This window comes from Glycine max, chromosome 13, assembly GCF_000004515.6.
Source record: "Glycine max cultivar Williams 82 chromosome 13, Glycine_max_v4.0, whole genome shotgun sequence".
In the NCBI taxonomy this organism is placed as follows: Eukaryota; Viridiplantae; Streptophyta; class Magnoliopsida; order Fabales; family Fabaceae; genus Glycine; species Glycine max.
This window is the reverse complement of record NC_038249.2, coordinates 19395440-19467528: the sequence shown is the minus strand read 5'-3', so window position 1 is coordinate 19467528 and position 72089 is coordinate 19395440. Positions and strand designations below refer to the sequence as shown.

Below are 72089 nucleotides of genomic sequence, written 5' to 3'. Positions count from 1 at the left end.
GTTCACGTTCCACGTCCGTTTTTATTTTATTTTATTATTTTGGAAAATTTTATTATTTCTGAATCTGGTCCATTTTCCATCCACATTCAACCTATATCTTTGCAACATATTTGCAACCACCTTTAGTAACAAATCACGTACCCATCCTTTATCTCACGTACTGATAACTTCTATCTCCTGATAACAAGTTGAGTTCTGTGATGGACAGACTCTATAAATAGGATGGGCTGCTCTCAGTTTTGTATCACCAAACTCACTTCTCTATTCAGAAAAAATACATCATCTATTCAGAGTGAGTAAGGGTTTGAAAGAACAAAACTGTCTTTCAGGTTCGTGTGTGTGTCGCTTCGCGTTCGATTTGCAATGACTGGAGGTACGCTCGTAATATTTAATTTCCATTGTTTGATCTGAATATGCCATTTAAATTAATTTGCATGTTTAGATCAGTATATATATATTTTACACATGGTGCAATGACTTTTGCATTATTTTTTCTTTCTTATTAGTGACCTTACGACTCAATAATCATAAAGGTATAAAAGTATTTTTTATAACTTTACAATATTATTTCTTATATAAAAGTATATTTTTTGTTATGAAACATGGCTAAGAAAGAAAACAAAATGCTATATGATTAAATGAGCATAAGTAATTACATCATGCCTACTTCAAGCTATTTATAGGCATTATTCAAAGAACAGCTAATTAAATAGTAACTAAATATCAATCACTAATAATTAATCTCCAACTAAGGGTGTGTTAGTTCAGCTTTTTTTTTTTTTTTACTTAAAAGTTACTTTTAAGAACTTTAAAAAAATAGAAGTTGTTTGTCAATTTTTAAATAATATTGTTGGAAAAAAAATTGCTGAAAAAAGTAATTTCCTTATGCTTCTAGTTCTAGTAGAGGCCCAAAGAGCCCAAGTCCAATAGTATAACTTAAAAATAAAGTATGTGACCACGTGAGAGATTGTTATCCATAATTGTCTATTTCAGATTTTTTTTAAAGTGGGATTCTAATGTATTTACATGGTAATTAGGAAGTAAAAATAATGAGAAATGATATAAATTATCTTTTATTTTAAATATTTAATCAATATCTGTCATATTTAATCAATATTTAATTCTTTGTCATATTTAATCAATATCTGTCATATCTATTATTTTTTCTTTATTATATTCTCAAAAGTGTTGAATAACACATTGTCTATTAAACATATTTCAAAAATAATATACGGGGACAGAATTCGAATTAGGTTCTGACTTAAAAAGCTTCGCGTAAGTTCATTATTTAAAAACTACTTATTTTAGTTTACCCAAAAAACCTACTTATTTTAATATTTTTTTTAAATAACTAACATATTGTTTTAAGTACTTTTTTTATATGGCCCCAATCTCTTCTTTTTTAAGGAGAAAAAAACACAATTAAATTGGGTAAAACACACTCTAACTATATCTACTAACATGAGCCTAACATGAGCTTTCTTTGAATATTTTTCTGACTTAATCTGACTTCGGTTGATATTCCTAAAAGCAGTCTTTTGGGGGCATTTTATAATCCTACCATAAATTTTATATTCCTGAATGCCTACAAGCATGCGTTGGACATTTTAAATTTAAACCATACAGAAGAGATGTGCCAATGCATAAATATGGTGGGTGGAAATTAATTGACCTTTGAATTCGGCCACAGTCAAAGAAGAATCTATAACTAATTTCAGAGTTTGGCAGATTTAATTATCCATATGATCATAAAATGATAATATCTCTGTTGGAATGTTACCTACCCAATTAAATTTAATCTTTGTTGAATTTCTATACCAAATCAATAATAGTATGAATCCCTTAAAATTATTTTCTGAATTCTACTAAAGTATTAGTACAATTGATCACCAAAAAAAAAGTATTGTACACTTTAAAGAATAGAATATAATTACAATTGTTGACTAAAATATTAATAGATAAATTATTATTAAACGTATATATTTATAACAATTTATAACATTATTAAAATCTTAATTATTGATTATTAAATCTACAATTATATTGTACTTTATAAAACTTGTCACTTGTTTTTGGAGTTTATTGGGACAATGTAAGCACCATCAAGATTGTCCATTCACATTAAAACATGTGTCACCACAAATGAGCCATAGGTTTTTATCAATTTTAAATTTTAAATGGATATGTGTGGTTATTTGGTTTGAGAAATAATTACTCTAATATAATATTTTCAATTAGAAAAATGAGAACTTCTAAAAAAATAGAAAAATGAGAGAGGAAGTTCTATAGACAAATGGCTGATTACTAATTGTGGAAGGCCCAAAATGAAATTCAAGCATAGGAGAAAAGATTGTATTGAAATTCTTGAAGGTGGGAAACTCTAATATGGGAGTGGCCCCTTTAACGTCTGAAAAAACATTTAATGCATGGTATTTAGTCAGGAAAGGCTACCATATGCAACTGTCAGAGTGAGTTTTAGCTTTTTGTTCTATGTTCTTGCCATGTTGGGTCCTCAAAATTAATCAAGAGAGAATGAACTGAAAGTTTGCAGGTTTAGAAGAGTACACCATGCACAGACTATGAAAATACAATTTTTTTTTTCAAAAGATGTGTTAGTAACACTTTTTTCTGTCACGTTGTTTTGAATATAATCTTTACTATTGAATAAATTTTATTAAAAAATACAAAACTATTAGTAGAACTCATTAAATAAAAAAATGTGACCTATAAAATTTATAATTTACAATAAATTTAATCTATTAACTAAAAATATATTTAAAATAGTTTTTAGTAACTGTTTTAAGAAAAAATCATTATTTGTTTCCCATGCTTCTCAATGAGCATGCATTAATGGGATCCATTATTCCTTGATGCAAAACATGATGAGGGACATTAGTCCCCATTCGTGAACTGTTTGTGGACGCACAATTTAATGTAGCGTTGAGTTTTGCGATTCATTATGACATACAACAACATATGAATAGTATGGTTTGATCCAAAGATGGATAACACAGGATTCTTTGCGTAAATATTTTTTTTTTTCTGTTTTTTATTAATCAGTAATACTTTACAATTTAATTCCCAATATATATTATTTGAGATTTTTTTTCTTTTTTTTTTAATTTAAAATATTATAAAATATAAATATTATATTATATAATTTTTTTAATTGATTTTAAAATTAGTATTTATTAAATTAAATTTTATTTTATTTTTTAATTTTTTTAAAGAAAATGATATTATTAAATATAATTATATTTTTTTATTATTTAATTTACTTAACATATTTTTTAGGTGAATATTTTTATTTAAAATCTAAATTTTCTAATATAATTATTTTTAATATAATTATATTACTAAATATAATTAGTTTGTTTATGTCATTAAATTTAATTAAAAATAAGAAGACTTTTTGTTTAACAACTTATTTATAAAAGAATATTATATTACATTATCAATAAAATAAGAAGACTTTTTGGATCTTTCTATAGCCAATACATGGTTTAAGAAAAGAGAGGAACATCTTATCACTTACAAAAGTGGAGGGACATGTTCTCAGATAGATTTCTTCCTTATCAGGAAGTCTGATAGGAAGTATTGCTTGAACTGTAAAGTTATCCCGGGAGAGAGCTTGACTACCCAACATAGAGTTTTGGTTATGGATGTAAGAATTAGAGATAGGGCAAAGAGAAGAAGTCCTATGGTAGCACCAAGGATCAAATGGTGGCACTTGAAGGGTGAGAAACAGGGAATCTTCCAACAAAAGATATGGGAGGGTTGGTGTGGAAAATCACAAGGAAGTGCAAATGATATGTGGAACAAGATGTCCCAAGAGATTATTAAAGTGGCTAAAGAGACGTTGGGTGAATCTAGAGGTTTTGGACCTAGGGGTAAAGAATCGTGGTGGTGGAATGAAAATGTTCAGAGCAAAGTTAGAGTAAAAAAGGAGTGTTTCAAGGAGTGGTCTAGGTGTAGAAATTCTGAAACTTGGGATAAGTATAAGATAGCTATAAATGAAACCAAAAAGGCGGTGAGTGAGGCAAGAGCCTAAGCTTTTGACGGACTATACCAAGCTCTAGGAACCAGGGACGGAGAAAGATCTATATATAGGCTTGCTAAGGGTAGAGAGAGGAAGACTAGAGATTTGGATCAAGTAAAGTGTGTTAAGGATGAAGAAGGCAAAGTCTTAGTGCATGAAAAAGATATCAAGGAAAGGTGGAAGGTGTATTTCCACAACTTATTTAATGATGGATATGGATATGACTCTAGCAGTCTAGACACAAGAGAAGAGGACCGGAACTATAAGTACTATCGTCGGATTCAGAAACAGGAAGTAAAGGAAGCGTTGAAAAGAATGAGTAATGGTAAGGCGGTGGGGCCAGACAACATACCTATTGAAGTGTGGAAAACTCTTGGAGATAGAGGTCTTGAGTGGCTCACCGAACTCTTTAACGAAATTATGAGGTCAAAACGCATGCCGGAGGAATGGAGGAGAAGCACGTTAGTGCCAATCTATAAGAACAAGGGGGATATACAAAATTGTGCAAATTATAGGGGAATCAAGCTCATGAGTCATACCATGAAATTATGGGAAAGAGTGATCGAACGGAGATTAAGAAAGGAGACTCAAGTTACTGAGAATCAATTTGGTTTCATGCCGGGAAGGTCAACCATGGAAGCGATTTATTTATTACGGCGGGTGATGGAGCAATATCGCATGGCCCAACAAGACTTGCACTTGATTTTTATTGACTTGGAGAAAGCGTATGATAGAGTGCCTAGAGAGATTTTATGGAAAGCTCTAGAAAAGAAAGGGGTTAGGGTTGCATATATTCGAGCTATCCAAGATATGTATGATAGGGTATCAACTAGTGTTAGGACACAGGGTGGAGAGTCAGACGATTTTCCCATCACAATTGGTTTACATCAAGGGCCAACCCTTAGCCCCTACCTTTTTACCTTAATTCTGGATGTCCTCACGGAACAAATCCAAGAGATAGCGCCGAGATGCATGCTTTTTGCAGATGACATAGTCCTCCTTGGAGAGTCGAGGGAGGAGTTGAATGAGAGGTTGGAAACTTGGAGACGAGCTCTAGAAACACATGGCTTTCGCCTAAGCAGAAGCAAATCGGAGTATATGGAATGTAAGTTCAACAAAAGAAGGAGGGTTTCTAACTCAGAGGTGAAAATAGGAGACCATATTATCCCTCAAGTCACACGGTTTAAATATCTTGGGTCTGTAATACAGGATGATGGGGAAATTGAAGGGGATGTGAATCATCGCATTCAAGCAGGATGGATGAAATGGAGAAAAGCATCGGGGGTGTTATGTGATGCAAAGGTACCGATCAAGCTAAAGGGAAAGTTTTATCGGACTGCGGTAAGACCGACGATTTTGTACGGAACAAAATGTTGGGCGGTCAAGAGCCAACATGAGAATAAAGTAGGTGTAGCGGAGATGAGGATGTTGCGGTGGATGTGTGGTAAGACTCGACAGGATAAAATTAGAAACGAAGCTATTAGAGAGAGGGTTGGAGTAGCGCCTATTGTAGAGAAGATGGTGGAAAATAGACTTAGGTGGTTTGGGCATGTAGAGAGAAGACCGGTAGACTCTGTAGTGAGGAGAGTAGACCAGATGGAGAGAAGACAAACTATTCGAGGCAGAGGAAGACCCAAAAAGACTATAAGAGAGGTTATAAAAAAGGATCTCGAACTTAATGATTTGGATAGAAGTATGGTACTTGATAGAACATTATGGCGGAAGTTGATCCATGTAGCCGACCCCACCTAGTGGGATAAGGCGTTGTTGTTGTTGTTGTTGTATCAATAAAATACTTAAACAATTACATTTGACTAAGGAAAAATTTAAGATGGAGATATATTAGGACAATTGTTTGTGTTATGACCATGTTGCCGACTGTAGAAGCTTCATGGTGAATCAAAGATGATTCAAAGGTGTTTTGATGATAACAATGATGATAACAAAAGATGATGACACAGGTGATGACAAAAAGCTCAAAGATCAATCAAGAACAATTCAAGAGTTCAAGATAAGAATCAAGAAGAATTCAAGACTCAAGAAGAAAGTCTAGAGACAAGAATCAAGATTTAAGGTTCAAAGATCTCAAGAATCAAGATCAAGATTCAAGAATGAAGAGAAGACTCAATCAAGATAAGTATTAAAAAGTTTTTCAAAACTTTGAATAGCACATGAGTTTTTGACAAAACTTTTTACCAAAGAGTTTTTACTATCTAGTAATCGATTACCAGATTGTTGTAATCGATTACCAGTAGCAAAATTATTTTGAAAAAGTTTTCAAGTTGAATTTACAACGTTCTAATTATTTTCAAAAAACTGTAATCAATTACAATGTTTTGGTAATCGATTACCAGTGCCTTTGAACGTTGAAATTCAAATTCAAATGTGAAGAGTCACATCCTTTCACACAAAAGCTTTGTGTAATCGATTACACTAATTTGGTAATCGATTACCAGTATATGTTTCTGAATAAATCAAAAGATGTAACTCTTCAAAAGGTTTTTGACTTTTTCAAATTGATTTTAAATTTTTCTAAAAGTTATAACTCTTCTAAATGGTCCTCTTGGCCAGACATGAAGAGTCTATAAAAGCAAGGCTTTGATTTGCTTTTCAATATACTTTTACATTCATTTTATCAATCCTTTACAAGCCTTGAATCTCTTTGAACTTCTTCTTCTTCTTCTTTGTACCAAAAGCTTTCAAGTTTTCCAAACCTTGAAAACTTGTGCTATTCATCTTTTTCATTCCCTTCTCCCTTTGCCAAAAAGAATTCGCCAAGGACTAACCGCCTGAATTCTTTTTGTGTCTCTCTTCTCCCTTTTCCAAAAGAACAAAGGACTAACCGCCTGAATTCTTTTGTGTCTCCCTTCTTCCTTGTCAAAGAATTCAAAACGACACAGTCTGAGAATTCTTTTGATTCTTCCCATTCCCTAATACAAAAGTGTTCAAAGGACTAACCGCCTGAGAATTCTTTTGTATCCCCATTCACAAAGTATCAAAGGTTTAACAGCCTGAGATCTTTATCTCAACACATTGGAGGGTACATCCTTTGTGGTACAAGTAAAGGGTACATCTACTTGGGTTTGACTGAGAACAAGAGAGGGTACATCTCTTGTGGATCAGTTTTAGTGGAGGGTACATCCACTAGGTTCAAAGAGAACAAGGGAGGGTACATCCCTTGTGGATCTTTGCTTGTAAAAGGATTTTTACAAGGTTAAAAGAAATGTCAAGGACCGTAGGTCGCTTGGGGACTGGATGTAGGCACGAGTTGTTGCCGAACCAGTATAAAAACTCTTGTGCGTTTGTCTTCTTCTTCCTTACTCTTTTACTTTCCACTGTGCATTTAATTTTCGCTTTTACTTTCTGTTAAGTTTCTCTTCTACTCCTTATTCTCTTAACAACATAAGTAAAAGCCTTAGAAGAGTAATTTTTTAATTAGTAAAGGTTTAGGAATAATTAATTCAACCCCTCCTTCTTAATTATTCTGAGGCCACTTGATCCAACATCGACAAATTTCATATTTTTTCTACTTTCCCAGGAATGCGAGTTGAAACGGGACGATCATTTGCCATCCTCTTTCTCCTTGGATTAGGACCCCACTGAAACGGGACGATCATTTGCCGTCCTCTTTATCCTTGGATCAGGACCCCACTGATTTCGTTCATATTTTTGTCATATTGATTCGAGTGACAGCAAAAAATAATTACTAATTAAATATCTTTAAAGATATTTTTAATATATTTTTATAATAAAAAATAACTCATTTAGTAGTTACCAGTATCTTTTGGATATTTTAATCTTTTTTATATCTGCAAGTCATAAATAATAAAAATATTAATTCTTATCACTTAAGCTAAAAAATTTAATAATATCATTTTCTTTAAAAAAAATTAAAAAATTTAATTTAATAAATAAGTAATTTTAAAACCAATTAAAAAAATTATATAATATAATATTTTTATTTTATAATATTTTAAATTAAAAAAACAAAAAGAAGAAAGAAAGTTTCAAATAGTGTAGATTGAAAATTAAATTACAAAATAGTGTAGATTCGAAAAAAAATAAGAGAGATAATATATATTTAAAAAAAAAACCAAGAACACAACAATAACTAGCCATCTCTATTGGTCACATTTTCCTAGAATTTCTCAGTTAATACTACCAACACTCTGAAACACAATTTGCTAAAGGGTATTAAGAAAAGAGAAAAATATTTATTATAAAAATTATAGGAAAATTTTAAAAAAAATCATGGGCATTTAATTTAGCACATCCCAATAATTTTTAATTTTTTAACCAATACTGACTCCAAAAATATTTATTAATATTTATCTTTGTTAAAAAGTCTAATGCTTTTTAGGGTATTGTTTGGACCTTTCTAAAGAAGGTAGGTCCGAGTGTAAAACAAAAAATATATTTTTTCTATCCTTATTTATAAGATTCAATTTTAAAATGATAATGATTCTTTTTTATAAGATTCAATTTATAATATTTTTATATTAATTATTTTTAGACTATATATTAACAAATCATTAGAAGAGAGAGAAATATTAATGATAAAAATATTTTTGAAAAACAATATAAATTTAAGATCAATTTATTCCTATCAATTAAATTAACTATTTTTCTTAATCTTCATTAATTATGTAATTGGGTCTTATACGTATAAGCAAAGAAAGCATTAGAATTTTTTTTTTAATTTTAGAAGTATGTTTGACTTTGACATCCTCCAACAAATTTTCAATGGTTATCTAAACATAGCTCTAGTGTATTTGGGTTGATAAGATCCTGCTTACAGAAACTCAAATTTTACAAAATACTTTTGTTCCTAAATTCATGAGTCTTCCCGTGTGAATTTTTCTTTAGTCTAAAGACCCAGACCTATAATTATTGCAAGTAACAACTTTTTTTTATTTTACCAAATTTTAGCATAACTGACTCAAAACCATTGCTTAAGTAAGAACAATTTTGCCACAATTTATCTACCCTTATACGGTTCTCAATTCACCAAAAAATAATCTACACACTCTATACTTATGAGTAGAGGAATCTAAAACCTTTTCTTTAATCGAAAGTAATTTATTTTGAATATAATATTCACAAAATATAGTATTCAAAAGTAATTTTACAACTCATTAGTAGAAATAAAATCAATTCTTTTAAACTTATTTTTAAAATATCACTCTTAAACACAAAAAAAGAATAATTTATTAGTTGTTCATAATCGTTTACTTCAATATCAATTCTTTCAAATTAATCATACTAAAATATAAAATGCTTCGATATTTTGAGAGGCCCTGGATTAAGACTAATGTCTAAACACCATCAAATCAATTAATTGCAATTAGTGATCGTTAAGCCCGTCACATGCAAATATGCAATGCTGGGACCTTGTGCTATTTGGTAATCAAATTAAGCTGACATATCATGTTTGTTTCTCGTGCATGATTCATTTGTTGAACAACGACACACGCAACTCTTATAGTGACGTTTACAAAGCATCACTCTCTTGAGTAATGGAAGTAGTTGAAGGAATTGTTGCTTAAGATTATGTGTTGCTGTGGAAGTGAATGAATCTAAAGGTCAAGGTGACCTTGTGTTTGTGTCAATTGTGTGTGGCCACCATTTGGGCAAGCAATAAATCATATTGATCCACATGTGGTTTTCTTTCTTTTTTTTTTAAAGATCCACATGTGTTGTTGTAATGTCTTAGACGTTCAGCACGTAATTGATTGTCATGTATGGTGTATGTAAGTATGTAATATATATATATAACAGGTCTTCTTCAGGATAAGGTTATTGATGTAGAAAAATATGTAATATTAGGTATAATTACTTATTTAGTTGTTATAATTACAAATTTTTTTTCTTTGAATTTCTATATTTAAAAGCATTTCCTTAGAGTCCTTAATAAAATTTAATATCATTTTAATTTTTAGGTATGCTATTTTTATTATTTTCAAAATTAGATTATAAGTATTTAAAAATTAAGTATAAAAAAACAATTCAAGCTCATTTTCTCTTAATGGGTTTTGTTTTCAAATTAGTTTTAAAACTAAAAATTGAAAACTTACTACCACCCTAGACAGGATCTTAGCTTTTGTTTTCTTGACTTGAATTTTCTAAAATAATTTTGAAAATATTTTATGAAAAACAATTCAACATCATTGTGTGTTTCTTTGTGCTTTATACGTATGTCAAAAAGGAAAAATCATTTTCCACCATAAAAATGATTCGAGTTTTAATACGTACAATATAAATGTTTTCACAAAGATAGGGTAATGCTTTGTCCTAAGACCAGTCTAATAATATGAAATCGAGTTTACAAAAAAAAAACATTTATAAAAATAAAACCTTTTTTGATCATATAGTTAACTTCTTTTCTTTAGTTTAACACAAATAATATACATATAAAGATAACAAAGAAAAATAACATTAGATGTTTTTTATATTGATTTTCTTCCTAAACAAAACTATGTGTAGTCATGGGTTACCCACCAAGATGTTCACTAGCTCAAAAGCAACTGATCCAAGGAAGAAAAAAAAACATATCCTTTCAAATCAAGTATTGTTTAACACTTGCCTCTCCAAAACATAACTCAAAAACTCTTTTGTCCAAGCTTGTTTAGGCTATACTTACCAAAGATGTGTAATAATTGAATTTAATAGTTGTCATTGGTATGAACTAACAAATGCTAAGTTAGGTTTCATTTGAGGTGAGTTTTAGTTGTAAATTTAAAAGGTTTTAAAAACAACAATCAAATTTTAGTTTTCCTCTAATTTTTAGTTTTAAAATAAACTCATTTTAAAATTTTTCTACCATTATTAAAATTAATGTAAGGACATGTTTGTGTGATGATAACGGTGTAATAATGATGACAACGATGGTTGTGGTGTCAAAAATAATAATTGATGATGGTGGTAACAATATCAATGGTAATATTGTCAGTGGTTATAGTACATGATAATGGTGATGATGTTGGTAATGTCAATAGTGGTGATGATATCAGTAGTGATGACAACTATGGTGGTGGTGTTGTGTTTATTTAAAATTAAAATCAAATTCATATTTTTTTTCTTGGTTCTAAAATGAATGAGAAAATATTTTAAAATTTAAAAATCATTTCAACTCTTTTTTTTTAAACTCAATTTGTTTTTAAAAATGCATTTGAAAATTAGAAACCAAAAACTCAACCACTCTAAACGAGCCTTTACATAGCTATAAGGTTTTACTAGAGCCTCAACTAAGGTATGTACAATAAATGCAAAGAAATAACAAAGTTTGCAAAAATAATCATAGTGCTTTAAATGTTAGGTTTCACTTCTTTTCTTAAGACACAATCTAGTTTTTATAACCTTGTATCTTTAGACTCTTTGGAGGGAAAATTTAGTTTGAGGTACTTTAGTTTAATTTGAAAATTCAACACCTTAAGTGCACATGAAATGATTCTACCCTGATGTTGAATATTTATTCTGTAAATATGCTTTGTTTATGCTTTTTATTGATGGCTATGTGTAATTGGTAGAACTGTCTATTTTAATGATTATTCAAGACAAATTTCTCTTCATATACCTTAAGGTCATGTTTGGTAGAGGAAGAAAAAATAAAGGGAGGGAAAATAGGTAGGTGAGAAAAGAAAAGAAGATAAATAGAAAAAAAATAAAGAGAAATAAAAGTTTGATAGAAGAAAAATAGAATGGAAATAGAAGATAAATATTTAAATTATAATTATTTTGCAACTAAAAAAAAAGAAAGAAAAATAAATTTTAAATAAAATACAAATAGAGGCACAAAACAGTAGCAACACAGGGGCACTAGTTGGTAAAGTAAAAGTTATTATTCATTTCGTCGCCAATCTTTGTAGTTTGACTTTGTAGTTTGAAGAGAAATTTCTTACACAAGGGATCCACCTTATTTTTAAATATCTCCCTGCAATTTCATCCCCATCTAATAATTTCCAAACCAGTGAAATGCCTCGAAATTAGTAACTTCCACAACTCTCTCTTCTCTTCATCACTAAGCTTTGCTGCCAAACCCACTATAATATTTGAACTATTTTCTCTTTTTCTAGACTAATAAATGAAAATCCTATGCATTTAAAATCTATTAAATGTCCTAGGTCAAAGCTTGTGGTAAGACATAACACTTGTTTCAACACTTAGATGAGTTTGATTATTGTCATCAAACCTTAGGGTTGGATGATCTTAAACCTAACATGAGCAATAAAAGGTAAATTTATAGAATCAAATATCTAATTCACTTAATTGAGTATGATACTTGAAATATTATAAAAAAAAATTATTTTTTCGATTTTTATTAATAAAAAAGATAAATTTATACAGAATATTATGAATTTACAATACTTTTATCTTTTTTAAGACTCTTATCATACGTTTTTATTTTATTTTTATTACACTCTTATCTTATGCTCATAAAATATATTTTATTTTATCTAACATTATATGTATTTTTCAAAAGAGAAAAACTTATTTTTTTATCAGCAAATTTTAATTTATTAGAATATTAATTTTGTTACTATGCCTGTTTTTTCTCTCATAATATTAAGATTCAAATTCAAAATTTTATATATAAACCTAGCCAAAAGATTAATTCAGTTGAAAATAAATCGATTCATTTCTCACAAAAGATGTGAGTTTGATTCTAACTACAGATATGAAAACCTTGTTAACAGATGATCTATAAGTATTATTATAAGTGTTATATGAGCCTTGAAATATATTGTAACTTTGGTAAACTCTTACTATCCCACTCACCTAAACTTTTAAGGATGGCAACAAAAAAAAAGGTCAAGCTTTTTTTATTGATAAATATTAATTTGTTAGAATGTTAGTCTTTTATAATTTTGTATTTTGTACATAAAATAATTAAATAAATTTAAAAATAACTTTGAAAAGATCGATCTACAACTTCTTTTTATTTATTTATTATTTGAAGATATTTTCAAGAATTATTATAAAGTTAATTATGATATTTTCTAAAAAGACCAATTTACTTTATTTTCTATTTTATCTCTACTTAATCTTTTTTCTCCTTTTTATTTCGTATAAAATTACTTATCATATTTTATTATTATTATTTTTCTTTATTTTTTTCTCACTTCCTATCACTGAAATTACTCCAAATTGGACCATTACAATTTTCCATTTTTCAAAGACTTGGAAAAGTTCAAAAAGGATGGATATACAGACTACACTCGGCAAATTTACTGTGCAGGAGTTCTTTTATAAACAATTTACTAAAGGGGGTCTCATTTATAAGAAATTGCAGAGGGGGTTTGTTTTTTACGTGGGTGCCGCCATTGGCACTGGCGGGAAGCTTGAACCGCCAGTGACAATGGCGAGTAAGGGGGGTACCGCTAGTCAAAGTGGCGGGACAGGAGAGAGGGGTGAGGGTGTGCCGCCATTGCTGCTGGCGGGATAGGATGAGTAGGAGAGAGAAGGGTGGTGCCGCCAACTGCATTTGCGGGACACGTTCAGGGGTGGTGCGGGACACGTAACTGCACTCCCGCCTTTGGAGCTGGCGGGATAGGGGGGACGTTAATTTTCGGTGCATAATCATAGTTAACGAGGTCACAGTAAGGCCTATAGCAGCCTACGTTGCAAAGGTATACAAAATATGATCATTGCACTCACAAATGTTGGCATACACAAACACATTAAGGTATCTGCAGTTTTTTTTAACTAATGTAATTTTTTTTATAATAGTGCTCTCTCACTTTGATAAACATGATGTATTAAATTATAATTTATCTTATATTACACTAACATATAAATTATAATTTGTCTTAAATTACACTAACATATAAATAATTTTTTAATTATAATTTTTAAATTATAACCAAACCTTAACATATAAATAATTCTTAACTTTTTAAATTATAAAATAAATACTAGTATACTAATAATTTGTCATTAAAAAATTCATTGACTTTTTCATAATTTTTTTCCTTGTATGAGGTTTTCTAATTTTATATTTTAAATAATAATTTTATTTAACAAATAATTTTACAGAAACACAACTATAATTAAACGGAAAAAAAACACATCCCGCCAACTGTATTAGCGGGATTGCGGGAAAAAAAAAAATGATGCCGCTTGTGCTAGTGGCGGAATATGCAAATCAGCATCCCGCTTATGCTAGTAGCGGAAGATGCAGTACGGTCTATCCTAGGGTGAGAACTATGGAATTGTTAAATACATTTTGTTTTTTCTGTTCCTGAGCACTTCCCTAACCTCCACTCTGAAATTAACCGAAGAGTCCAAAATTGAACACTCTTAGTTCTGTAATTCCTAGTAGCTTAGCGTGTTTTTGTTACAATAGTCTACCAAGGCTAAGAGAAGGAAGGTCCTAAACTTCATAAGACTTTGTTATTGGTTTATTTTGTCAAATAACAAATTAAATGAAAATTTTGGGCCGCAAAATCTAGTTAATAAACTTTAAATAGAGCGCTCCAATTAAACAGTTGCCGGATTGTTCTAATTTTGCCTGTTATCTTAAGTTTGAACTCTATCCATACAATTGTGTTGTGTTAAATAATTATCCTAAACTTTATTTCAGAGTGTCCCGCAAATGTAGTTGGCGGCACCACTCCTGAACGTGTCCCGCAAATACAGTTGGCGGCACCACTCTTCTCTCTCCTACTCATCCTATCCCGCCAGCATTAATGGCGGCACACCCTCACCCCTCTCTCCTGTCCCGCCACTATGACTAGCGGTATCCTCCATTGTCACTGACGGTTCAAGCTTTCCGCCAGTGTCAATGGCGGCACCCACGTAAAAAACAAACTCCCTCTGCAATTTCTTATAAATGAGACCCCCTTTGATAATTTGTTTATAAAAGAACCCCTGCACAGTAAATTTGTCACTACACTCTACTCCTACAAGTCTAGGTAGATCTACTTTCAGTTTATGTCTACAGGGCTATGAGTCAACCCATTGAAGGAAAACCTCTTTCATATTTGACCTTCTCACTCAATTGTGTAACGCAGAGAGCTCCTTTTTCTAATGGGTTCCATTCTGTTAAATTCTCTTGCCATAATGGTCATTGATTTCAGTGAAATGATAAATTACAAAAAAAAAACATTGGAGTCAGATTAGGGATCAGAATAGAAGATCCCTCGAACATTGCAAAATGACCGACTTTCACTATTAATCTGCAGCTACAACGATTAAAGAAACATTTGTAGACTAAAATAAAAAGTTTAGGCCGTCCTAATTTAATGACTTATTCTTATAGTAACTTTTATCTGTATTTTCTGTATCCTAAAATAAGTATTATTTTAAATTATTTTATTATAATTAAGAAAACTTAATAAACAAAAAAGAAAGTAATAATTTTATAAAATTAATCTTAATATTAATGTTACATTAAAAAAATTAAAGTAACATTTATTAAAAATATTAGTAAAAAATTAATATTATATTAAAAAATAAAATATAATACTTATTTCAAGACAATTTTTTTTTCAAAAATATGACATTTATTTTGAGGTGAAAGAGTAATATTTGTTTTTACCTACATACTACGGAATTTGAACTTAAATTGGATAATAAAACCATTAGAATGATTATTTGGCGAAAACTTAATGATAATTTTTTGAAAATTATATTAAAGTTTTTCGTTACTATTTTAATTTTTCTAATAAAAAAACTATAATAAAATATTAAAATGAAAACTTATAATAGAATCATATTGTAATTCAGCGAAGCAAGTACCCACTACCCTACAAAGACACCTTTTAAAAGTAAACTTTGGGCACCACCTATGAAGCCAAAATCATTGAATATATGATGTGGTTGGTATTGAACTACACAGATTGTAGGGTAGTCACACACTTCTTCAGTACATGGTTTGATTTTGGTGCAGTGCTATATCCACATTCTACAGGGAGAGTGAAAACTGATGAAAAGGCTTTTTTTTTTTTTTTTTTTTCTTTTAAGTTTGTAAAGGCTTTTATTCGAAAGAATGAGATGACAAAAACTAATTCCGAACCATAGGATAATAGAAAACGTTGATGTTATGTCAATGTCGTAAGTTAATTCTAAAATTAATGTAAATTATAAAATAAAATATATGAAAATTTTATATCTAATAACAACAAATAAGAATATGCTAAGAAAATGAAAACATTGGCGACAGTATTAGGAGTAGAAACCATTGGCATTATCGTAAGTTTCAAGGTGGAATCGTTTCAGAAGAGGATTGAGAGAAAAAAGAAATCATATTACCCTTTTGATCCGTCGATTATGCATTAATAGGTGGGGCTTTAACTTAGAATTCACACAGAACAATACAATAAAGTAGTAACGAAATCAATGTACATGATCTCAGATTTCAAGAGCTAATAATCTAATGATGAACACGACAATCTAATGTGTGATTAGGTATACCGGTATAAGTTTTAAATAATATTTTTTTCGTTGCTAATTTATAGTGATTTCATGCTGATATTCGATCTCTTTTTTATTATTATTAATTTTCTGATCCCAACTAACTTGTATGGATCTTTGACCTTGACGAATTAGTGGATTAGTTCAGCATGCAAACTAATTATTTTTACTCTTAAAACACTACACAGCACGAACAATGGGAAATAAAGCTATGGATCAAGATTTATTGATTAAACTCAAAACTCAGTGACGAGTTTTTTTTAATGGAAAAAAAATAAGAAACATTTAACTTGAGTATTAAATATTTATAATAAGAAAGCAATTATTTAATAAGTTCACGACGCAAAGATAAAATTTTATTATTTAGTGACTTAAAAATCATCCAATAATCATTGATGAACATGTTAATAACTTTTCGTAAGCAGAATGTTTAAGCAATTTAATTCAATTTTTACTAAGTATTGATTAAATATATCATTAGATTCTCCTCATCGTAAAATTGAATAAGGTCTAATATAAGAGCTTTAGCTAAGTGATATTAAATTCCATCAATTAGGAATGGCTTGATCTCGTGATCAATAAAGTGATATTAAATTCCATCAATTAAGAATGGCTTGATCTCGTGATCTAACATTGAGGTTTTCTTCGTTTTTTTTTTTGAAAGGAACGATATTGAGGTTAATTACTTTGATTTTGGTTTTTCCTTTTCATCTAGGAGTTTTGTTTAACAGTCTTTGTTCAGTTATTTAATAATCTAATAGAAATTCATGTAATTAAAAAGGTTGAATTTAAATAAAAGATAATGATTTTGAATTGAAATTTTAGATATGTAAGTGCATTAAAAATTAAAGTTAAAATTTTGTTATTAGTAATAATCTTATTCATCAGTATCAACTATTTTGATCAATTGACTTAAAAATTATCTTAGTTTAACTAGTAATCTTAATTTTGAGTTTTGGTATATAGTTATGCTAAATATTTGAATAGAGAGTTTTATCGTTTATATCTTACATAATTCGATAAACTTAAAAGTAAAACAATTAAAGTTAAAGATTTGTAAAAAAAAAAGTGTTATTAGTAAAAAGGTCATATATATATATATAGATAAAAATTCAACATAAAAATCTCTTATTTTAATTAATGTAAGAAAAAAAGAATTTATCTCAAATTTCACTTTAGGCAATAGTGTTAATAGGATTAGCAAAATAAATTAGGTTTGTTTGACTAACTAGTTGGTCCGTTATAAAAATGTTGGTTCAAATAAAATTAGGTCTATTTAAGCAAATTCAATGAATCCGTCGAATTAGACTACACTTAAAAAATATAGACCTAAATTCAAATGAAGTTATTATGGTTTGATATTTTTTTAGTTTGTATAAATTAGACTAAAAAAAATAAAATAATCAAATATGAGTCAACCTAACCTAACTGGACTTAAGAAAATAAAACCAATATAGAATCGAAGTTAATCCAATCCCATTTTCATGTTTGGTTTGAGTGAGTCTGTTCCAACCCATTTATTTTGCTAGTTGTAACCATTAGGTTGATTAAACTTGTTGAGCACAATTACCTCAAGCGAAAAATACATATCATCTATAAAAATAATAATTCTATCCTACTCAAATATAATTATAATGATCCTTTATAAAGATAATATACATCTTTCTGGTAAAAACAAAATCACTAACACTCCCAACTTATAAATTAAAAATAACCAGCCTTGGCACCTAATCCCAGATTTTTTCCCGTGAACCCTATTGTCCATTGACGCTCCCGAATTTCAATTCCGCGTTGACACCACCACAACACAACACAATCATAGTCAGAAAACAGCAACACTTCGCAAACCACTAACCCAAGAAGAAAATGAAGAATATTGATTCCATCTCCTGCGACACGTAACACTTCACCCCCTCCATCCCTCGCCGACGCGTCACTTTTCTTGTCCACCGACACAGTTAACGCCGCACCACTGTGGTCCCACCCCAACCTCATTATATCCATTTCTTCTGACCTCAATTTTAACTCTTTTATGTTCTATCTTCTTATCCTCATTCATCAATCAATTTGCCCATTTTTCAATATAATTATATTTATACCTACCCATGCTACGTTTGTTTATCTAATTTCAACATATTTCAACTAATATTTCATAGGGTATTATTTTCATAAATTCATATAAAAGTCTATACTATTTTCCAAATAAGACATTTTGCACACTCCAATAGTTGTCATTTCGTGCCAGCTAGTTACAACGTGCATGTTCTTACGGTATTCTCACATGAATTACACGCATTAGGTGACAAAAATTCGATTTACATGTTACGTCCTTTCTTATATTCTTGCAGAATTAGTAATTAATTCGTTATAACAATAGTCTTTTTTTTCTTCCTTTTGCTTTCAATCATGGATTTTATTCTTCCGTAAGGATTCAAGAAAAACCTTTTTTTATCAGAAAAGAAAAATCTTTATAATTTACTGTGCCATTAATCACTTTCAATTAATAATTAATTATAGCTATTTGCTATCTGTCCCCTCCTTTGTTTATTTTTGACGTCTAATGAACGTTACTGTATCCTATTTTGAAAGATGATGGCTACAGATAGAGACTGTTTAGTGCATATGACCCACTTCTGAGCATAACATTCACCCAAAAACAAATACCACAACGAAAAGGGCTCAATCATTTCGCACTAGAAATTTGTTGATGCAAATTAGATTGGTGTAGAAATATAAACTACTCGATATATCTAAATTGTGCCCACAATCTTGATAATTCATTGCATTGAATTATTGAATCAAGACGCAAATCCATCATTATAATTCCTCTTCCATTTATTTCATTCTACCTAATGAGGCCTAAACAAATCAGGCAACAAAACACAAAGGACACAAACGATTGGAAAAAAGAAAGCTACCTTAGTTAGCCCTATTGCAAATTATGGTCATGGGTCACTTTCATCCTAAATGCTTCTTAACAAATTACCATATCGATTGTCTGAACATGTATCATGAAAAGGGATGGAAGTGGTTAGGGAGGAGGAATGGGGTTTTAACTTCGAATTGCTCACCCAATTGGTTAATTTCTTTATCTTTTGTTTCTTCTTTCACGCATTCTTGTCTTCTTTTGGATTGTACTGAAATACACATGGAGCCCTTGTCCCAATTATACGTACATATGTGTTAGATTTAGTTTATTTTTAAAAACAATTATTTATTTTTATTACACTTTTAAGAGAATTATAAAGTAATTATTTTTTTACAATTTATACAGAGTATTAGTTATTAAAATTGAAATTTAATATATTGAAATTAGCATACTAGTTAAAGTATCAAATTTTGAATTTAACATAGTAATTAAATTTAAAATAGGTTAAATTATTTTTTAAAAAGAAAAATAAATTGTAAAAATTAAATACAGTGGTTCTCTCTCTAGTACTTTAGGCCTATATTTAACAATATATATATATATATATATATATATATATATATATATATATATTATTGAATTTAATTTTTCATATTTTGATAAATTATGATGTTACTTTTAAAAAGAAACAAAAAAACTGATGGACACTAATTTAAATTTAATTATATTTAGAACCTAAATTTTTTATTTATATTTATATTTTAAACTAAAACAATCATATAATTTAATATACAGTCTTTTAAATTAAATCTATTTAATTCTCTTAAAATTGATTCAATATATCTAGTTCATATGACATACTACTTTTCTTTTAGAGCAGGCGGGGGATCAATTTTAAAACATTTGACTAACTAATGTTTAATGAGAAGAAGCGTCAAAGATCTTGTTTTCCCTAACCATTAATGAATTTTCACTCAAAAATGCAGAGCACCTAATGAAAACGTGAAATGATCCTAACCCACTACAAAGTAATGTGCGTTTGTGCCAAAGCGCCACAAATATGTAGGCGTAAATTATTTAACGAACAAGAACAACGCCGACGTGACCTCATGCAATGTGAATGTGAATGTGGACTTGAACGTGCACACATGGTAAACAATTTATTAAAAAAATATAGAAGATTATATAATAGCCTAATACAAATAAAATAATGTGTCGGTCAGTGTCCCTCATTTCAAGCTCAAGTCAAATGATATATTACATTACCATTAACGAACCAGCAAAGAAAGAATCCTATGATTTTTAGCAGTGTCTCAAGCTCCCTTTGCCTTCCCACTTCTCCTTCTATTAAAAAGGAACAAAAATTAAATACAGTTCTTTAAATGTTTTTAATGTTATTCTTTAATCATAATTAAAGTTTCATCCTAGTAATCTACATTATAAAAATCAACATAAATGATTAAAGTAAAGCTTTAATTTTAAGTTAAAGAAACAATGTAAAAGTATCTAAATAACTATACATATAATTTTTTTCAAAAATAATTCCCCACTTTTCCTTTCTTTTCTATGCAATCATTAGCTTGACCAGCTGGCTTTTGCACCTCATAAAAGTGAAAGACAGAACAACGTAAGAAAAAGGGTCATGTGGCATTTTGATCAATATAAGTTCCATTCTATAGGCACATTAGTTGGCAACTTTTTTCTTGTTGGAGATTTAATTGGGTGCCTTATTATGAACTTTTCTACCCTATATTGATTTGTTCTGTGCATGAATCATGATTCATATTCTCTGTGCAGAGAATTAAAAACACACGAGTAAATAAAAATAAAGCGCGTTCTGGAACTCTGCCAGCAAAGTTAAGCGCGTTCATTTATTAATTTATATATAGCAGTTTATTTACTCCTACGACACTTATTAATTACTATTACTACCATTTCTTTTCGAGTAGAAATAACGGCTAGTACTACTATTTATAGTACCACTTTCTTTACATGCACTTTTAACATCACAATCATACCAATATAGAATTTCATTTAATGAATTTAATTTCCTTTTGACCGAAGAATTTCATTTAAGTATATTGTTGCATGCATTAAAAAGCAAGTTTAGCAGTACTATCATTTATAGTTTAGTATATATTTTTTTTTTCAGAAAATAGTTAAATAAAATTACTTTTATTGAACGTTTCTTTTTTAATTTTAATTTCTTAATGACTATCCCTACAACAGTAGTTGTTAAAGAAATTAAATAGCAATGTTTGGCTCACAGACCAAAAAGAATATTGATTTTTTTATTTATCTAAATGATGTTACTATTTTTATATCTTTTTATCTATCCATTTAAAAGGATAATACACATATTAAATAATATAATCAATATCTTCATCTATATTTTTAAAATTATTTTAACTTCTTACCGTGACATCAATTATCATTTCTCTTTCATATGAGATAAGTGTTTAATAAAATATTCAAGAACTAACTAGAAAGAATGGTATAACTAAAAAGATAACAGTTAATATTATTTGATACTTTTAAATAATAATAAATACGAACGAAATTCCATTTCAGTAGTAAGCAAATTAAAAAAAGAATGAAATAGTCCTTTTTTGTTTATTTAATAAATATTTTAAAACATGTCTAATCTATGTCTTTGTGATTTATATTAATTAATTATATTTTTGTGTGTTAAAAAAAATGTCACAATATTCAACTATATCTTAAATAAATTTGTGTCTTACAAAAAAATAGTTTTGAAAGATAAAAAAATACCTATCTTTTTGTTTCCCACAATTTTATAAAATATTTTAAAATTAAAGATTGAATAAGGATTTTTTGTTGCTCACAAAAATATAAGCAATAATAAAACATCATTCTTTAATATTTTGTTATTAATTAATATTTATTAAAAGGTTGAAATTTATATAAAAATTAATTAAATAAAACGGAAAATTCACACAATTTCATGAATCTTAATAAATTTCATTAGAAATATATTATTAACAATATTTCCTTTTAAATCTTTAGAGTTACTTTTTTTAAAATACTACATTAATTTATTATCATGTTATAAATACCATAAATTCACAGTTTTACTGTTAATTAATTTCTGACCACAAATTAGTTAACCACATACTATTTACTATCAAACGTGTAGATTAATTGACATATATTATTTTACTTAATTCTTGAATTAAAGTAGTAGATGCACACAAAAAACCTTATCGCATGAAATAATCATATTCCACTTCAAACAAGATTACATATGCAACAATTTATCTTCTTGTGATCTATAATTTGTTTTTAACTAGTTACATTTTTTGAAATCTCTTCTTCACATTATATTTATAAGACTATTCAAAATCTTACTTGAAAACCCCAAAATCTAATTTCACTTTTGACACAAAAAAAATTGGGTTTTCCTCAGCCGCATCTCATTTTTTTTCTCTTAAATTTTTAAGATTATTATATTGGCCCATGAGTAGTGTTTGTGTCACGATCCGATCAGTACAAAACCTGCTAACCTGCTTGCATACTCAGTTAGAATCACCGTGTCTCAGACTTTCTCTCTCTCTCTCTAGTTTCCATAGCACACACACACGCTAATCATTCGACGAGGCCGCAAGTGAGTGAGAGAGAAGAATCACTCACTGATCCACACACAAACCAGAACAAAACCAAGCACAGACAGCGTGCGCTCTTCTTGTGATTTGTGTTACAAGCAACCAACCACACTCACACACACCCCTCCATAATAAAAATCACTTCCATGCTCTCTTCTTCACCCCAACCAAAACAAACAGGTGCTACTACTAATATTGTTCATCTTTTTTCTTCTTAAAATTGTTCTTTTTCTTTCACTCTAGCTTGATTTCAAGTACTCTCAAACGGCAACTGAGTTATGTGAGTTTCCCTTCTAAGAAAAAAAATGAGCTTGTGCCATAGACCATAGTTACTAGTTACTAGTTACTGCTAGCTAGTGCTTTTCACTGCTCTGTTTCAGTGTTTACCCACCAACCCATATGGCAATTACCGCGCAAGTTTTCTTTTTTCTTTTATGAATGTTGGTACGTTTCCATTTCAATGCTGGGTCCGTGATGGATCTGATGCGGTGAATTAATTACTGCTCTTTCTTGTCGTTATTCCCCTGTTTTGATTCCCTAATGAGAGAAAGTTTGCGTTTTTTTTCTTTTTTGTTTTTCTAATTTATTTTAAAATAATGCTGAGTTGGTTTTGTAACTTCACTGTTCTAAATGCACGCCACCAAGTTTGACAAGGTTTCTCTTCTGTTTTTTTTTTTTTTTTTTTTTTTGTAGGTTTGCATTTGCTTAACTGGAGCCAGATTCTGTAGCTGATTTCATCCCAATAAATCTAATGATGCTTAAGTAACTAACACTCTTCGATTGGTTTCTGGGTTCTCTTGAAGATTTGGTCTTTAATCGAGTCGAATTGGATCTTGTGATTTACTTAGCCGACTTCACTTAGTGCAGTGGGATAAGAGTTAAGACATTTGTTGTTGTAGTATTTATTGGTTTTTGGGTGGGTTTATAATATATTACCAGGGTTAACATAAGAACATTTATTCATAGTTGAACTTGTGTTGTGCTACTGTTGTGGTTGGTCAGAGAATGTCTAGGCCTCTGCAAAGAGGTGTGTCAGGTGGGGTTAGGGTCCCTGAGAGTGGCCATGATGACTTGTGGGACTCCCAATCTAAAGATAAAACGGAAAAGGAAGATTTGGATACGAGGGGTTCTTCAGATCACAGCCCTTTTACTTTGAGGTTTCCTCTGAGGGTTCTTTTGGGAAATAATTCTGATTCAAAATATGGCAATGGCATAGCTGAGAATGGTTTTGCTTCTGATCCCTTCATGGTTGGCACCCCACGAAGCCGGCTTAAGTTAATGTTGCTTTCTTTGAAGTTCAGCTTAGTGTTTATAGTTGTTCTGGCTCTTACTGGATCTTTTTGGTGGACTTTGTCGATTTCATCCTCATCAAGAGGTCAAATTTACCATGGTTATAGAAGGCTTCAAGAGAAGCTTGTCTCGGACATTTTGGATATCAGTGAGTTTTCGCACGGTCCTTTGAGGTTGAAGGAGTCTGAATTCTGTTCTGAGGAGTTTGAAAACTTTGTTCCTTGTTACAATATTTCTGAGGATGTGGAATTGGGAGTTTCTGATAACAATGAAGTGGACCGGCAATGCAGCCACGAGCTTAGGCAGAATTGTTTGGTTCTGCCACCGGTGAATTACAAAATTCCCTTAAGGTGGCCTACTGGAAAAGATGTTATCTGGGTTGCTAATGTGAAGATCTCAGCTCAGGAGGTTCTTTCTTCTGGAAGCTTGACAAAGAGGTAAGTGATATATTAACATTTCTCCTACTTGCTGTTGCACTTTTGGCTATTTTTGATACCTAAAGTTTTCATTTGTAATTTAATTTACAGGATGATGATGCTGGATGAAGAACAAATTTCATTTCGTTCAGCTTCTCATATGTTTGATGGTATTGAAGACTACTCACATCAAATCGCTGAAATGATTGGACTTAGAAATGAATCTTACTTCATACAAGCTGGGGTAAATACGTTTGCTCTCTCTTGAAATGGACACATCAAGTGTTTGTTGCTTGATTTTTCATGATTCATTGTACTTATATTTGACTAGTTTGATACATGCTCACTGTCAAATTCAGCATACTTAATGCCATCTGTTTTACTATAAAGAACTTGGTATCTCCATTCTAGTACTAAAAATATATAAATATTAACTATGTTGATGAAACGATAAATGAATAAACTTCGTACCCCATTGTCCAGAGGTTCTTCGCTATGCGAAGGTATGAGGGAGGGATATTGTACGCAGCCTTACCCTTGCATATGCAAAGAGGCTGTTTCCGGATTCGAACCCATGACCAACAAGTCACCAAGGCACAACTTTACCGCTGCACCAGGGCTCGCCCTCATGAAACGATAAATGAATATTCTAAAAAATATTAACTGAGGGCATAAAATGGTAACCTTGTATATGACATAAGTCATAACTGTTCTATACTTGTACCATCTAAAATTGTTTGTTATAAAGTGCCTTGGAGGGACTTGTGTTAGATTTTTTATGGGTTGTGGTGGCATTGGATCTGAACTCATGAAGTTTGACTTTGATGTTCCTTGCCTGAAATCTTATTTGATTGAGAATGTTGTCATCTTAAAATTTGTAGGTTCGAACTATACTAGACATAGGTTGTGGCTATGGTAGCTTTGGAGCACACCTCTTCGACAGTCAGCTTTTAACTATGTGCATTGCAAACTATGAACCTTCTGGCAGTCAAGTTCAGCTCACTCTGGAAAGGGGTCTTCCTGCTATGATTGCTTCTTTCACTTCAAAGCAGTTGCCATATCCATCTCTATCCTTTGATATGTTACATTGTGCAAGATGTGGCATTGATTGGGACCAGAAAGGTATTTTCAACTTTCAATCTATTCTACTTTGTGTTGGATAAAGATGCATTTATCATATTTTGTACTTAGTTGACAAAAACTTTTATTTTCTGGACTATTTAGATGATGCATCATACTTTATATGTGTCAATGGAAGAAATTAGTTGTCATCAAATAAGAATAGAATCCACTCCTTGGTTCTTCAAAGTATGCCTTGGTTTTTTAAATTCCATGGATGTATTTCTGGTAATTTCAAGTTTAATGCATTCACTTTTCCTATTTTGATAAAAAAAAAAAATGATTTTTATTTATGGTTGTAACTATCCCTTATTGAAGACACCTGAGCTTGGTGAACTTGGCTATATCTGTATTGTAATTTTTCTCTATTGAACCTAGACATTCAGCACTATTTTGTGACCAAGGAAAAATAATGCCATGTTTTGTTCTGGCTCTTTCAACTAGGCTAAATATCTATCTCTTTCTCATTCTGATGAGAAAAGTGTGTTGCTAACCGTACATATATCTTGAACTAAAAAGGCTTTTCTATCTGGAATGCTTACACATTGGATGCATTCCTTATTTGTTTCTGATGTAACAAAAACTAATTTTGTATTGCAGAATTAAGAAAAAGTATATGGTATATACTTTCGGAAAATATCCATATTTAGTTCTTCATTACATGGAGTTTCCGAAATTTACAACTTACATCTTTTAAAATAAGTAGATACCTTTTAACGTTTACTTGCCATAGTTGGTGAAGTATCCAACAAACCGAGGTTAACTTTTGAAACTCTTCCTTCTGACTTATGAGTTCTGATATTTGTGTGAAGGCACTGAATCTAACTCTAATCCTTCAACCTGCCTTTATTCTGTTTTATTTACCCCTGCCCCCCCCCTCCCGTTTATGTTTGAACATAAACTCCGAAATATCAATATTTTAGCACCTTGTGATTTATTAACATTCATATTACATGGTATAGATGGCCTTCTCCTGATTGAAGCCGATAGACTTTTAAAACCTGGTGGATACTTTGTTTGGACATCACCGCTCACAAATGCTCGTAACAAAGAAAATCAGAAAAGGTGGAAGTTTATGCAAGATTTTACATTAACTCTTTGCTGGGAACTGCTGTCACAGCAAGATGAAACTGTTGTATGGAAGAAAACTAGTAAAAAAAGTTGCTATGCATCAAGGTAATGCTTTCAAACATGTACTTCTGGAAGTTATTTCACTTTTGTATGTTCTAGGAAACAGATTTCTAGTAAATAGATTCTATACAATGTGTGTGTGTGTATATATATATATATATATATATATTGTACCATTTTGAAATTAATGTGGCCTGATTCTTAGCATGGCCTATTTTTACTTCCAGAAAGTCTGGTTCTGGCCCTTCTTTGTGTGGTAGAGGTATTGATGTGGAGACTCCATATTATCGAGAACTGCAAAACTGCATAGGTGGAATACAGAGCAGTCGTTGGGTTCCAATTGAAAAAAGGGAAAGATGGCCTTCCCGAGCTAACTTAAACAACAACAACTTGGCAATCTACGGTAATTATTATGTTCTTCAACACTAAATTATATAGCTCTTTGTGGAAGTGATTGCATTGTAATTGTATTGTCATATTGAATCAAATCTCCTATTCATTTGGTTAACTTAGTATGCATATATTTAACTGTACTAGGCTTGCAGCCCGATGAACTTACCGAGGACTCTGACAGCTGGAAAACAGCACTCCAGAATTATTGGTCACTCATGTCACCTTTAATATTTTCTGATCATCCGAAGAGGCCTGGTGATGAGGACCCTTCGCCTCCTTACAACATGTTCAGAAATGTGCTAGACATGAATGCTCATTTTGGTGGCTTTAATTCTGCATTGTTGCAGGCTAGAAAGTCTGCGTGGGTGATGAATGTGGTCCCAATAAGTGGACCCAATTATCTTCCCTTGATCCAGGACAGAGGATATGTTGGTGTTTTGCATGATTGGTATGCTAATTTCTTTTCTCTTGATCTTATTTAAAGTGTCATGCTTCTCTGCTTCAATAAGTTTGTTTTTCTTAGCTTAATATGGATTCTCAGACACATGCTAAATTCTTTTGTTCTTCCATTTTTTTTTTATCTCAGTCCCTTCTAAAAACTTAGAGTTATTGGTATTTGTTTTCTTTTCTAAAATCTAAAGATTAGTATCATTATCTAGGTCTAACTATTTTTCAGTTGAGGTTTATACCTGTTGTAACATTCACACTTTGTGCACATTCTCAATTTTTGGGTTTTGGTAGATGGAAAAGGGTTCAGACATCTGACATTTTTGTAAAGAAATATATTGTGATATGGTTGCAAGAAATTTATACATGCTAAAGTTTTTCAACATAATTTACAGATTTTCCCTATGAACTCAATGACCATACGGAAGGTTACAGTTGTTTTGTTAAATAACTCCAAAATTATGGAGTTATACTTATATGAAATCATCTTATGATTTGTTCAAGAATGACTAATTGTTTACCATAGTTGACTAAAAAAATCAAAACGTGGTGATTTACCCTTTACTTTTCCAATTAGGTCTGGCTCATATATTCTTTGATAAGATTTTGTGAAGAATAGTTAGTTGCTAGGTCCTACGCAGATTATAGTTTCCTTAACAAATATGACTTTTGGTGGCTTCTAGGTGTGAGGCTTTTCCAACGTACCCCAGAACCTATGACTTGGTGCATGCTGCAGGACTTCTATCCCTTGAAACTGAGCAGCACAGATGCTCCATGCTTGACCTGTTCATTGAAATTGACAGGATACTTCGCCCAGAGGTATGTGAATTTAGTTCATATTGTCATTGAACCAAAACCTCTATAGTAGTTGCTCATTAAGCAGTTCATTAATATTTTATGCAGTTTGTTCTGTAAAATGTGTATGAATTAGGCAGCCCTTCTATTGTTTAAAGTTGCTGAGTGTGATGTGATCTGTATGTTTATGCTAGATTTTTTTAGAACAAGTAAAAATGTCTTAAAATGTTTCATGATTTCATCCCCTATACATGTTCATGGACTTATGATATTCTGACATTGTTCATGTGTGCAGGGTTGGGTAATAATTCGCGACACAGTTCCCTTAATAGAATCAGCTAGACCTCTAACAGCACAGCTGAAGTGGGATGCAAGAGTGATAGAAATTGAAAGTGACAGTGATCAGAGACTCCTGATCTGCCAGAAACCTTTCTTCAAGAGACAGGCAAGCTAAAAAGAATTGATGGCCTGAAGAAACTAGACCATTATATACATATATTCATTTTCCATAAAGTTCATTTATTACCATAGAGCTCCAAAAGCGGGGGTTGAAAATTTTGGACATAAAAAGAAAACAACATATAGAGGAAAAAGTGTATCCTTGTCAATGATACCACCACATCATCTATGTAGCCGTAAGGTGTACATAGGGCCATGTAATTACCAAACAAGCCACAGAGCAGATGAGAAACTAGTATACTGGTAGGTTAATTTACTTTTCCATGTGATACACAGAAACAATATTAAGATTGGGAACATGGTGATAAGTTAAGTTATTGTTGTAAAACGCTCCGTGGTTGATTCCCCCTTGTAGAATTATTTTTTCTGCTATCTTTCTATAGGTTCTTAGATGTTTCTTGTATAAGCTTGGCAAAACTGTACTTTATAGTTTGTCAATGTTTATAATGTGAAATCAAAATCATATTATTCATCATTGTGACTATGACTTCTGGTTGGATAGTCACTGGTAAATTGGAACCAGCAGGAGCAAGTTACATGCCAAGACCATGACAATGTGACATTTTTCTTCCTGATGTAAATCAAGGTAGTAGAACTATCAAGATTTAAATGATAGTAACTCATGATGTTCTTGGTTTTTTAAATTGAAACTAATGATTAAGCCTAAATTTTCAGATAATGGTTTCAATAAATCAGATAATAATATAAACTTTAATTATCAGGATGAAGTTACAAATATTGGATAACTCATAACTCACTAACCTACGTCCAAATTGCAATGCATTAAGCTCACTTGGCTTGATCTCATGTGCAAGCCTATTCTTTTACATGCTTGTTTGAAAGCACTCAAAATTAAGCAATGTGGGATTAAAAACTTTTTAAGATAATCTAAAATTATGCATATGAATTTAGTAAAGACGAGGATCCTTAACCAAATTTTCTTCCATACTTTGAGAAGTTATATGTCTTTTACCTTTTTTAACCTGAAACCAAAGTTTAGAATTACAAGAAAAATATTATGTTGAAAGCTGTTATTGACTATGGTCATGGCCTTTAGTTGATGTAATTTTAAACTATAATATTGTTTAAATAATTTCTGAAAAAATATAGATATTGTGCTCAAATAGTTTCATCACAAGAAAAGTTCACATTTTAAAAACTTTGAATGAGTGCATCGATCACAAGTCTATTTTACAATTTAAAATATTTGACAATTCATTCAAAATTTTGTAAACTACATATTTGCAGAATACAATAATTCTAATTAATGAAAGAACAAACAGCAGTTTACAAAAAAAGGCACATTTTCTCATTTATTTTACCATAATTTGAGAAAGTTTGAATACAATAATTAATTGGAGAGGAAAATCTTCTCAATTTTTCAATGTTAATTTTTTGTCGTATTTGCTTTTACTTCTATTTTAGTTTTCAACTTAAAAAGAATCTATCTATTTTATTATAATTAATGATATCATCTTATCTGATGTCAGAGATTTTTCGATCGAAACTATTCAAATATCTTATTCTTATAATAATGAAAAGGACTGCGCACCACATATGAATTAAGATCTTATTTAACAAGAAAATGAAATGACATAGGTTCTCCACTGATTGAAATTTACATATAACTGGCATTAATATTATTTATATAAGATAAAATTAACACTGTAAGTAATATATGATTTCTTTATTAATACCAAAAATATATAAAATTTTTATTTCTTATACATTTTATATTTTCCATTTAGATGCGTTTGAAAAATGCAACCCAAAATAAATAAATAAATAAATATTTCTTGTCGATTTTTTTGTTCATAAGACCTTTTGCTTAACTGTAATATGCAGAGGTAAAGACTTTCAAATATTAAAATGTCTTTACTTCATTCGATGTGTCAAAAAACATGTGAAACTTTTAACACATAGAGTTTATTAAAATCTTTTGTATTGGATCATAAGACCGACCTTAGCTCAGTTGGTAGAGCGGAGGACTGTAGTGGGTTAAATACCTGAAAGATATCCTTAGGTCGCTGGTTCGATTCCGGCAGGTCGGAATTTTTTGTGCATACCTACTTTTATTTTAAACTAAACTATTTATACTTTTCATCAGTACAAAAAAATAAAAAAATCTAATTTCACCGACAATTTTTCCTTTATTTTTTTTTTTGAGGGAGACAATTTTTCCTTCTTAAAAGCTCAAGAAATTATTATCACAAACTTTATGCACTGTTCTGTTGGAAGAAAGCTTACTGAACGTTGAAATTCTTCAATTATTCCATTTACCAACAGCCGTGAAAATTACGAATCTACTTTAATAGTACAATTGAAATATGGTCCTTTAAAGAGTGCACACACCGGGTTGTGCTGGAATCATTTATTTAAGCTAAAAGCAAATATATTATTTCTAAAAAAAGAGAAAATATATTTATTGGTTGATATTTAAACAAAAAAGTATAATAGACTGATTAACCATTTAGATAACAATTGTACACCCTTTGACATAGATTGTGAATTTTTGTTGTATTCTTTCGGATACTTTATAGCATCTAAACTGAACCTCATAAAGCAGCTTTTAAATTTGATTAGATGCCTCGTTTATTAGTCACACACAAAAAAAGATGCCTCGTTTATTCAGATAATTTAAGATTGATAATTGATACCAATTATTCAATTTGCATAATGTTCATAGAATTATTGAAACCCAGATGATCATATATCAAGTTAGAGACAAAGAAGACCCCATTCCCATTACTTCAACATTTTATGACTTAACAATGTCACGAATCAAACGTTCCAAAAGTTCAAACTGTAGGCTGAAAGCAAATAATGACTTTCATATCCAACATAACCCCTCATGCTAGAGCCCTTTGGCCTTGAAGCGACAACATGATTATGAGGGCTTTGATACTATTATATCAGGAAACAATTATCTTAAAATTTTAAGCTATTAAATGAAATTTTACATATCTCACAAACAAATCAAGAGACAGCAACATCTAACACACAGTTTCCTCTGATATAACATTGAGAAGAACCAAATGAAAGTGTTCCATTGAGTTGCTCCTCTAACATGCAACAAACAGCTTCAATTTCACTTCCTTGTCCGGTTCGTGCTTTTCTGGGAAACACTGGTACTCCTTCTATTACCTCTGGAGAGATTTGATCCTCCATGGCCAACTCTTCTAATTGATCTTCTGTTGCAGCTACGCGTGCTGCTCCCGAGTGCAGCTCTGGCAACACTATCGCTTAATATTCCGCGTGTCCTATGAGCCTTGACAGGTTGCTTGTTCAGGTACACCATCTTTGGAAGAAGACCACAGACTGCTTTGCTTAGCTGGTCATCGCTGATGTTGCTTTGAATTGAATTTCCAAGGAGATTAAGGGCCTTAAGTGAGTTGAAGTTAGCCACAAGCTGGCCTAATGCTTTTGCTGTTGTGATCTTGTTGAAGCTCAAGTCTAGAACTGTTAGCTTCAATAGCCTGTGTAGCCCTTCAACATCACTTATCTTGTTCCCAACAAGATACAGCTCTTTGATTAGTGTACAACTTGACAAACCTAGCAAACCACACAATGCAATGTAGGAAAGACCAATATGAAGGCTAACCAAATTTGAGATGCAAACCTCACTTTGAGAAAAAACTTAAATCAAAACTAACCTTGTCCAATTCTCGAAATGCGGTTGTAGCTTAGGTCAAGTATCCGCAACTTGGCCAATTCTCTGAGGCCCTCAAGGGTGCTGATTTTGTTTTTTGACAAGTTAAGTGTTTGAATACCCTTTGGTAGAACTCCTGGTGAGATGTGAACTGCAAGATCAAAGAAGAAATGAGTCAATCAATACAGTTAGTGATTGATTAATTGATGTTGCATCAAGTGCTATATTCTAGTTCCAAAGTTGTACCTATGAAATTGTTTGACAAGTTGACAGCACGGAGACTGGATAAGTGTGAAATAGAAGGGATGGCTTTTATACCAATACCAGATATGTGAGCAATAGTTGAAGTTGGATTTAGAGACAGGACTACACTTATGGCAGTTAAAGCCTCTTTTGAAAGATTGGCATCTGGATAAGTCAACTGAGATGTGGTTCTGATCATTGATCCACCAGCATTAGGAGAAGGTGGGAAAACAATGCTTCTAGCATTGTCGACATCAAAATCATCCTCAGGAAGCGGCTGCTGAATTTCGAGACCTTTCACCCATGCATCCACTCTGGTAAAAGAGGATGATTCTGTTGAGAAAGAAATCCATTGGTCACTTTGAAACCTGCTCCCCCTTTGATTATCAATATTTTTACCAGTTCTGCTTCGTTTGTTAAAGGATTCCATAGTAATTGAATCAGAAGACTTCACAGGCCTCAATGCCTTGCCTTGTTTTGGTTCAAGGGTGTCTGAAGAGTATCCACTATTTAAAGCAGCACTAGTAGGAACTAGTGTTGAATTGCTAGAGAGAGTTCTCTGTATGTTCCTGTGGCTCCACAGGATCATCTTCCACCACAATTTTTTACTTCTAGAAGGGAGTACCTGACTTGAAGAGTGCCTTTTCAACAATACTCTATCTGCACTGTGGTGACTCATCACAGACCTGGGGCTTTCAAGACTGACCATTGATGATAACTCCTGAAAATTCTTGAAAGACTTCGACTTTGAAGCCGCTGGCAAGTGACGAGTAATCTTCCCATGCTCATCAAACTTTTCAAGGTTGGATAAGTATCTCTTGAACTTTGGAGAAGCCCAGGAATCAGCCATGCCAATTCCAGGATCACTGGTGTGTCCGCTTTCGGTTGTATCAACACTCTTTCGGCTGAATCTATCACTTTTGTCTTCCAATTCATTGTTGACTTGGTTTTCATACAAAATGGGGTACTCTACCTCTTTATCTGTTGTATCATATCCTTTGCTTGCCACAGCTTCATGATCTTGGAGATAAAAATCAGAGAGTTCTCTCTTGATCAATGTTGAATCTTCATCTTTATAAGTTTCCTGAGCTTCAGCCTTCACAGGACTCTCAAGGGTTGTAATCCTCGCATTGAACAGGGCATCAAAAGTGGCTGGCTCTGATGATATTTTTTTTGTAGATTGTAGTTTGGCAAGTAGAGTGTTAAAGTCCTCTTTTGAAGACCTTTCATTCCCCTGAAGAAACAAACAAAGAGTGAAACAATAACAGGCTAATCACAATTCACAAGGGTTTATAGAAACCCCACAAGACAAAATAAGACACACACAATACCCAATTGACTTTTACCTTGAGTTTCTCCTTCCTCACAGGCAAAAGAGAGAAGCACCAAACCATGGCCATCCCAGAAGATAAAGCTTGTTCCAAACCCTTTCAATTCAATCTTTTTTGCCGCTTTTGAATCGATTTCACTTTCTAAGCAATCCTAAACAGCTTTGAACATAGATCCAACAATTTTTTTTTTTCCTTTCACAACAAATTGCGTTGAAAAAAAAGTAGGAGTATGACAATAGAAACACACTAGTAGTTGAGTAGCTATCACATTGAATCAAATGTTAGCCATAATCAATAGGAAGGCGCAGAACAAGAGACAAGATACTTTCTGAACAAATCTGAAAACCGGAAATATAAAGACCTAAGCCTCTTCCGGTTTGGGAAGATATCTCTATAGAGTTGGCCAGAGTTGTAAATGCTCCTCTTCAAATCTCCACCAATATTTTCCTCTCCAAATAAACCTATATATACCCAGATGAAGAACAATAATCAGAAAAGCAATTAAATATACCAAACATTCAGCTAAGAAAATTCAAGAACCAACACCCCACCAATAAATTCCAAATTAAAATATCAAAACCAGATCACTTCATAAAAATTCTAAACCCCTCTTAGACACACAAAACACAACACCCTCTTGAGAAATGTACTGGGAATTCAATTCAACTAGAAACAAAGTGACAAAATGAACAGAAGACATGAATGATGTAACACAAGTCAAAAGGAAGAGACAAACACACTAATGCCACCTCGTGATTCTAAAGCAGACTCAAGCAGAAACTACAGCACGCAAATTGCGGCGAGAAATTCGAGCATTGATGCAGAAAGGACGAACCTTGAAAAGCAGAACCGCAAAGCTAATAATAAAAACTCTTTCAGACACTATATGTGCTTTTGTTCTGGAATCTTCAAAAGCTTTGGGATGCGAAATAGCTATTATAAAGTGCGGTGGGTGTGTGAGAAAGAAAGAAAGAAGTGAAATCGGGGAAGTTAAGGTTGGGTGGTGTTGGCACGTGATGTCGTGTATGAGATGCAAACCAAACGAACAGAAAACACTAGAGAAAGAAAGAGGTAATTACGTAGTTAATGTTTAAGAATGGGAAAGAGAAAGAGAGAAGATATAATAAGCGGCACCTACAAAACAGCACGGCGTGTTTCTATCTTTCTTTTCTTTTCTAGTTTTAACCAGTGAAGTCACGGAACGACGTGTGCTGTTCCAATAATTTAGCCAACCTTATATATATATGCCACACACATGTAGGCCATGCATAACTCAGCATTTATATTCTCTAAAATTCTAAAGCGCCTTTTTCATATATAATGCCAAAATTGGGTTCACCGAGGAAAATATGAGTATTGGTAAAATTTAATGGGTAAATAATTATTTTCGTCTTTGAATGTTTAGAATGTTAAAAAATTCGTTTCCAAACGATAAACATTCATATTTAAGTTCTTAAAAGTGAAAAAAAAATGCGACAAATTTATTTATATTTTAATGTTCGTCCGTTACGGTTAATGAAAGAGTTGACCTGACACATTCAGGGACGAATTTGTCAGCATTCTATACATTTATGGACAAATTTGTCAGTGCTTTACACACTTAAGGACAAAAATGACTATTTACTCAAAATGAAATTTAATCTTCATCTTCTTTACTTTTTTTTAATCGTTACAAACATAACATTATAATAAACACTTAAAAATAGGAAAACAAATATAAGATACAACAAACATAATAATAGACATAATATTGATTAATAAACATAAGTTGTCTATTGGTCTGAAATTTCTAATGTGACAATGTCCTACCCAAAATATGATACTCAAACAAAAATGCATAGTCATTAAGTTAATCCTTAGACAAAAATAAGACTCAACTTGATTTTGTATATACCTAATGTTGTTACAATAGAAATTTCAAAATAACAAGCAAATTGTGGTTATTAATTAGTATTATGTTTATTATTATGTTTGTTCTAACTTATATTTGTTTTCCTATTTCTTGTAAGTGTTTATTGTAACAGTATACTTACAACGATTAAAAAAGGGGAGAAGATGAAGATTGAATTATATTTTGGACAAATATTCATTTTCGTCTCTAAATGTATTGAGCGTTGAAAAATTCGTCCCTGAATGTATCACAAAGTCTCTTTCATTAAAGGTAACGAACGAAAGTTAAAAGATGAATGAATTTGTCACACTTTTTTTACTTTCGGGGACTAAAATTTGAATTTTTATCTTTCGGAAATAAATTTGTCAATACTTTACACATTCAGGAACAAAAATGACTATTTAATTAATTTAATTTGAAGATCAATCAAGCTTATAATCAACTTTTGAATGTGTTGAATGTGACACTCTCTACCCCAACATACATATAAATAAATAAAACATATAAAAATATTTATCAACAAATTTATGTGGGTAAAAGGTTCACATTCACTTCACTATTACCAAATAAGACTTACTAAAAACATATTCGGCTCAAAACATGACCGTCAAAGTTTACAAAAAAAAATGTTTTGTTAAATCAATGAGGTAAAATAAAATAAAATAACATCATGCAATTAAAATAGAAACTCATCCCCAATGTCACATCCTATTAGAACATTGTGTCCCAACGTCCTCTGGCATGAGGTTCTTTAAAGTCATTTGCTCTCACGAACACAAGGTTCGAGATTATCACAAGATCCAAACACAAATAACACACAGTGAGTGAGTTATTACACACAAAAAATAACAAAACAAATAAACAAGACAATCAAAATAAATTATGGAAATATTTATAACATAACTCAACTTAATACAACCCACGTCACTTCACCACTTTATCTTTAAAATTCATTTTTTTCAATCACTAATCACATTACACATGAATCACACACTCAAGTCAAGACGCAATAACACTCATCAATTTCATAATAAACAATTAGCAAGCGTTATGCAACAATTATACTAAACCTCAAGCCTACATGTAATGTGATACCATGTCAGTGAAAAATCACCTTAGGCGCTTAGAAGTACACAACAAGACACACCACACAATGGATATGTCAAATCACCCTCACTAAGTAAAATCATAAGGTGACCATCAGGGTCACTTTCTTTTGCGAGAATGCTCCAACCATATGGGATCAACATAGGCTTAAAGGAGCACTCAAACCGAGTGTCTTCACCTCCAATGCCTAGACTTTGAAGAATCCGTTAGGGCATCACCTTCTTGATTCAGGTCCAACCCCTAAAACAATTTTTTGCAAGCAAATGCTGCTCATAAATTATACAATACTCATGACCTCACACTCGTGTTTCAAACATGTTTAACACATTGCGCTACAATTTAACATTGGTTTCTAACTAGGAACCTACACTTTCTCTTTAACACTGTGCATAAACACTTTTCTCAATATAAACACTGGTCGGGTTATTGTATAATTCACAACTCACAACACAATTATTGTCACATCATGTGTTAAACACACACTTATTCACAACCAAATATCATGCCCACAATTTAACATCTCATAATGTAACAATCCACCATCACAGATTTACATGTATTTCACAAATTAACACATGTTCAACTTTGTACTTATACTCGATTTCAACAATAATATTATAAGCAGACACTGCTCATGAATTATACAATACTCACGACCTCACACTCGTGTTTCAAACACGTTTAACACATTACGCTATAATTTAACACTGGTTCCTAACTATGAAATCTACATTTTCCCTTTAACACTGCGCATCAACATTTTTCTCAAGATAAACACTGGTCTGATTATTGTATAATTCACAGCTCACAAAACAGGTAATGTCACATCAAGTATTAACCACACACTTATTCACAACTAAAACTCATGTTCACAACTTCACATCTCATTATGTCATAATCAATCATCTCATGTTTACGTGTATCTCGAAATTTAACACATTCAACTTTACACTTATACTCAATCTCCATAATAATATTATAATCTTAAAGTAATATATTATTCTACAATTCATCATATATTCAATTTATCACTTATATACAATTTCAATCACAATTTCATAATCCTAATACAACTATTTATTACGCTAATTTTATTCAAAACACAAACAAATTATACAAAAATATTTCTTAATCCACGGGGAGTAAAACCTCTCAAACAATTTCACATAATTATACAAGAAGAAATTCAATACAATAAATATCCTAAAATAAATCTCAATTTGATCCTTTAAGAACCCCTACACATTTTCCTTCTAACACCAATTGCGATAAACTTATCCCTTACCTCTTGTGACAGCAATAACGACATCTCTGACGGTTTTCTGAGATTTTTCAAGTTTTTCCTGTGACTACTCTAATAGGGTTCCCAAACATTAGAGAGAAAGAGAAAGGATTGAAGTCTTCATTCCACTATCTACATGTGATGAATATTTCTCCCTCCATAGACCTTATTTTTCAAATTCCAACGGTGAAGATGTGTGAAAATGAAACTCAAACCACATATCGAAATTTCAGGACAATCCAATGGTAAAAAATTCAGGATCGTAGTTTTACTGAGATAGTTTTGGATTTCTACGGGAAAAGAAGAAGTTAGTATGCAAAGGGTATTTCTCTCATCTTCAACATGTTTTCGTAATTCCTAAAGGTGAGAATGTTCGGAAATGAGCTCCAAACATGGTGCTCAAATTTGACGAAGATCCCACGATGAATGACTCTGAGATCGTCATTTTTTCTAAGATAAATTTGATAGTATGCGAAAAAAAAGAGTTTTGGGAGGATGAGAAAGGAAAACGAAATTGAGACTAACTTAGGATGTCTTTATTTATAGCTAGGGTACTCATAGCTTATTATTTACTTTATTTTTTGTTTATTATTTTATAAACAAATGCTCTATTTTATTTCCTACCAAATGAATAAATCAAATATCTTTTCTTTTTTTCCCTTCAAACCATTATTTTAATAAAGTTATTTCTCCTTATTTATTTAATTATAAAAACCTCATCATTTTTTTTCTTCTAAAAATCTATTTATTTTAAATAAAAAACATTTTTAATTTAATTTACGAAAAATAAGATGTTACATTGAAAGTTAAAATGTCTTGTCAACTCGGTTATATAAATACCAACAAAGTTGACACAAATGATAACAAATTGTTTCTTAATTAAGCGATCTAAAATTTAAATCTTGATTGATTTTTAAGTATGAAATAAATCATATTGAAAGAAGAATATTTATTTTTTGTGCGTTTATGGTTCTCAACGAAAATTTATTACCGCTTTTAGCGAAACCAACTTTATACTAATATTATGATTAAAAAAATCACTTATATAAATTTCATTCCTTTTTTACGCATTACTATTTTTTATAAATATTTTTTTTACAATTTTATTTAAGCCCTTATCATTATTTAAATATAAACAACTTTATCAACGTTGATTCAAACCTTTATTAGTCATATAATGGGATACTAGCTTCCTCCGCTGGATTCAACACCCATGAATTTCTTATTAATAAGTATTATTCCTTTTTCTAATTAATTTTTCTAATGTGTATGTGTGTTTGTTAAGACACTCGGAGAGTTTATAATTTTTTTAATTAGCTTATAAATTAGTTTCACTAATATGTGAATATTAACTAAAAATATTTTTAATATATTTTATTAAATATGTTCAAATATTTAGTTTATGTGTGTACACCACACAATTAAAAATACCGAACAATAAAATATTATCTCCGAATATTTTAAAAAATTCTTTTTTTTCTTCATGATATTACTTCTTTTAATGAGGTTCTTCCATCTCAATTACATTTTTTTTTATCTAGAATACTTGAACTCGAGACTTTATTCGAGGGGTATGAGTCTTGTACCACTTAGATCAATTATTTGTTGCTTATATAAAATTAGTTATTATGTAATGAAGAGAGATCAAATTACACCGGTGTAACTTAATAATTATTATACCATTTTATAACTTAATATAGAATGTGATTTTTATCGATTAAACCATTAAATTATATCTATTTATTATCAAGATTGTGTGAAATTTTGTCAAAATTAAACAATATTAAGAAAGTAATCAAACAATTTATATTTTAATTTATTTTAAAAAGTTTATATTATGTTAATTATAATTTGTATGAATATAAGAAATAATTTTGGATTAATATGAAATTTTGTATATATAATCTAAGTGAAAGTTACTTTCAATCCAACTGTAAGTTTTAAGAAAACATGATGTAATTGAGAGTTATTAAACAATGTAATAATAGTTGATCAACATTAAACCAACGTAATTTGATCACTTCTCTTATTTAATATAATATACACATTTTAAGAAAATATTAATGATCTTAATTAGTATGCCAAAATATTTTTATGATGAAAATACCCTTATCATTTATTATTTACGTTTATACTTACATTTCAAGAAAATTATTAATTGTCATAATTATCACAATAATTTTTTTAATTAAAATATATTCATTAAATGTGTTATAGCATAATTATGATTTATTTAATTATTTTTAATCATCATATTATTAATGTGAAATATCTATTTTGATTATTACATTTTTTCATAAAAAATTCAAATCCAAAATTTTGCTTTTAAGTAATTCAAACTTAGTCGTATTTGAACCAATGTAATATTGGTAATTTGTTTTAGGCTTAAATATGTTTTTGATCTCTAATAAATACTCATTTTTTTACGTTTGGTTCCTGGTAAATTTTTCCTTTGGATTGAGTTTCTAATATTTGAATTTTTTTTTCTTTTCTGATGTCACTATCGTTAGTCGAAATTCGTTATCTACTTACATGATCAGTATAGGACACATAGGCATACGATGTGTGGTGCCACGTGTACTCATTGTCTGAGTGAAATTACACGTAAGAAATTTTTTAAATTAAAAACAACGTTGTTTGAGCTCTTTGTTTTGTTTCGCTCCTCCACCACCTCCCTCGCGTCCGGGTGGTCGTCCTTATCGCCGAAACTCACCGGAAAGCGAGCTCCGCGATGGTAGCAACAGAGTCACCACCGTCAAGAACTGGGTCAAGAACTTGATGAAATTGCCCCATCTAGATCTGCGAAACAACAAAATCCGCAAGCGCCATTTCTTCTCTCTCACTTCTCCGTAGATCTACTTTCACAATTGATAGTGTCGGAGAGCGATAATTTTCAATTAAACTAAAATATCAGTAATTTTTTTGGACCAAAATGCCAGTACGTTTTCATTGGACCAAAATGTTTGTAAGTTATCATTGGACCAAAATGTCCGTATCATTGGATCAAAGTGTCAATAATTTTCAATTAAACTAAAATATTAGTAATTTTTTTGGACCAAAATGTCAGTACGTTTTCATTGGACCAAAATGTCCGTAAGTTACCATTGGACCAAAATGTCAGTAATTTCCATTGAACGAAATGTCAGAATTTTTTTTGGACCAAAATGTAAGTATGTTTCCATTGGACTAATTTGTCAGACACCAAATTTCATTTCATTTAAGGGTAAAATATAATTTAATCTTCATCTTCCTTTTTTTTATTGTTGCAAACATAACATTACAATAAACACTTAAAACATAGGAAAACAAGCATAAGTTAGAACAAACATAACAATAAACATGATATTAATTAATAAACATTCTACCAATGTACAAAAATAAACATTATAACAGTATACCAATCATTACAAATTTATCCAAATTATAATAATTAGTCAAAATCTACTATAAAGAAAAGACAAGCATATCCCATATTTTGCTTCTTTGAATCTTGGCGGTAGGATAGCCCTGGTGTAAGTATGAAGCTCGTCTAATTCAGTTGGTGATTCATTCTATGAGATGGTACATCTGGAAATGTAATTTGAATTGGTGCTGAAGACCTAACTAGAGGTGGTCTAAACACAATTGACAACATTGGAGTTATGATGTTTGTTTCCTACAACAATTATAAATAGTGACTAGTTATGCATAATATAATTTAACAATAAGTAATCAGTTATATATAAAAGTCACTCACAACACTAGGAGTTTGAGTACTTTGAATGGTAGTTGGAGTTGGAGCACGTTCAACATTAGGAGTTGGAGTACTTTCAAGATTAGTTGGAGGTTGCTCAACTTGTGGAATAGATTGAGAGTAGTTAATCCCATCCTACAAATATGTAACATCTAACATAAATAACTTGTATGCAACAATAAAAATAATTAATCAAATTTTAAAAAATGTTACTGGTGTTGTTGTGGTTGCATTTGAGTTTCAATGCTTGTTAAAGTAATTATATTTATTAATCAATATTATGTTTATTATTATATTTGTTCTAACTTAAGTTTTTTTTTTAAGTATTTATTATAAATTTATATTTTATCCTTAAATGAAATAAAATTTGAGGTTTGACAAATTTGTTCAATAAAAATGTATTGACATTTTGGTTCAATGAAAAAATTACCAACATTTTAATTTAATGGTAATTTACTGACATTTTGGTCCAAAAGAAATTATCGACATTTTGGTCTAATGGTAATTTATTGACATTTTGGTCTAATCTATTCAACAACTATGTTGATAATTATTTTTGTGACATTTTTGTCTCTCTGTATCACATATGCTTTTTCATTAATATTAATAGACGAAAGCTAACAGATGAATTAGTTTGTCGTACTTTTTTCATTTTCCGGAACTAAAATTTAAATTTTCATCTTTCAAAAATAAATTTATCAATATTATACACATTCAAAGACAAAAATAATTATTTATCCTTCATTTTATTTATAATAATTTATGTCTCATGTTCTTTAGGCCCTGTAACCTGAGATTCGTTCATATCAATTTGCTATCTATGTACTATGTAGATTCAGAAAGAGTAGTAATTTTTTTTATCAACAAAACAAAAGTTAATCATTACTATTATTAATTTTTATTAACGAAAAGTTCAAATTTATAATTTCTCTTCTCTTCACTTTTTAACAATAGGCCAATCTTATATTTTTAAGTCCTAATAGTAATAAATATTAATTTTAGTATTAATAACGACCAACCACCATCAGAAAAATAACCACCAACTACACTCCCAAAACATATTAATTAATGAAATGAACGGTACAAGCTGAGCGGTATTTTTTTAATGAGTATTGCTATTTCGTACAAAGCCGTTGCCACACAAATTGTACGAATCATTAGGTGTCATTAGCATGTGCGTAGTTATAATGGATGAAATACAAGACACTGTATGTTATGATAAAAATAACTAATCATCTTTGTGTATCATTTTACGAAAATATTTTCATAACAGTTAGCATTTTCCTTTTTTTAATACTATTAATTAGAAAAAAGAGAACATTTACTTGATTTTTCCTTCTTGAGAATAAGCGTATGAGCAATATTTTATATTTTAGAGTAATAATTAACATATTTGATCATTAAAAATATATAAAAAGTAATATGTTAAATTTTTTTTACTGGAAATCAAACAAGGTACATTCAAAACGATGTTCAACTGTTCACCTTATTAGAAACGGAAAGCTAATTAATAACAATAGAAGCTTTCTGATTTGGAGAGAGAAAGAGAAACTATGTAATGGCATGCATGTGGCAGCGTCAGACAGCTGGTAGTTGGTAAATTAGTCTCATAAACTATGTCAATTTAAAATAATTATTATTTTAATAGTTTTAATTTATTGTACGTCGGTGTCTTTGCTTAATTTTTTTTATTTTTTATTTTAAAAAATATTAAAACATTAAACGAATATATTATATGTTACATTTTAAAAGAGTAATTTCGATCAAATTGCAAATTGAAATATTATATTTATAGATCAGCTTTTTTAAAAATTATAAATAAAAAGAGAAAAATATAAGATAAATAAGTAGCATAACAAAAAGAAGTAAAAGAGATTTATATAAATAGTGCAATTCTAAAATTTTTTAACACAGTATATTATCAAGTGGTCCCATTTGTCAGTTCAAAAGATGGGAGTTAAATTTTTGAGATGGAGGAATGAGGAGAGAAGATATCATGAGAGATTAAGGATATACAGAAGATAAACTAGAGAAGTAATTGGGAAAAAAGAGAAAATAAAAGATATAAATTAATTTTTTTAGAAACTAAAAGGGATGAAATTAATTATCATGATTAAGACAAAATAATAATATAAATAAATTAATGAGTTTAATAACACTTTAACATTACAGCTAATCCTATATAAATTAAGGTTAACGATCACATGATCAAGACAAGTCAAATGGCCTGGAATTAGCTTTCAACGTAAAGAGAGGAGCAAATACTAGTCAACAGTATAATGGTAAGAGATAAAACCAAGATTTAATAACAACATTTTTCTATTTAATGAGTTAGGCATAGTCATCCTTGATCAATCAATGTAAACAATTCGTTATTAATAGATAAAGCCGTCAACTTGTCTTATCCAATAATAAAGAAGGAAATTAATTAGTTAGGTAAATAGGTTAACTTCAATAAAATAATAAAGGTTATTTTTAGATTATTTTTTTTGTGTATTTATGGAAGAGTGTTCAGCGTCTGGACACTCTTTTTGATTCATACAAAACTCATTCATATTTGACTCAAACCACTTCTTAGAGTCCATCCGATCGAGTTAAATTAATTTGAATAAACTCGATCGACTCATTTAGTCCTAAAGAGAGGAAGTTAAATCCAGAAATTCAAATAAAAGTGCACTCATATTTGAATAAAACCAATTCTTAGAGTCAAGTTAATTAGCATTGATCTCGAAAGCTGTCCATTTTCATGTGGCCTAGAACTCCTGAAATTTACTCACAAGAGACATTTAGTTCTTGCTGCTGAATTCGTGGTTTTGAGTTCTTTTTCCCTACGTTTTCTTATAAGCGTTCAATGTGTTTGCAGAAGGGTTATGCAAAATGCCAGATTAGGGAGCTTGCTTGAGGCGATTAATACACTCTTTTAGCTGTTTGTAGGAGTCATGCAAGAGAAGTAATCTAAAGGCAGAAAGCAATGAAAGCTAATGCATAAGCTTCTAAGTCCCTTACTACAATTTACATTCGAGAGGAATTAAGCACATTGTGGTAATTAAGAGTAAATTATACCGCATGAGATTTGTTCTTATTACACTTATACTCCTTCATTTTTTAACCTTGTTGAAAACTCTTTAATTTGTAGCCTTTCGTTACACCCACCTCCCCCTCCTATGCAGGTGTAAAAAGTGTTGCACCGACTTTTTCTAGGAGACTCAAAGTAATATCTAAACAAAAAAAAATCAGGTGTAATAAGATCAGACCTAAGAGAGTCCATATAATTTACTCTTGTAACAGTCAGTTTTCCATGATATTTATTTGGATAGTCCCTATGAAAAGCTTAGTTGGATACAAGTTGTTGCATGTACTTTTGTGTCAGCAACTAGATAATCTTCGAACCCTTGATGGGTTTGGCGGGGCCTTACACCTAATGAAGATCAATAATGTTTCTAAAATAAAGTAGTCCCATAGCAATTTGTCCATATTAAGAAATAAATCATTCAGCCTTTTAGAAAATTGAGACATCGCAGTAAAAAAATAAAATAAAATTGAGACATCAATAAATAATGTATCAAACACATAAATATGTAATTCTTTGACTTATAGGTTTACTTGGAATTCAATCGTTGATCATCAGTTCAAAAATTATTCTTGGGATATATATAAATATATATTCAAGAACTTTTATTCCACACAGATTAGAGTTTATTGATCAACATGCCACTGAACTCCTTAGCATTTAGCTGCTTTAATAAGCCTCTGGTTTGGACTTTGGAGACAGATGGACAAAGAATGTGTCTCAATAAAATCACTCATTTTACCCGCACCAGTTTTTTCTGTCATCAATGTAGGTTTTCTTTCAAATTTTGGTGTTTGAACTCATTCTGGATTGTTGTTATTTTGCAACTTTGAAGGTGAGCTCTCAACAGGTAGCTGCGAATCCACAAGATAGGACTTCAAGATGCTGAAGAACTCCTTTGACTTCTCCACATTGAAAGCATGCCCTGCATTCTTAATGACCACAAGTTGAGCATTGTCCCCTAAATGCCTGTAATCCAAAATCCAATGAGTTCTAAATTAAAAAAAGTGACGCTGACAGCAACACCAAGAAGAGTGCTATTAACCTTTTCAATCTGTGAGCCAGTTCTAAAGGAAATACTTGATCATGTTCTCCCCAGATAATTAATGTGGGCTGCTTGGAAAATGAAACAAAGCCTTTTAAATTAACTATTACAAATTATAAGAACACACTTTTGCCTGTTAGTAAGAATTTATTAAAAACTATAAAATCATGAGTAAGATACACTAAATAAAGAGTGAGACTTGCACAATTTTGTGATTTTTAATAAATTTAAACTAATAATAAAGTTTGTGTTACAAAATGTATTGTTAGCATTTTTTAACTTATAATAAGAGAAAAATTATCCGGTCAAGAGATAAGTTTAAATGAACCTGAGATATCTTGGGGAGGTCAGAGATTTTTCGGTCCTTTGCAAGGGCTTTGATCAATTCTCTCTTTTCTTGTTCATAGTCCCTGCACATTGTCTACCCAAAATCACCAATTTAAGCCCATTCTTGCTCCTTTAAATTCACACATATACACCATAACATTCTAGTTAGTTAAAATGGCAGATGAAACATCATCTAATTCAAACCATTACATACACAACAGACTCTTTCTTTTTCTCCTATAAACATGCTTGCTGTCACATTGCTAGACTAATCCAATTGTTTCACAGAAGGCCAAGCGACAATGAAAGAAGAATCAAATCCTCTTGTCACAGCCAAAAACAAAACTACTAGGTTATCTATCTAAAACAAGTTTTCGAACTGAAACGAAGTAATAAAAAATTACATTAGATCTTTAACTACGATAAATTAACCAAATCGGCCAACTACCCTTAAAAATGTGACCAAGAGAAAAAGGGTTGAGTCTAGTCGTTGGTACAACCATACTACATATGCCGCGTTTGGCACACGAATGAACCAAAACAGAACTACTCTACCCAGTTTTATTAGTCAAATCAAAATATATAATATTTTTAAGCTTATATTCTATTTTCTTAAATATGTCAAATATATAATTTAGTAGAACTTATGTATTATGTTGCATACCGGTCTAACATGTTTTCCAAACACTACCTTACGATCAAAAAGGTATTAGTCTCAAATTCCAAAGGAACAATGAAGGCAAAATCAACTTTAATTGTACAATAGAAAGATTAAACCACCCCAAAGTTAATAGGTTATCCATATGATAAATTGAACAAGTACCTTACTGGTCAAAACTTACAAAGTGACCAGAAGAGGAAGGTTCGAGCCCTGAGTACACTACAATCGGCTCTAATCATAGACTTATTATTCACACAATACTTTTTTACAAATTTTTTTATAATATTCTTTCTTCTCCCAGTTACACACTTCTCTCGGCATTCTCCTTGTCTCTCACTGTTAGCAGTATAACTGCAACTATAACAACTTTTCAGTTAGTAGTTAAAGAGTTGGTTAGATTAGTTAGTCGGATATAACAACTTCATGCTGCAGATGTATATAAATTCCAATATTAATGAATAAACCAGCAAGCTGAGACTGATCATTTCACGTTCACTAATTACGTATCTTTTCTTCATGCTGCTTCGTTTCATTAATATGGTATCAGAGCTCTTCTAATGAAGAGTTCTGCTGCGCATACTATTCATCTCTTATCCTCTAATATCCACCATGAATGAAGCTTCGATTAATAGCGCAGAAAGCTACTTATATCTCCACCCGAGCGAGAACCCTGCTATAGCCCTTGTCTCTCCAGTCTTAGACTCAACCAATTACCACTCATGGAGTAGATCCATGGTCACCGCGCTAAGTGCCAAGAATAAGGTGGAATTCATAGACGGGAGTGCACCTGAACCGCTGAAGACGGACAGAACCTATGGGGCTTGGCGCCGGTGCAACAATATGGTCGTGTCATGGCTAGTTCACTCGGTGGCCACCTCCATACGGCAAAGTATCCTCTGGATGGACAAAGCCGAGGAGATTTGGCGTGACCTGAAGTCCAGATATTCGCAAGGAGACCTTCTTCGAATCTCCGATCTTCAACAAGAGGCGTCTACGATGAAACAAGGGACCCTCTCAGTCACGGAATACTTCACCCATTTACGAATAATATGGGACGAGATTGAGAACTTCAGACCCGACTCAATCTGCTCGTGCAATATCAGATGTTCCTGTAGTGCCTTCACCATCATCGCACAGCGCAAGCTTGAAGATAGGGCCATGCAATTCCTACGAGGTTTGAATGATCAATATACTAACATCCGATCACACGTGCTCCTTATGGATCCCATACCTGCTATTTCCAAAATATTCTCCTATGTAGTTCAGCAAGAAAGGCAATTGTTAGGCAACACAGGTCCAAAGATGCCTCCATCAACGCGGCGAAAACCATCTGCGACTTCTGCGGACGTGTTGGTCATGTAGAAAGCGTTTGCTATAAAAAGCATGGGATACCTGCAACTTATGACGGAAGGAACAAGAGCAACAATGGAAGGAAAACTTGCACACACTGTGGCAAGATCGGACACACAGTGGACGTTTGCTATCGTAAACACGGATATCCGCCGGGTTATAAACCGTTCGGAGGAAAAACCACCGTGAACAACATAATGGCAGTGGAAGGAAGAACCACCGATGATCATGCTCAGCAACACGAGTCACAAGATATTGTTCACTTCTCCCCTGAGCAGTATAAGGCATTACTGGCCTTAATCCAACAGCTACAGGCAGGAAACTCGACGACTAATCAACCCAAACAGGTGGCGTCAATGACCTCAAGCACTATCAATACATCACTAAGCCCAGGTACGTCACCTTCCACACACAGATATCCCACCTCCTGGATTCTAGATTCAGGAGCAACGGACCATGTCACTTGCTCTCTACATAATCTACATTCATACACAAAAATCGACCCAATCACGGTGAAACTTCCTAACGGCCATCACGTTCACGCCACTCACTCAGGAACAATACATTTCTCATCCAATTTAATCCTACACGATGTACTCTACATACCCACATTCACGTTCAATCTTATTTCAATTTCAAAACTCGTTTCTTCTAATAATTACGAATTAATCTTCTCCTCCACATCTTGTGTTTTACAGGAAACGAACAACCATGTGAAGATTGGTATAGTTGAAGCAAGGCATGGCTTATATCACCTGATACCAAACCAAATACCCACTAAAGCTGCAAACTCGATCATCACTCACCCTCAGTGCAATACCATCCCCATAGACCTATGGCATTTTAGAATGGGACATCCATCGACTGAGAGATTACAATGTATGAGAAACTACTATTCCCTTTCAAGAAATAATACAAATTTTGTCTGCAACACATGCCATTATGCAAAGCACAAGAAAATGCCTTTTTATTCTAGCAAATCACATGCATTGCATTCTTTTGATTTACTGCATATGGACATATGGGGTCCATGCTCAAAATTATCCATGCATGGTCACAAGTATTTTCTAACCATCGTTGATGATCATTCACGTTTCACATGGGTATACCTCATGAAAACTAAAGCCGAAACGCGACACATCATCACCAACTTCATTGCTTTCATTGAAACCCAATATGACGGCAGAATTAAAATAATAAGAAGCGATAATGGAATAGAATTCTTCATGCATGATTATTATGCGTCTAAGGGGATCATACACCAAACCACGTGTGTCGAGACCCCAGAACAAAATGGGATCGTAGAACGTAAGCATCAACACTTGCTTAACGTTACACGATCACTCTTGTTTCAGGCAAGCTTACCACCTACCTTCTGGTGCTATGCTTTGCCACACGCAGCGTACTTGATCAATCGTATCCCTACGCCATTTTTGCATAATATTTCACCTTACGAAAAACTGCACAAACATCCATGTGATATCTCTAACATTCGCGTTTTCGGATGCTTGTGTTATATTAACACACTCAAAGCAAATCGACAAAAATTTGATCCCAGGGGACATCCATGCATTTTCATTGGTTTCAAAGCACACACGAAGGGTTATCTTGTGTATGACTTGCATTCACATGATGTTGCAGTATCTAGAAATGTTACTTTTTACGAAAATCATTTTCCACAATTGCCTGAAACTCAACCTTCGAACAGAAATAACTCAGCGCCATCACCAATACCCTTTTCCGGCAAAGAACTTCACCCACCAATCCCCCAAACCTCAATACCAACACATCCGCCTTGTAATGATCATTTAAGAGAACAAGCTCCTTCACAATCTAGGCGTTCAACACGATCAAAACGTTCCCCAGCCTATCTCCAAGACTATCACAGAAGCCTTGCTTCGACTACATCAACGGCTTCAATGGTTGTTCGCTATCCTCTAAGCTCGGTACTTTCATACTCACGGCTGTCACCTGCACATAGAAATTTTGTAATGACTATATCCTCAGCCATAGAACCTGTGACATACGTCGAAGCTTCCCGCCATGACTGTTGGATTAAAGCTATGACGGCCGAATTACAAGCTTTACAAATGAACAATACTTGGAGACTCATGCCTCTTCCTCCTCACAAAACAGCTATCGGATGTCGCTGGATATATAAGATCAAATATCGAGCCGATGGGTCCATAGAAAGATACAAGGCACGCCTGGTTGCCAAGGGTTACACTCAAACGGAGGGGTTGGACCACCTTGACACCTTTTCTCCGGTAGCAAAACTCACCTCCGTACGAGTTCTTCTAGCTTTGGCCGCACTCAACAAATGGCACCTGCGGCAACTGGACGTCAACAACGCGTTTCTCCATGGGGACCTTGAAGAAGAGGTATATATGCAAGTTCCCCCGGGACTTCCAGTTGATAACCCGCAGCTGGTCTGTCGTCTTCAACGTTCCCTCTACGGCCTTAAGCAAGCCAGCCGGCAATGGTTCACAAAGTTGTCAAGCTTCCTCACCTCCCATGGCTTCCAACGATCTGATTCGGATCATTCTCTTTTCTTGCGCATAACCGGCTCCACAATTACCATCCTCTTAGTATATGTAGACGACATAATTCTTACAGGGAACAGCTTGACGGAGATACAGGCTATAACCACTCTTTTGGACCAAGAGTTTCGAATTAAAGACCTTGGGAACTTGAAGTTCTTTCTGGGGCTGGAGATTGCTCGAACCTCTAAAGGAATTCATCTATGCCAGCGTAAGTATGTATTAGATATCTTATCTGAATCAGGCATGTTAGGTTGCAAGCCGCATTCAACACCAATGGATTATTCAGTAAAACTACAAAAGAGCTCGGGTAACCCTCTTCCGAACGAGTCTTCTTCCTCTTATCGAAGATTAATAGGGAAGCTCATATATCTGACCAACACGCGTCCAGATATTGCCTACGCAGTCCAGCAACTCAGTCAATATATGTCCGCTCCTACAACTGCTCACCTTCAGGCCGCTTTTCGTGTACTACGATACCTCAAAGGCACACCAGGGTCTGGGCTCTTTTTCGCAGCAACAGGAACGCCCCAACTCCGAGCTTTCAGTGACTCGGATTGGGCAGGATGCAAAGATTCTCGAAAATCCACCACAGGGTTCCTTGTGTATCTAGGCTCTTCCCTCGTTTCATGGCAGTCGAAGAAACAATCCACCGTCTCCCGCAGCTCCTCCGAAGCTGAGTATCGCGCTCTTGCATCCACAACCTGTGAACTTCAATGGCTGACATATCTTCTTCAAGATCTTCGCGTAACATTCGTTCAACCAGCCACTTTGTACTGTGACAATCAGTCCGCAATTCAAATAGCAACGAATCCTGTATTCCATGAACGCACCAAGCATATTGAAATCGACTGTCACCTTGTTCGTAACAAAGTCACTTCAGGGTTCATCAAGCTTCTTCCCGTATCGTCCAGTCTGCAACTCGCGGATATCTTTACTAAACCCTTGACCCCGGTAGTTTTCCAGCATCTTTGTAACAAGCTGGGAATGATCAACATACATTCCCAGCTTGAGGGGGGCGTGTTAACAGTATAACTGCAATTATAACAACTTTTCAGTTAGTAGTTAAAGAGTTGGTTAGATTAGTTAGTCGGATATAACAACTTCATGCTGCAGATGTATATAAATTCCAATATTAATGAATAAACCAGCAAGCTGAGACTGATCATTTCATGTTCACTAATTACGTATCTTTTCTTCATGCTGCTTCGTTTCATTAATACTCACCTTTTACTCTTTTAATATAAAATGCAGTACAAAATTAATGTATAAGTGTATAACTAGTATTTCTCCTAAGCATATTACTTTGGTAGCCTTGGGATGCTAGCAGAACTCTTTTCTTCTAATATTTTAAGGCTGTCCCTTTCAATAAAACCAAACCAAAACTCTCATTTTATAAAGGCCAAAAGAAAAGTATAAGTGTATAGAGGGTTTTCTTTTGTGTTGTCTTCCAATTAAAATTAAAATTTAATCTCACCAACTAGCGCCTTTAATATTAAATTGTTAAGACAAAACTCTAATATAATTATAATGAAATAACGTCACCAAAAGTACTAACATATTCCATTATCTTTTTAAAATACACAGAGTAAAATAAAACTCATTATTTACACTAAACACAGAAGGAAAGCTACCACTATCAATTATACAATGTCCGAAGGGAGTAAAATGACTAAATGCATTTCATTTTCTAAGTTTAAAATGTTTTAATTACTTTGATCTTTTAAAGTATTTTTGTTAGACCATATTGATTTTTTCGTCAGTTTACACACTAACATGATTAACTAGATGACATGCGATCAAATATGAATGATGTTACATCATATAGGCATTTGTCACATTATTCAAAATTAACATTGTTAGACGAAACTATTGACGGAAATACCTACTTCATCTAATTAATAGAGACATTTTAAAATACCAGCGAAGATAGAAAAAACAACTTCATCTAATAAAAGACTCTTTAAAATACTAAAGTTTAACTTATCAAACTTAGAAGACTAAAATATAAGATAAAATGAGACAACAAACTTTCATCTCTATCTACCAGACAAGATACTTGCTTCTCATATTGGGGTATATGGCGCATTAGAATGTGTTTTCCGTTTGACAAGCTTTGAACTGTAATTCGAACACATGCTAACACAACATACACACAGAAAATTGATTCTAGAGACAAAACAAACATCTCCTTACCTCAATGAAATCAAGTAGGAAGCAAGAGGGCAACCACCACAAAGGAGGTGGTTTAAAAAACGTGTAACCAACAAGCTCCCTAAGTCTCTCCGGCGTTCGCGGCACCAAGATATTCGCAGCCTCATCCAAATCCATGACAGGAAAAAGCCCTTCCTTCACATCCCTCTCTTCCATACACACCCCGGACCCACACACCACCACCCTCTCCACCATAACCACCCCCTCCTCCATCGCTGCCATGCAGTACCCAACAAACCCGCCATAACTCAGCCCCACTAAACTCACCCTTCGCACCCCCTTCGCCTCCATCACCCGCGCCACGCACTCAGCCTGGAACCGCTCCCCGCGCTCCGGTCGGGCCGTGTAGGACCCGCCGAAGAACACGAGGTCTGGCACGTACACGTTGTAGTGAGGCGCCACGTGGCGGATGAGGTCCCCCCATTGCCACAGCGCGTTCGCGCCTAATCCGTGGATTAGGAGCAGACTTGGCTTCGACTCGGCTCGGGCCTTTGGCTCCCAGCAGTGCATCACGGTCCCGTCTTTTAGGTCCGTGACGGTGGAGCGGAGACCCGAGCCGGCGAACATTGACCGGTAGCACCGGTTTCGGGTCTCGGTGAAGCTGAAGAAGCACTGAGTCATAATTGATAGATAGATAGATAATGGGTTAATTAGTATCAAGTGGGTCTAACTTAATTCATGGAGGAGTTAGGTATACTATTCTCGACTACTAGGGATAAAAAAAGTAGCTTAGGAGTTAATAGCAACAAACAACAAACAAGGTTGTAGAAAGTTAAAGAAACGAAACGAAGAGAATGAAGATTGGAGAGAATGGTGGTGTTGTTATTGTTTAGACTTGTGAGTGAGTGATGAAGAGAGATCATTGAGAAACCATGTGCGGGGGAATGATGAGAAATGACAGAAGAGAAGAGATGAGAGAAGCAAGAAACGGGTTGGCGGGGAAATAAAAACTGTTTTTAATGAGGAAAAGTGGAGGTTGAATATGGATTGTGGAATGTAGATCACGCATTTCCATCACGTGTTGTGTGCCTGGTGGTGATTTTGGTTGGTGTGAGGAGTGAGGCTGAGGACAATGATTGAGGCCTTTTTTTTATTACTAGAAAGTTTATAGTATCTTTTTACTGATCAGATAGAATATTAAACAAAAATACTAATGAAATAGTTTTTTAAGATGTTAAATATAGTTATTTTTATTTATCAATACAATAGTGTATCAGATCAAGTGAGCTGAGATTTATTTATTTTTACTTGGTTAGAGATAATAGATAATCTCAAAAGTCACTAACTCAGAAATTATTCGATTTGCTGTTTGTAATTCTAGTTGGTCTAAATTTTTTTTACACATGATGATAATCAAATATGATTGTTAAATAAATTTTTCTTACACACATGCGAACACTTTAAGATCTTACTCTGTTATATTAATTCTTTATCCTTTGTGTTAGTCAACTGAGATTTGATTTGTTAAACAAAATATTATATTTGAGTTTTGTAAATAAAAAAATATATTGATTTTTTTTATTAAAGATGCTTAATTGTTATGTGGATCTTTATATTTTTACCAAATTTTCAGTTAAGTCTTTCTATTTTTTTAATTGGATTCTTGAACTTTTTATTTTTTATTTTTTCAGTTTGGTTTGGTTCTTTGCTTGTTTTAATTGTTGTTATGAAAAATTAATCGTAAATACTTGATTGATTAGAGGGCAATCATTGAGCAAAATTTTTATAACATCAATTTGAAGAGAATTTTCAATTGAAAATAAAATAAAATTCAGGATTTAATTAAAAATTTGATAAAAGTGTAGGAGCTAGGACTCGTAAAGCGATTCAATCTATTAAGGATGAATAATCATATTTATAATAAAATGGATCAATCAAATTTATAATATAATGACAGAAAATTATTTTCAATTGAATGTTTTTATAAAATATTGTTATCTAGAAAGATTTGTGATAGAATTTTTAATTCAAAATTAATTTTTCGATGAGGCAGTGGCAGGTAGCTGCGTTGGCATGGACTCTCTTGCTTCTCCTATCCTCTAGTGTAATAAGTTTTGTTCTTTTTTTTTTATTTATTTAAGAAGATACTTTTCAAATCAAGCCATTTGGCTAAGAATATTTTTATCAGATGTTGAGATACAGCTAGTTATTTGGGTGCGTACAACACAAGTCAGCTATTGCTATAGAAAAGAATCATGGAAGGACTAAGCACATTAAAGTGAATTATGATGCTATTAGAGAAGCTAAAAAATCAAAAGAAATCAGTTTGGAGCATTGCAATTCAGAAAACCAGATTGCAGATATCATGGCAAAGGCACTCTCCAAAGGCAAGTTTGAAGAATTTTGATCAAAGTTTGAAGTAGCTAATTGTGGACTCTCATTTGCATGATCCAAGCTTCAATAAAATTCCTACAAAACATAAACAAACAACACAAAAATCAAGCTTATAAAAGGTATAAACTAAAAATTCTAAATAAATTAAGCTTTTATTCAAACTTGACTAAAAATATCCACAAAGTTTAAAAACATAAAAGATATCACATAGTTAATTGTCCCTAAACTACTACAAATTTGAGGTAGAAATGACAATTATCACTATGCTACTAAACTATTACGTGTTTTTATTTTTATTATAGAGAGAGTAATGCAAAAATAAGTACATGCAGTCAGAATTAATTAAAATTTTCAACTTACAAAAGATTGAGGATATACACTATAGATCAATGAAAAGAAAATATGAAAATGTAACAATAAATAATTAAGAGACAATTATTACCCAGCAATGTCCTTTGATTTCTTCCATATATGTGATTTTGATCTTCTGGTTGTGAAGTTTGTTCCACAAGACCACAACTGTTGCTATCGTACTTTCAGTAATTTGAACTGTAGGACCTTCAAATACTTCTTTCTTTCAGCAGAAAAGTAGACATCATGGTTTACAACTCAAATATCTAAAATATGCTCATTGCCTAAAAGAAGTTGTTTATTAACTGCAATTAACTTGCAACTAGTATGGAAAGGTCTTACGAAAATGGCATCCTTTTGAAAGACTAAATGTGCTAAAAATAGTTTGTATACATAGGTTGTTGAAAAAGAGAAACACGGACAGATAAGTAGCAAATAATAATGAATTGTTTTTTGCTCAGCCGTTCAAAATGCATTTTTTAACGGCTTAGCAAAGAAATTTCTTCAAGCAACTCACATTCTATTGTGCTGGAGACAAAATGCAGAGGCAAATGCATACCATCATACCAAACTATAAATTCAGAATTTCAGATTCAAGATATTAATTTACAGAAAAATAATGAGGGAGGGAGCAAACAAAAATATATTTAAAAAATACCCATAACCCTATACGTTTTGGTATTGTAACTTTAACACGGAAAAACAAGTGATCACCACGTATTGATGGTTTGTTTAATTTTGGTGCACCTTTCCTTGCTAGTACAAGGACATCTCGAGGTATTTGAAAGTGCAGAAATGCCTTCATGTCTTCATCTATTAAGGTACCAAAAATTAAATTGATTGGCATTATTGCGTAGCAATATCAGCATTGATGGCACATAAAAGATGGCATAGAGCAAAGGAATCGAGCAAATATCAAGTTTTTAATTTAATAATACAAAAATATACAATCTCATATAAGAAATTTGAAAAGTGGCCATTGGTCTATGCACAAGAGGTACATTTATTTTATTTATAAAAAAAATGTTATAAATATCTTTTAAAAAAATGACCTTGGAACATCAATTCTGACATTTTAAAAATCAAATGAATAGGATTAGATAAATATAAAATTAAAAATAAATGCTTATAGGTGTAATAAATTCTTTACCAACAAGTGTTTTCGAGGAAAAAAAAGAGAGGAAGTTCCTCCCCTGTATAAGTTTTACTTATAAATTTTGAAGCATGAGTACTTCTAAAATTATGTCATATAGGTACTTGTAGCCGATACTCGTAAGGCATATATACCAAAAGTATTTTTCAAAAAATAAATAAATTGGGTATATATAGGTACTTCTAGCTAGACTTCTTTATATTTGTTTAATTAAGTTTAAATATATTTTTAATTTTTTAAATATTGGATAAATTTATCTTTGATTCTCCAATTTAAAATTACTTTTTTACTCTGTAATTTGAGAGAAAAAACTTGTTTTAATCCCTTTGTTCAAATGTTGTAAAAGACTTGGTTTACATAGTTAACATATTACAAGTAACGGATGTGATAATTCACTTTAATTTTGTATTCTTACTATCAAATATCTTATCACATATATATTTTCATTTCAAATTATTCATTTTGTCAGTGTATAGATAAAGAGTGTTTAGACAGATATACGAAAACATTTTTTTAAAAAAAAAATTACAAGAATTAGGAAGATTAATTTTAAATTTGAGGATAAAAAACAAATATACCTCAAATTTGAGGGAATAAAATATATTTATCTTTAGTATACAGGGAAAAAACAGAGAAAAGTCCACAAGTGGGTTGAGTTTACTCTTTCTTTTTCCAAATAATTAAAGGTAAAAAATTAATCACGAGAAATTAGGAGTAATATTTCTTAAAAGAAAATTAAAATAAAATATTTTAATATGCTTTTCTTTGTTCTAATCTGAGACAGCCCTTTACACTAGCTATTGTCGCCATAATACCGTACCTAATCATGCAGCCAATGTATCAAACAGTTGATCTGCTCAACATTACTATAGTACAAGTACTAAAACGTCACTAACGTAATCATCCCCTCACAGTATTTTTCTAAGATTGTTTGGTTATATATGTATGGTCCCCATAAAATGTTTCCAGATCAACAAATGAACATTTTGGCAGGCCAAGGATTTGGAACTCTATAGTATTTTTTCTCTTCTCTTCCTGTTGTCAACTACCCGACCTTAATTATGTGGCGTGTTATTATTTTTAACATACTTCTCCTAACATTATAAATGGAAATCTCACATTGACTTCAGCTGATGAATCACGTGGATCATAGATGTCATACCCATAATTAACTTGTGTTACCTCCAAATCGTTTCGACCTTTTATTGTTGTAGGTAAGTGTGTAAAAACCAAGTAAATATTTAAAAATTTTATTTTAAAATTCAAGTAAATATTCTCCAAAAAATATTAGTGATACATTTTCTAGTGCATTCTTTATAACATATTTTTTATTATTGGTTGAAATCACGAAATTGTGAGTCTTACTCTTTATCATTTTTATTTAATAAATCTTTATTATTTTATTGTGTTCAATAAATTTTAACACACCGAAAAAGTTTGTTAGAATGAGTGTATCAGAGGATGTTTTGTTTGTACTCCTTATGTGCATCTAACTGAAATAGACACTGCATGCCTGCATATAAGAATACAAATTAATCGACAGTTTGGCATTCAAGATTTCAAGTTCTATGACGTCTGATTCACTATCAGTTAATGTTGATTCTTCAATTAAGTCTGAATTCTCCACTGATGAAGGACACAAAACTATCCATGAGACTAAACACTTTCCATCTAACATCCAAAAGGTGGCTAGCTCTAAAGCATAATGCATGTACACATGAAAATAATCAAGATGCACCAAATATAATTATCATTATAGCAATCTTCTCCAAGATCAATTTTTTGTTATTTTCTTATGTGTCTAATGTCTATTATCTAACTCCACCTTTGCTTTTGTAGGCTATTGCTGAGGTTGTTAGTACATACATTCTTATATTTGCAGGATGTGGAGCAGCTCTTGTAAACGAGAAGTTTCCACTTACAATAGTAGGCATAGCAATTGTTTCGGGTCTAGCTCTCACGGTGGCTACATATTCTATTGGCTATGTCTTTGGTCCCAATTGCTTTGGCTGCTGTCAGAAAAGTTCAATTTAAACTTGTAAGCCACTTGTCCTATTAACTAAAATTACCTTTTCCAGTTTTCCACGTATATAGTCTGATCTACTCCTAAAGGTATTAGATATAAGACTCCAAGAAGATTGAGCTAGAGATGCAAGAGAAGGCCCTAGGGTTTTGATGAGCCTTAGGGTAAATTTTCGGTCTATGGGCTAAGTATGAGCCTACTTATCATTGTACATATTAGATTAGAATTTCATTATTTTTGGGCATTGTATTTAGAGCTCCATAATATAGATAGGGTACCCTAAAAATGTAGGATTTTTCAGCCCTTGTATTTTAGGGCACCTAGACTAGTTTTTGTATTAGGGGTATAGTTTTATAATTTCACAATTAAGTGAATATTTGATGTGTGTTGGGAAATAAATTTAATTGAATTGGGAGAAGTCCAATCCAATTAAATTTTAGAGGGGGAGGTGAGCATTTGCTTGCTACACCCCATTGCCACATCATATAGTCACACTTTGTGCATGTCCTTTATGCTTTATATGCCTCATGACACCTAAGCACACTTAGTGGAAAATTTTGGACATGATCTTGGATTAGTGGGCTGAACCATAGTTAAAATTCACTAATTATAATTAGTGAAATTTTGACTCCAAAATTTAGCTCCACAAATTCAATTTCAAATTCAAGTGAAATTTGAATAAAAATTTAAATTTTCCTCTAATTTTGTGTGACACTTAGGATATAAATAGAGGTTATGTGTGTGCATTTTTTTAACTTTGATCATTTGAGAATTACACTTCAAAATTCAGACCTCATTTGAGGCACAAAATTTTGTGCTCTTTCTCTCCCTCCACTCATCTTCTCCTACCTTCAAGCTCTTATCCATGACTTCCTATGGTGGTAAGCTTCTTCTTGACTCATATTCTCCTTGAAGTGGCGTCTCCAATCATCTTTCTTCCTTCTCCATTCTGCTGTCATTCATCTTCAAGAAGCAAAATACTCCATTGATGAAGAAGATCCAAGACCTACAAGCTCCACATGGAGCTACATCATAGTCATTCAAAGGTAACTCTATTCGAAGCACAGTTGAACACTGAATCTGAATATCTCACTCAGCGAAAATTTAAACCTTAGTTTGTTACGATGTGAGAGATTAGTTCCTCTACTAGATCCAATCTAGTTGATAGTAACACCTTTTATAGTAATAGTACCATGTAATATTGAAACACTATATATCATTCAATCACAGGGATCATTTGGTGCTCAATCTCTTTTTTCCCACTGATTTCATTCTTTCCTTTTGTCCCTATTTTTCCTAAGTGCCTATTTATGTGTTGTGCCAGATGATGGGTGCTACACTGGTCCCTCTGTAACACTTTGTTTTTCATTAAATAAATAAAAAGAGTATTATTTAAAAATTAATAGAGTTTTTAGAAATTAAATAAATGAGAGAAAATTATTTTTGTTAATTAAAATAAGAGTTTCATAGTACTAGAAAGTAAATAAAGTAAAATGATGTTTTTGAAAATAAAGAATGTTTTAATTGATTATTTATTAATGAAATAGTAAAATAAAGTTCTTTTTTATTAAATAAAAAATAGAATAAATAATACACTCAAAGTACCCTAGATATAAATAGAGACATATTAGATTAGTTTTTACAAACAATATGTTTCTACATTCTCTCTTCCTCCCAAATTCTTTCTCCCTTTTTCCTGTCTCAAAACCCTTTGTTTTTCTCACATACACTCAAACTTATTCCAGTAAAATTACAATCTCAGACTCGTTAACCATTAGATCGTTCTGAAATTTGGACACCACATTCGGAACTCATTTTCGCACATTCCACTGTTGGATTTGTGAAATAATGTCTGTAGAGAGAGAAATTCCCCTCACACAAATATAGCGAAATTAAGGTTTCAATTCCTTCTCTTTCTCTCTAACGCTTGGAAACTCTAGCAGAACAATTAAAGGAAAAACTTGAGGGATCTTAGAAAACCGCTAGAAATGTCGATATCGCTGCCAGACTACACACATGAGCCCATTTAGAGGTAATGAATGAATTTATCGCAATTGGGGTTAAAGTGAACAAGTGTAGGGATCCTTAGAGGATCAAATTGAGGTTAATTTTGGGGTGTTTTTATGCGTTTTAATTTTGTTTGTACAATGATAACAATTGAGGAGTTGTGTGTTTCGTATAGTTCATAGATAGTGTAACACCCTATTTTTCGTAAAATAAATTAAAAAAGGATTTTATTTAAAAATAAATAGAGTTTTAGAAATATTGATGAGGTTTTTATAATTACATAAATAAGGAGAAATAATTTTATTAATTAAAATAATGATTTGAAGGAAAATAAAAAAAGATGTTTTATTTATTCTTTTGATAGAGAATAAAATAGAGTTCATGTTTATAAAATAATAAAAATAAAGAAAAATAGAGTAAATAATAGACTGAGAATACTCTAGCTATAAATAGATATGTTAGGTCAGTTTTTAAACTTATGATACATCTCTACACTTTCTCTTCCTCTCAATGTCGTTTTCTCTTTTTCCTTTCCCAAAAATTTCTCTTTCTCCCGCATACACTCAAACATGTCCGAGTAAAACAACAATACCAAACTTGTTAACCATTGGATCATGGTGAAATTTAAACACCAGATTTGGAACTCATTTACAAACATACCCACCGTTGAGATTTGTGAAAAAATATCTATGGTGAGGGTAATATCCCTCACATCGTAGCTTTCTTTTTCTCATTTACACCCAAACTCATTCAAGTAAAACTACGATACTGGTCTTGTTAACCGTTGGATCATCATGAAACTAGAACACGAGGTTCATAACTCACTTTCGAGCACCCCCACTATGGGGATTTGTAAAATAATGCCTGTGGAGAGAGAAGCCTCCCATGCACGGAGACAGTGAAATGGAGGCTTCAATCCCTTCTCCTTCTCTCTAAAGCTTGAAAACCCTAACAGAGCAACCAGAGGAAAAACTTGATGAATATTAGACAACCGCTAGAGATGCTGCTATCACTGCTGGACTGCACAGGTGAACCCGCTTAGAGGTAAGGGATAAGTTTATCGCAATTGGGGTTAGAATGAACATGTGTATTTTGAGGTATATTTTTAGATGTTTATTGTTTTGTAATTCTTCATGTATGATTATAATTGCAAGATTGTTATATTGAGATCATGAAATTGTGATTAAAATTGTGTGTAAGTGATAAATTGAATATGTAGTGAATTATGAAATGTTATATTGTGAACATGAGATATGGTTGTGAATAAATGTGTGGTTAATACTTGACGTGACAATACTTGTGTTGTAAGCTATGAATTATACAATAACCCGACTAGTGTTTATATTGAGAAAAGTATTTATGCACAAAGTATTAAAAGGAAAGTTTAGGGTTTCAAGTTAAGAACCTAAAGTCTTAAATGTTAGCGCAATGTGTTAAACGTGTTTGAAACACGAGTGTGAGGTCGTGAGTATTGTATAATTCATGAGTAGTGTCTACATGCAAAAGTTTTTTTAGGGGTTGTACTTGAATTATGAAGGTGAGACCTTAACGGATTCTTCAGAGTTGAAGTCTTGGGGGTAAAAATACCCGATTTGAGTGCTCCTTTAAGCTTATGTTGATCCCATATGGTTAGAGCATTCTCACAAAACAGAGTGATCCTGACTGGTCACCTTATGATTTTACTTAGTGAAAATGACCTGACATACCCATTGTGTGATGTATCTTGTTATGTACTCCTAAGCATCCCAGTGTGATTTTTCACTTACATGGTACCACATTGCATATAGGCTTGAGTCTTAGTATAATTGTTTCATGACGCCTATGATTTATTTATTATGAAATTTGGGAGTGTTGTTATGTTTTGACTCGAGTGTGTGATTCATGTATAATGTGATTGATGATTTCTATGATGAATTTTAAATGATAAAGTGGTGATGTGAATTGTAGTAAGTTGAGTTATGTTATAAATAATTTTATAATGTATTTTAATTACGTCTTTGTTTATCTGTACTTTATTTATAAACGTGATAACTCACTCCCTGTGTATTATTTGTGTTTGGACCCTGTGATGATCTTGAACCTTATGTTCGTGGGAGTAAATGATTAGATAAATGACTTTAAAGAACCTCGTGTTAGAGGACGCTAGGACACAATGCTCTGATAAGATGTGACATTGGAACATGAGTTTCTGTTTTAATTGGATGATGTTCCAAACATGTATTTTACTTTATTTTAATTCAATGTTTAACTTGAGTTCTTTTGTAAACTTGGACGATCTTGTTTTGAGCCATAGATGTTTTTAATAAGTTCTATTTGGTAACAGTGAAATAAATGTGACCCTTTTTTTCACGTGAATTGGTTTAAGTAATTTAAATAAAATTGATTTAATTAAATTCCATGACGGGGTAGAGGGTGTTACCGATAGAGTTTGCATGTTAAAATATTTTCTAGGTTGGACCTGAATCAAGAGGGAGAAGCCCGGATGGACTCTTCGGAGTCTAGGCCTTGAGGGTAAATACACCTGGTTTGAGTGCGTCTTTAAACCTATGCCGATCCCATATGGTTGGAATATTCTTGCAAAACAGCATTACCCTGAGTGATCTCCCTATGATTTTACCTAGTGAGAGTGACCTGACTTATCAGTGTGTGGTCTGTCTTATCATGTACTCCTAGGTGTCCGATGAGATTTTTCACTGACATGGTATTACATTGCATATAAGATTGAGTCTTAGTGTATCTGTTGCATAACACCTGTGTAATGATCATTGTGACTTGCTACGTGATGGTGGGTAATGAATTGTGTGAGTGTGAGATGTTGTATTGTACTTGAGATTTATTGTTTTGAACACGTGATTAATGTGAAGGTGTGGAATGTGATCTTGTGATTAAATCCTTGAGACAAGTGATGTTACGCAATGAGTGATATAATGATGCAAATTGTGCTAAGTTGAGCTTGTTATACGTATATTATATATGTATGTCTTTGTTTATCTTTACCTGTTTAAAAATGTAATAACTCACTCCTCGTGTGTTGTTTGTGTTTAGATCATGTGATGATCTCAAACTTTGTGTTCATGGGAACATATTGCTAGGTGGATTGCTTTAAGGAACCTCATGCTGGAGAACGTCAAAACACAATGCTCTGGTAAGATGTAACATTGGGGCATGAGTTTCTGTTTTAATTGCATGATGTTTCAAACATATCATTTTACTTTAATTTATTATGTTACTTAACTTGAGTTCTTTTGTAAACTTGAATGGTCTTGTTTTGAGCCGAAAATGTTTTCATATCCTTAATTGATAAGTTTTTAATTTGGTGATTAAGGTGGATGTGAACTTTTTACCTACATGAACTCCTTTATGTTTATTGAATAAAATCATTTTATGTAATTTCAGATTTCCATATATTTTATTATATAAATATGTATATTATGATAGAAGGTGTCATACCCTCTCACCCTCAAAGTGTTGCATCATGACAAGGTGGATGTTGGAGTAACGGTGACTAAATACTTGAGCTCAACTTCTCATTTAGAAGCAATAGTGTGGGAATTCATCACCGCTTACATACTGATGCTCACCATTTGTGGTGTTGCCACTGATCACAGAGGTGTACCGTTAGTTATAATTTACCATGCATTATCTTAGTAGTAGCTATCTTTGTTCATTCTATTTCTATTCTCCACAATTAATAGCATACTCTTTATGCTCTATATTGAACATTTTAATGGCTGATAGAGAAACTCTGCTTCTTTAGATTTGTTTTCCCTATAAAGATACGTTTAAGTAGAGAAATTTTTTTGTAGTCTGAGATTATATGGTTCTGATCAATCTTCACTTGATATGTAATCATATCTGTCAAGTTACAAAATAAGAGTAAATAACATATCACATGAAGATTGGCCAAGATCACATGATCCTAGATCGTATAATAATTTCTCTAGCACTTGCTAAATGTACATATAATAATTTCTTGTACAAAATTAATTTATTAAATTTTATGACAATTTTCCAATCTATGACTATTTCTGCATCTGTCTCCAACGTGAATGGTTTTGCTTAGGAAGAACAAGATTCCACCTATAAATCTGGAATTTTGTTGTATGTTGTTCGATGTGGTAGGAACTAATTTGGTGCCTTTACTAATTGAAACAGAGCAAAGATCTCACTGGAGTTGCCATAGGCATTTCAGTTCTGATTAATGTCATCATTGCCGGGTAAACAATCAATTTCTACACTCATCTTATCACAATTCTCGTTGACAACCAGAAATCTTGTTCTTATATATACACAATATATTATGTGCAATTCAATGTGCAAAAGTAACTGAACCTAGAACTTTTTGTTTTTGCAGGCCTATTACTGGAGCTTCAATGAATCCAGCAAGGAGTTTAGGTCCAGCTATCGTCTCTGGTGATTACAAAAACATTTGGGTTTATATCGTAAGCCCAATTCTAGGAGCAGTCTCAGCAAGTACACTTTACAAATTCCTGGAAGTAACCCAACCAGTTAAACCAAAATCATGTGATTGTAACATATGCAGTCATAATCATTTACCACTCTAATCCATCAAACTATACACTTCCATGAACTTGATCAAACTCTGAGGATCTGTAATCTCTAGTTAGCTTAAAAATAAACAATCCGATTACTTTAGCAGTTACCTTACAAAATGCAAAGTTCTGTGTTTTTAAAATATAGTTTATTATGGCTAAAGCAAAACAGTTAAGTTACTAAATTGTTGCAATTATTTGCATATCTTTACTCAACCATAGGAAATTTCAGGCATAAGCATTACAAAGACAGGGCAAACAAAAACAAAGTTTTTGGCACTGTCTTTTTAGTTTGCCATATAGAGAAGTTTTGGAGATGTGAGCACTGAGATGAGTGCACTTTACAGTAGTCAAAATAAATGTACAGGATTACGGGACAGGAAATGTAAATAACTACCTTAAATGATAAGCACAACCCTGAGTTTTAAGAGAGGACCAAAGGTCCAAATTAAATAGTGGCTATTTCTCCTCCACAATACAAATTTATACTATACAGTAGGCCTACAAATTTTGTACAAGAGAGCAAAAGGCACCGCAGATGAAACTACTACCCGCTTGAACTGAAAATTTCATACACATTGGAGGTCAGCCGTTAATCATGTGTCAAGACAGGTTTAAGGATGTAGGAAATGATCACATGTATGTCCAATGCGGTTCACCATCCCACGATTCCCAGAAGAAGAGGGGAGAGTGCATTTTCCTTCCCCCTGATATTAATCGGCATGTTCTAGACGTAAATTACCTGTAATTGAAGTATTAATCGTAACAAGATAACTAGACCACCAAAATAAGATCATAAACATTAGATCAGAAACAAGGGAATGGTTACAAAAACTTAGATATGGTCAAATATTCTTCTAAACCTTAATTTTGAAATAAAAATATATTATATTAATAAAATTTGTTGAAGGGTTAGAATATCATGTGGTGGTAAAGTTGCTACGGAGGATCCATTCCAAGAAACATCATCCAAAATATTGGCATTCATTACATAATTTTCCTGATAAATTACTAATACATGAAAATATTGCAGCACACTCTTTACATCTAGAAACTACAGATAGATATCACAGAACACAACACGGCAACAATATATTATATAAAATTAATATGAAGTTAAAACACAAATCTTAAATCAAAAGACAGGGCAGATGTTTTACAAATAAGCACGAGTGGTTGTAGATGTAACAAAATTCTACAACCTATCTAATTCTCGTGGAGAGAACCAGAAGAGTGAAAAAACCAAAAAGTAGGCATGCGGAAAAAGTGTTTTATAGGTCTTAAAGAAGCCTAATGAACAGAAGCAGGTTAGCCATACTATGTTTCCCAAATCCTCAAAATGGTTGGAGAATATGACCTAGTAAAGTTGTAATGAAATTGTCTAGCACGAGCACAAAAGTACGTATTAATCTTTTCAGTGCTTTGGGAAATCTCACCCTGTCTGAGGTAGCCGTGTCCAGTTCATCAATTGATGAGACTGAGGATGCTGCCTTTGCAAGTAAGATGAACCGGCTCCTATACCATTTTCATCATCTACAAATTGTTCTGAGAAGTTAGAAGCTGGGGGAGACCATACTGGAACTACACCCCCATCCCTTTCTCTCCTAGTACTACTTGAAGATTCTGCTGTGGAATCTTCAGCTGCATTTCTCAGCCACGTAGTAGCATTATTCTGTACTCGAGTGTTTCTGTTTGCATTCAGTAACACCCCTTGATTCACTGTCTCTCTTGCAATTTGTTGTGTGGTCACATTTATAGGCACTTCGGCCCTGCTGTCTGCAGCCGAGTTTCGAAGGTCTGAAGATGTTTCTTCCTCTTCAACTCTCACATGGGAAGATGTGATACTTGGGACCATCTGATCCTGGTAGCGCCGAGTACCATGAGGCAGGTTGTTCCTAACAGGTTCAGGCCTTTCCTCCATTTGTATGTCTTGAGGAAAGGCAATAGGGGCTGATTCAGCTGAGTCTCCAAGCCCTTCCTCGGTTCCATTTTCCATTGCAGCTCTTGAAGCTGCTTCTTGTTGCCACATTTGAATAAGTGCTTCTTGAAGTCTTACTTCTGCTGCATCTATTCCCACAATGGGAAGAGGATAATTTGAACCAAGTTCAATTCCAGCAGCTTGGAGTACAGACTCCGGTGCATTCCATGGATGGTGTATCCATTCAGTTGGTAATCTAGCAAGTTCAGGAAGCCATCGTCGCACATATTCTCCATTTGGGTCACATTTGTACCCCTCAAACTAGAAAATGCAAAAATCAAATGAGTGGATTTATCACAAGGTATTTATCATCTTTTAAAGCATTCAAATAGCTGACAGTAGCATATAACCAAAATCTTAGAGTTCAATCCGATTGCCCTCAAAATAGAAGAAACGACGTTATGATTGATAAAAAATTAACTCAATAGTTATGATTGATCAATCATATTCAAGGGCATTCAAGTGATAAGAATGACTATCTCAAATTTTCAAGAGGAAAGTTCAGATAAGGCAAAAGAAGCCAGAGTGTTGTCTTAACCATGTTGAGAATGTTAACTTTCAAACACTGAAAAGAATTAAAAGAGGCATCACACCAGATCAGACAATTGAAGCTTCTCCACTGACTGAAATGTAAACAATAGTGGGATGGACTTTTGGCTTCATATAAATTGATATTCAAACAAAAAACTGGCTTGTAATATACATAGCAATATTTGAGACAGTTCAGAGAAGAGGTTGGAAATACTTTCTGATTCATTTCTCTGTGGAAAAACTCGAGTGGTAGACAGAAGAGTTCATGACTTCATAAAGTACACAAACCAGAAAAGTAATAACAACAGGCTTATGAAACTCATGACATGGCATTACTTTTCAATATATAAAGAATAACATGTAAACAGATGATCATACACAAAAAAAGCATCAACATAAAGCAAGATTGTGTAGTTTATACACAGAAGCAAATGCACCTGTGGATTATCTATTCGGTCAAGTTCACGACCATCAGGGAGAGTGCCAGATATGTACTGCCAACCAAGAGCATCACTCTCAAGATCTGCATCCAAAAGGGTGTCCCAGAAATACTTCATTCCCCATCTCCAAGGAAGCTGCAGCACCTTCACGAAGAAACTTGAAACCACAACGCGTATCCGATCATGCAACCAACCAGTTGCCCACAACTCTCTCATTCCAGCATCCACCAAAGGGTACCCTGTTCTGCCTTGTCTCCAAGCCTTAAAGTATCCTTCATTCACCACCCAAGGGAAAAACTTAAGGTGGGCTAGAAGGGGCCTCTCATGACTATAAGGGTGGTTGAAACTAATGTATCTCGAATACTCTCTGAGGCCAATAGACTTGAGAAACAAGTTCACACTCTCTTCACCAGCCTTGTTTCCTTCATTGGCCCAAAACACTTGCTTGATGCGGACAAGGTGGAAAACTTTCTTCACACTCACCTCACCAAAGTGCAAATGTGGTGAGAGAAATGAGGTTGTGGCACTGTCTGCCTTCCTGCGATTCTTCGAGTATTCGATCAAAGCACCGTTTACGAATGCTGTCAATGCCTTGTCTGCATTGCTCCACCCCGGTGACCATGCTCGAGCAAGAAGCGCATTGCTTGCCTTCTCCAATTCGTCTTCAAACACCAATGTATCAGAAGGACACCTTGATACATCACCTGAAAGAACGCAAAAATTGTTAACACATAGTGCAAATTAAAGTCAAGAGTGATGCTTCATTAAAAGTGACAATGCTACAAAGAAAAAAAAAACATGTACCAAATATTGAAGAACACATGACAGACTTCTATTGGATAAAATTAAACACTATAGAAGTGTCATTACTTTGGTCCTTGAAAGTGTTGTTATGGATTCGGTTCTTCAATAATTTTTTACATTAATATAGTCCATTAATCATGTAAACTACAGTGAAATTAGTCCTTAAATTAGACCACCGTTACATGCATTATTTTTCATTGAACAAAGAACTATCTAAATCACATTTTGCATGACTGACGAACTAAAATGGTGAATTTTTTTTAGAATATACCAATAAAACTTGTATATGTACATAACCAAAATAGGCGTTTGGAAGACAAAACTTGCAGACTTTCCTATTTTGGCATGAGGCGCCAGCTGTAACAACCCAATAGAATATTTGTTGCATCTTAATTTTTTATGTTATTTTCTTATAATGGTTGGACAACAACATTGGAAGCCTATTAGTTGACGAGGCAGAATGATCTATGAATTTTTAATTTCATTCAAAATATAAAGTAAACTCCATCTTGTTAGATAATAGTATAATTTAACTTTTTGTACCTTTCTGCTATGTTACACAGGAACTTTTAAAGCGGTTAAAAGCATTTGTGTTCTTTTCTCAATTTGGATAATTTGTTGAAGTGCCAACTTCAAACTAGAGCCACAAGAAGTAAATGACTTATGCAGCTAGTAGCACCCAATCAACACGCAACAATACTACTACTAATAAAAAATGTGCGGCTAAGGAAAAAAACTGAATAAAAGTAGACCTGGAATAATCCTTTTAGGTGGGAGAAGAGGTGCTTGTGGGTCATAAGGCATGCTAAGGCATCTTTCCCAAAAAGCAGAAAAAGTTGTGAATGGTTGGCCATGAGCATCATTCACATCCCATGGCTCATACAACAAGTCCGAGTTGAAGGAACGTACGGTAATGCCTTGAGCCGTCAGAACCTCCTTTGCTCTGTGATCCCTCACAAGTGACAATGGATCTGCAACACAGATAGTTACTTACTTTGATATCATCATCATGAGGGATGAACTTCACTTTTCTCATGAAACTATGAAAAAGGAAATCCAATTATATAAACTATGAAACCATAATGAAACAATTAAAAAATAACAAATAGAAACAACTCTAATTAATAGAATCAAGGATCCTACAATCTACAATGATGTTGTTCATTACTAAGTAATGAGAAAACCTTCCAAAACCTTGGTATCATGTTTGCATACATCAAACAGTTGTATCTGATTCGAGCATGATTGTCTTTTATGAATGATACTTGTGGTTCATAAAAAAAAACATTTGTACAAAACAAAACAAAGTATTATGGTTGAAAAGAAAAGGAAAGAAGTTGAACTAGGGCAAGCACTAGAATCATAGACATACATAAGCATAAGAATTAAAACTTTACCATATAAATGGTTGAAAAAGAGTTGGGTAGCCCCAGTGGACTTAACAACCTCCAAGAGAGAAGAAATACTATTAGTGGAACGTTTGGTGATTAAAGGGGAGCCAAGGTTTCTCAGAGAGGAATCAAGGTGAGCCAAGCTTTGTTTGAGCCACCACCTAGAGACCCTTCCAGGGTAGTATTGACCTTCTTCCTCAGGAGCCCAAATGAAGACAGAAATCACAGCACCTGCTCTCACTCCTGCAGCCAGTGCAGGGTTATCCTCCACCCTCAGATCTCTCCTGAACCACACTATGCTGCATCCACCACCGGACATCTCTCCACAAAAAAAATTTCACCAACACCACAACCTCAAGAGCTAGTCTATTATTGTTATTGTTGTTATTATTATTCACGCATACACATACAACCTCTTTGTTAACCATATACCAGATAGATAGATCTCTTTCCGTCCTTCCTTCTTTCCTTTCCCTTTGACCACTGAGCCTCAAGAACAAACAACAACACTAAGAAATGCTAACTGGTCTTAACTCTTACCTTAATACCTTCTCTCTATACCTTTTTTTTTTTTTTATTCCTTTTGGTCTTTGTTTTCTCTTTAACTGAGGGAGGTAAAACGCACAACTTTGAGGTTTGGCACTTATCTTTTTTAATACCCTTTTCTCCCACACTATAGCATTTCTTTTGGGAGAGAAGGATTGATTTCTTTTGCAGAAAATTCGTATTTTTGGTGCTTTCACACACCCACACCAAGTTGCAACCAGAGAGAAGAGATACTGAGGAGAGAGAGAGAGAGAGAGAACAAGTGAAGAGGATTGGCCAACTGAGTGGGGATACACAATGAATTGATAGGCGAACCGCAGCCACACCTTTTTTATGGCACGTAGATTTTCGTATTTTCTATTTATCCTATGCAACAAAACAAATCACACCTACGTCTCTAGTTTCTTCTATTTTTTCTGTCCAAGTGACATGACGCGGAATCAGAAAAATTATGATGGATACATACAAATACAGTAAGTAGTGCTGCCTCATAATGCCATGGCTCTTGTTCAAAAAATTATTACACTCTTTTTGTTTTTTCAG

At 32.5% G+C, this 72089-nt stretch overlaps 3 protein-coding genes and 1 non-coding gene across 6 annotated transcripts; 2 read left to right on the top strand and 2 right to left on the bottom strand.

Moving 5' to 3' along the window:
* The first annotated feature begins 22824 nt into the window (after positions 1–22824).
* On the top strand, positions 22825–29464 carry LOC100805992 (probable pectin methyltransferase QUA2). 2 transcript variants are annotated; one of them, XM_006593499.4, is made up of 9 exons: positions 22825–23122; positions 23636–24669; positions 24760–24892; positions 25530–25770; positions 26730–26943; positions 27126–27301; positions 27436–27739; positions 28422–28557; positions 28829–29464. In XM_006593499.4, the coding sequence occupies exons 2-9, from the start codon at positions 23948–23950 to the stop codon at positions 28985–28987; spliced, it is 2085 nt and encodes a 694-aa protein (XP_006593562.1). In that variant the 5' UTR covers positions 22825–23122; positions 23636–23947; the 3' UTR covers positions 28988–29464. The 2 variants fall into 2 exon arrangements, with proteins under 2 accessions (XP_006593562.1, XP_003542374.1); XM_003542326.5 differs by having other exon boundaries at positions 22850–23386.
* A 1485-nt stretch (positions 29465–30949) lies between these two features.
* On the top strand, positions 30950–31043 carry TRNAY-GUA (transfer RNA tyrosine (anticodon GUA)). Its single transcript has 2 exons — positions 30950–30986; positions 31008–31043. It is a non-coding gene; the product is annotated as a tRNA-Tyr (tRNA).
* A 667-nt stretch (positions 31044–31710) lies between these two features.
* LOC100808998 (uncharacterized) lies at positions 31711–54380 on the bottom strand. The gene is made up of 10 exons (XM_041007928.1): positions 53418–54380; positions 46672–46764; positions 46344–46411; positions 46102–46267; positions 42252–42363; positions 34534–34676; positions 34231–34311; positions 32888–34118; positions 32646–32792; positions 31711–32544 (listed from the first exon to the last, which is right to left on the bottom strand). The coding sequence occupies exons 1-10, from the start codon at positions 54054–54056 to the stop codon at positions 32081–32083; spliced, it is 3144 nt and encodes a 1047-aa protein (XP_040863862.1). The 5' UTR covers positions 54057–54380; the 3' UTR covers positions 31711–32080.
* An 11767-nt stretch (positions 54381–66147) lies between these two features.
* On the bottom strand, positions 66148–71850 carry LOC100815428 (cryptochrome-1-like). 2 transcript variants are annotated; one of them, NM_001255223.1, is given in 5 exon segments: positions 66368–66598; positions 67293–68095; positions 68803–69509; positions 70362–70580; positions 71007–71499. In NM_001255223.1, coding segments are annotated over 5 exon segments (2046 nt in total). In that variant the 5' UTR covers positions 71320–71499; the 3' UTR covers positions 66368–66594.
* Between the last annotated feature and the right edge of the window lie 239 nt (positions 71851–72089).

Bases quoted from the DNA above. Each gene is read 5' to 3' on its own strand.
- LOC100805992 (XM_006593499.4), top strand. From the start codon at position 23,948: ATGTCTAGGCCTCTGCAAAGAGGTGTGTCAGGTGGGGTTAGGGTCCCT. The intron at 27,302-27,435 runs GTAATTATTATG...TAACTGTACTAG, and splicing joins CAACAACTTGGCAATCTACG to GCTTGCAGCCCGATGAACTT. The intron at 28,558-28,828 runs GTATGTGAATTT...TCATGTGTGCAG, and splicing joins ACAGGATACTTCGCCCAGAG to GGTTGGGTAATAATTCGCGA.
- LOC100808998 (XM_041007928.1), bottom strand. From the start codon at position 54,056: ATGACTCAGTGCTTCTTCAGCTTCACCGAGACCCGAAACCGGTGCTAC. The intron at 46,412-46,671 runs GTTCATTTAAAC...TTTTCCAAGCAG, and splicing joins ACCTCCCCAAGATATCTCAG to CCCACATTAATTATCTGGGG. The intron at 46,268-46,343 runs GTTAATAGCACT...TTTGGATTACAG, and splicing joins CTGGCTCACAGATTGAAAAG to GCATTTAGGGGACAATGCTC.
- LOC100815428 (XM_026124816.2), bottom strand. From the start codon at position 71,319: ATGTCCGGTGGTGGATGCAGCATAGTGTGGTTCAGGAGAGATCTGAGG. The intron at 70,581-71,006 runs GTAAAGTTTTAA...TCTGTGTTGCAG, and splicing joins CTTTTTCAACCATTTATATG to ATCCATTGTCACTTGTGAGG. The intron at 68,096-68,802 runs GTGCATTTGCTT...TGCATTTTCTAG, and splicing joins ACCGAATAGATAATCCACAG to TTTGAGGGGTACAAATGTGA.